Source organism: Paroedura picta, chromosome 1 (assembly GCF_049243985.1).
Source record: "Paroedura picta isolate Pp20150507F chromosome 1, Ppicta_v3.0, whole genome shotgun sequence".
In the NCBI taxonomy this organism is placed as follows: domain Eukaryota; kingdom Metazoa; phylum Chordata; class Lepidosauria; order Squamata; family Gekkonidae; genus Paroedura; species Paroedura picta.
Genome location: NC_135369.1, coordinates 164,011,412 through 164,083,500, shown reverse-complemented (window position 1 = coordinate 164,083,500; position 72,089 = coordinate 164,011,412). Strand labels below are relative to the sequence as shown.

Sequence of the window (72,089 nt, the reverse complement as noted above, 5' to 3'; positions counted from 1 at the left end):
CATTCTGATTCCTTATCCATCTGCATGTGAGACATCCACTTGACTAATCTGGGGCATGATGAAATTGAACTTTTATTGTTGCAGTGGGGATGGAGTTTCCCCTTTCATCCATTCATTTCCTAAGGCTTTCTGTATGTCTGCGTTAAAGAGATTATTACAAAGCCAAGAGACAAAGGAAATATTGCAACACTTCAGTTGCATAACGCGCCACATTTATTTCCTTACGCTGATCTGATGCTCGGTTTCAGGAACAGAGCTCGGTGCATTTCCGTCTTGCTTCCAAAAATCTGGGGGCAAATTTTAAGAATCAAACAAATGTATTTCTTTTCCCGAAGGCAGCCTGTGGTTCTGCTTTAATTGTTCTCATTGAATTGGAAGTCCTTTCCCCTCTCCACCTTTTTATGTCGACCAAAGATGCCCATCTATCTGCCACAGAAAGACTATTTTGTCCTGTGAGTCTGGAAACTTTCCCTGCTCACACTCAAAGCTGTGAAAAGCTGCCACGGTTGCTGCTGGTTCTCCAAAGAGTCTTCAAGTATCAGCCTATGCATCCTATGAAGTTCCATTGAACTTAATGACTTAGGATGGCTGTGGTGGAACAGTGGTCTACACCTGGCAGGGAAAGTAAGTATGCCATTCACAAAGCCTAGAGCACCAAAAAGTCATTCGCATGACCACCTGCATTCCTTGGCATGGGAAGAATAGCTTGAATCAGGCAAACCCACAATTGGCCATCTGTACACACAGTCCCTGCCTCCTGCATTGGTGTAACTAACCCGCATCATAGAGGAGAGGACTTGCACCATCCCCCAACCCTGACCACCCCCTCCTCCTTCCAGTCTCTCCAAGGCTCAGAGGGTGCAGATCCCTGCTGCATAAGAGCTGCCCCTGCTGGTGAGTTCCCTGCCCTGGGGGCCTCCAGCCTGAAGCCTTTCCAGGTCCTGGTGGGAGAGAGAGGCCACCTGTAGAGTTCTTCCACTACCACCACCCCAATCTAGCACCTGTTGTATTCCTGAATGCAATGGGTTTTGCCAAAATATTTTACCAACAGTCCAGGCTGGAGGTATTTCAGTTCCTGTCTCCCCACTGAGAGCCCAGTATGCTACTGGCTACCTCGCATGAACTCTCATATAAACAATACGTTTTGCTAGAAATCACACGAATTGGGGAAGCTGGACTGATGTATACTGCCTGAGAAAAGGGTAGGGGTGAGGGTGATGCATAGTAAGAAACTTATGCTGGGCCTTAGAGGACGACAGACAAAGGGGAATAGCAGGACTTTTGCTTGCAATAAGCATTTCTTTCACGGTTGCTAAGATAATCTGCAGGAAAAAGCTTACCCCAGAATATTCTAGCAAGGGTGCACAGTATGTTCAATACATTTTTCTGCATGCACATTAGTTATAATGTCCCTCGAGGCGGCGCATTCTTAAATGAGGTGTCTCTATCAATCTTGTAATGTTTTTTTCCACCCCTAAACGCAAGCTCTGCTCCAATAATCACTGTGTGTTCTGCTCCAATAATCACTGGAGCCATTTGCACGAGAGCAACGGAATGCATTTATTAACTAGAGGCTATCCTCATGGTCTGAGCTTCCAGGGTTTTGCATTCAAGTGAGAAAAAAGAAATAAATAAATGCTTCTTCGTCTTTGGGAGTGAAAATATAACAAACCTTGCACCCAATCTTCTATGTCGGGGGTTTTCAAGTGCTTGATTTTTGGGGAAGAAATTCTCTGGGAATACAGTTTTAGCCAAGACCAAGACGATGTGTTAAGAGCATCCTGCCAGCAGATGTCTACCACTGTGAGGCTCACAGGCCCAAACAGTGCATCTCTTAACCCCTTTCCCCCCAATTAGTTGGTAGGGATCACTCGGAGAATTTGCAGGCGATGCTTCTGAAACGGTAGTCTACTCCTTTAGTCATTATCAGTTCGCTTTGCTGAGTGAGAAATTACACAATAGGAGACAGACTCATCAGAAAATGTCATGCCGGGAAGCTCTGATTATAAATGGGATGATTAATAAGGGGCAATGTCTGAGCAAATATTAATTATGACGTTCAAGTTTCCCAGACAGGAGAGAGAACTAAGAAAAAAGATGTAGATGTATTAGGAATCAATATTTTGGTACATAGATGATGGTTTCAGCAAACAGACCAGACTAGAGATATTATTTAGAGATACAACACTAAGACCATTTCTGCACGGGGGAGGACAGTGGGTTTCGCCTCCTGAATGTAAAAGCACGATTGTAAACCGTGTGTTTGACCGCTTTCAGATGGGAGACCCACCATCTTGTCATGGCTATTCCCTTCTCGATGAGGCAGCGGAATAGCCAGAAGCGTGGACAACCCATAGGTTTCTCCCTGCTCCTCGGGCTGTCAATCAACATAAGCCACCAATCTCCTCTCAGCAATGGTTTTGGAAAGTCAAGCATTGTCCCACCCCCAAGTCCCAAAATTAATTTTATTTATTTTTTTAAGACACTTCCGTGTTACTATGGGGAACTGCAACAACAATAAAACGTTTTCCTTGATTTCTTTTGGGGATTCATAAACATGTCTTATGTGTTCACAAAACAAAATAAAAACACAGAACACGGACGCCAAGCTAATGGGGAGAGGTCATGAAGCCCTAGCTCTGGTTGATGATGGCAGAGCTTCCCTGGGGCCAGGGATCCCCAGTTTGTCGGTGTTGATGGAGCATAGTGCTCTTTGGGACGCATAGGTAGAGATCATATGTGTGCCACCCAGTCTCTTCCTTCAAAACCAGACTTGATAGGAAAGACTCTGATAGTGGGACTTACATTTTTAATGAAAATTTGCCGCCCTGGGTAGCAGTTTTGAAGACTGGGGATAAGGGGCCAGTCTACCGGAACAAGGGTCACTTAACTCCAGCTCCTCATACCTCTTCCATGATTTAAAGCAGGGGTAGTCAAACTGCGGCCCTCCAGATGTCCATGGACTACATTTCCCATGAGCCCCTGCCAGCGAACGCTGGCAGGGGCTCATGGGAATTGTAGTCCATGGACATCTGGAGGGCCGCAGTTTGACTACCCCTGATTTAAAGCAACCTCAGCTACGCTGCCATTGGCTCCTACAGATTTCACCCTCTCCGTGAGCTGCGCTAGTTGTCACTGCACTGTCCAATTTACCTCCCAGCATCGTTATAAACGAGAGAAACTCCCTCCATGCCCGCTTGTGCTTCTCGGCTACCAATGGGATCAATGTGCCCATTCACAAAGTCAAAGGGCACCTTCACATTACCCTGCGATTACAAAAACCACACAGTATGCTTGAACCGTAACATGCAAACACGGCCTCAGTTCCCTGCCTTTTCTGCCACAAAAGCGTCACTATTTGAGAAATGAATACTCTATTGTGAGTTTCCCCGCGTAATGAGGTGCCCGGCAGCTGCTTCTCCCGATGTGAAAAGTGACTCAGTCTCCTCTTCATTGATGGATGTAAATGTCTAGGGTGGGCCTGACTCAGCTACAAATCACTCCCCATTTCACGCCCTCATCCCTGGCTATAATTCCTCCTTACCTGCCTCAAAATAACACGTCCTCAAAATCGTATGTTCTAGAAGAATCAAGGAAGTCGCATTAAAACGCATTAGGGAGGCAGCCCAAGCTAGAAAGAAGGGAAGCTGAGGGGATCTGGGCTAGCCTTCCAGTGGAACAAGGAAGGAAGCCCTTTTGCTACAGTTTATAATGATCATTTATTAAATTTCTATATCTCGCTTCCATATTGACAAACCGAGTTATCTGTATTGTTTCTGTTTTATGTGAACTGCCCTGAGCCTTCACGGAGGGTATATAAATATAATAAATAATATGGCTCAGGGTGGTTTACATACAATTAAAATTAACAGTCGGTTAAAACCAACATGTGCAATCTAAAACATAGTAAAAACATAGGTAATCAACAGCATTTCAGGTACAGTCATACCAGTCTCTAGGTTCATTGCCCGTAAATTTCCCGACTGGATGTCCATCTACTGAGGTGGGAGGAGTCGGGGAGGAGGGGGATATATGTTAATAAGATTGTGGAACAATGCAGGAGAGATCCTACAATCCAGGGGTAGTCAACCTGGGGTCCTCCAGATGTCCATGGACTACAGTTCCCATGAGCCCCTGCCAGCATTTGGGGATTGTAGTCCATGGACATCTGGAGGACCCCCGGTTGACTACCCCTGCTGCAATCCATTCCAGGCATTCTTCCTGTGGCAGCCATTACTGCCACAGGCAGTGTGGTGTGAGAACCACTGTAGTGGACTAGTTTCTGTGTCAGACTAATGTTTGGGAGACTCAGATTTTAATTTTTACTCTACCTTGGGAGCTCCAAAAAAATACCTTGGCCAGTTACACATTCTCCGCCTGACTCACCTTGCACATGCTCCAGGAAGCATCCCTTAATTTGGGCCTGTGCCTGAGCGGTAGGGTGTATGGTCAGAGCATTCAACTTTGACCAAACAGATCAATGTGCAACCTGTTGGCAGAGTTTAGATATGCAAAGTTGCGCAGCATCAGTTGCTTAAAGAATAAACAGCTGTATTGAGAACTGAAACGACTTTGGAAAGAAAGCTGAGAGAGAGTCCTAACTGTCTAACTGATTAATTGTGTTCTTTGTCCGGAGGCAATCAGGGTGGAAGGGTGCTCAAAGGAACAGGAAGTCTCCCATTAATTCCATCAGGACACCTGAGATTATTTGAAAAGCACCAGGAAGTTCCTAATCTAACTATGCTCAATACACATCTCCTCCAATGCTCCCTGTAGGATTTTCTTCACATGCTACTGAATCATGCACACTACAGGTCTTGCATATTTCAACCCCCACCCCCCTCCCCAGCTGTGTCACTTATAGGGGGTATAACCCTTTCTGCTCAACGTACTTTCTCAGAGTCTTGGAGATAAAACAGAAGATGAAAGACCCTGTTATGGTGCCTTGAGCCTCCCTGGAGAAAGGATAAAATGAAATGTGTGATAGAATGAGAATGGGTGTACTTTCAGCGTTCAGTATTGTTTCAGTTACTCCCTATTCAAAATGGCTTCTGGGAGTACTGCACAATTAGTGACTGTTCTTACAAGTGGAAAACAGAACCTCTCAGCATTTTGCTATGGCTTCCCCCTCATGCATAGAATCAAAGAGTTGGAAGGGGACCTCCAGGGTCATCTAGTCCAACCCCCTGCACAATGCAGGAACTCACAACTATCTGGCCACCGACAGTAACCCCAATTTCATGCCCAAGTGATCCCTTTGCCAAAAATCTCCAGAATCCAGCCTGGCCATGAGGAAATTACCATAAATGCAACATTTATGGCTATAGGGTGGATGGCTCTCTCTCTCTCTCTCTCTCTCTCTCTCTCTCTCTGTGTGTGTGTGTGTGTGTGTGTGTGTGTGTTACTGCTTGATAAAACAGTTTGAATTACTGTGAGCACTATTAAAGAATTTACCATGAATCAATAGGAAGGTCTGTGGACTTTTTAGGTGACCCCTTTAGACTGAGATTATAGAAAGAAAAAAGAAAAGCCATTCCATCATATTCATTTGGTTTTAAAACAGCCCCCCTCTTATGTTGTCACTGATGTAGAAGTAGATTAATACTTTGTTTTCCTCCGAAGAACTGGGTTAAATCCTGCTTAGGCTTTGTGTGGAATGGATTTTGTGGTTTTTAAGTCATTCTCTTTGGAAGTCCAATGTTTGTGTGTGTTTTAAATGGCTTCCACAAGCATTATAGTTTTTTCTGTCCTCATATAAATCTGAATTCTCTGGTATTCGTGCAGTCTCCTTATCAGTGGGCTCAAATCAACAAAGTTGGTCATTACTATTTCTTGGAGGAGGGGAGAATGTAAAAAAAGAGAGAAAATAGGGCGTCCAAGGTGGACAACTATATGTAAAAAATGACAGGATCTTCTCTAGAGTCAGTTTGGTATAGCAGTTAGGAGTGTGGATTTCAAATCTGGTGAGCCAGGTTTGATTCTGAGCTCCCCCACATGCAGCCAGCTGGGTGACCTCAGGCTCTCTGCAGCACTGATGAAGCTGTTCTGACCGAGCAGTGATATCTGGGCTCTCTCAGCCTCACTTACCTCACAGGGTGTCTGGTGTGAGGAGAGGAAAGGGAAGAAGATTGGAAGCCACTTTTGAGACTCTTTCGGGTAGAGAAAAGCGGCATATAAGAACCAACTTTTCTTCTTCTACTTTCAAAGTACTATAGAACTTCCCCCACCCATACCCCATGAATGCTATACCTGTGAAAACACCTTTTATGACACCTTACAGAAGCCAGTTGCCATCTGATCACCTGAATGGGAACTCAGAAGTCCAATACACCACCTGTACTCAGAGACCCTGGTAACACTGTCCTGGAAACAGGAATTTACAATTTACAAACCCCAAGTTGGTAATATCATCAAGTAGTGATGGCAGTTCTTGTTGAGAGGCAGACTCCAAATTCCTAAAGAGAGGAGAGGAAATGGATTATTGGATTTCAGGGAGAAACTGGGTAGAGATGAATTAAGAGAATTTCTCTTAACAAGCCTGCTGCCACCTTGTAACATGAAAGGAGAAGCCGCTTCTTACAGGCTTTACAGCAGATTTAGGGAGGAAATTATACACTGCTTCAGATCTTAGTCATGTTTCCTCTCCTCACAATCCAGGGGAGCTGCCTGCTTTTTACTTTAAAATTCAATATGTGCCTTAAAACCATTTATACGTTCATCCTTTAGCTACTGCAAATATATATATTTTTAAACTGTACAACTAATTTGGCCCATGAAGGTAAATGTCTGACATCAGGGAATAGGACAGCTAGTTTGGTGTAGTGGTTAGGAGTGCGGACTTCTAATCTGGCGAGACGGATTTGATTCTGCGCTCCCCCACATGCAACCACCTGGGTGACCTTGGGCCTGCCACAGCACTGATAAAGCTGATATCAGGGTTCTCTCAGCCTCACCCACCTCACAGGGTGTCTGTTGTGGGGAGAGGGAAGGGAAGGCGACTGTAAGCTGCTTTGAGCCTCCTTCGGGTAGAGAAAAGCGGCATATAAGAACCAACTCTTCCTCTTCTTCTTCTAGGCCAATAGGCACCTTCCACAGGTGAATCTTTCTCACTAGCTGCTCTAGGCAAAAAACCCACCTTCCAATTGTTTCAAAGAACTCAGAACGGTAGCTCAATACCACTGCGATCACCATTCTCTCGGTAGGATGTCCGTATGCACCCAAATCTGACGCTCTTTGATTCATTCCGTGGGGGCAATCCATGTGTAGAAACAAGTTTCTGCATGCAGATTTCACTCATAACATGACTGCAGTTGACAGGTTTCTCCTGCTGATTCCATTTCTCTGCATTGGTTGTCCTTCATTCCCCTCCCTTGTCCTGTTGGAAGGACCATACCGTGTGCACCCTCTTCCCTTCCTCCCACCCATCACATACAGAAGTAGGAGAATATCCATGAATGCTGCTGTCCCAGAACTTCCAAACGACACTGATAGTGGCTCATCAGAGGTGCAAGCACATTTAAATACTATTAAGGGAAATACCCAATAACTGTACGGTTTCCCTCAGGTTCATTCTGCCCGTAAAGGCAAAACGTTGACATTTGCTCAGGAGTTTAAATACCAGAACGCAAATATTCTTCCAAAAGCATGCATAAAGCCAAGGGTTATGGAAGATCAGGATAACATCATTAAGGGAAACTATCAGTGAGTCATTTTTTCTGTGAATTAGCTGAACGTTCATGGTAAGTAGAGCAGCTACGGGGGGGCGGGGGGATCCACACAAGGCAAATTTCAAAAACAAAAGAGGGTTATGCAAGACTCGGAAGGAAAATAAGCTGACATAATATTGCAACATTTTTAGGCTCTTGCTTTCTGGTTGCCATAGGATCACACTGAGTAAGCAACGGCTGAATCGAAGGCAGGTCTATACCAGGACTGAGCTTAAGGGGAGAGGGTGGTGGCAGCTTATAAACATTTGTCAGGAAGAAGAGCTGTTAGCTAAAGGTTAGCAGTAAAACACACACAGACAGAGTACTATTCCATAGTTACCTCAAACCAAACTTCTTTGCAAACGGGATATGAATCCCGGATGCCTGATTTGAATCCCCCTCTTCCCCGCCCCTTCATTTCTTTCCAGGAACATTAAAATTCCACACTGAAATAAATAATTACTTGTCATGCAAGTAATGTCCAAGGGAGGTAGTTAAGGTGCAGTGAGATGCGTAGAAAAGCTCCGGAGGCTTTCTGAATGAGCTACTGTCGTGTTTTGGGGTTGTTGTTTTTTTGAACTTGCATCTAGAATGAACAGTAGCAGAGGGTTTGACTGCACAGCCCTAAACAGAGTCACGTTTTTATAAGCTCAAATGAAGTGGATTCAGAGCCCTGTGACGATGCAGCCATGCAGTTAACAGAAGCAGAGTGTTGGCTCCGAAAGAAGGAGTACTACATGATGGAGCTAACATAAGAAGAAGAAGGAGGAGGAGGAGGAGAAGGAGAAGGAGAAGGAGAAGGAGAGTTGGTTCTTATATGCTGCTTTTCTCTACCCGAAGGAGTCTCAAAGCGGCTTACAGTCGCCTTCCCTTTCCTCTCCCCACAACACACACCCTGTGAGGGAGGTGAGGCTGAGAGAGCCCAGATATTACTGCCTGGTCAGAACAGTTTTATCAGTGCCGTGGCGAGCCCAAGGTCACCCAGCTGGTTGCATGTGGGGGAGTGCAGAATCAAACCCGGCATGCCAGATTAGAAGTCCGCACTCCTAACCACTACACCAAACAGGATATTTGCTTTATCATTCCGACACACAAAGAGGAAGGTGATATATCATTCTGTAAAGATGCATAAGCTTGTAGCCATTAGCTAGAAGAGAAATTGTAAGAAATATCAACAACCTCAGATATGCAGATGATACCACTCTAATGGCAGAAAGTGAAGAGGAACTAAAGAGCCTGTTGATGCGGGTGAAGGAGGAGAGTGCAAAAGTTGGCTTGAAACTCAACATCAAGAAAACAAAGATCATGGCAGCCGGCCCTCTCAATTCCTGGCAAATAGATGGGGAAGAAATGGAGATAGTGACAGATTTTATTTTCCTCGGCTCCAAGATCACTGCAGATGGGGACTGCAGCAAAGAAATTAAAAAACGCTTGCTCCTAGGGAGGAAAGCTATGGCAAATCTAGACAGCATCCTAAAAAGCAGAGACATCACCCTACCAACAAAAGTGCGTTTAGTCAAGGCTATGGTATTCCCAGTTGCAATGTATGGCTGCGAAAGTTGGACCATAAGGAAGGCCGAGCGTCAAAGAATTGAGGCTTTTGAACTCTGGTGCTGGAGAAGACTCTTGCGAGTCCCTTGGACTGCAAGGCGAACAAACCGGTCAGTCCTAGAGGAGATCAGCCCTGACTGCTCTTTAGAAGGCCAGATCCTGAAGATGAAACTCAAATACTTTGGCCACCTCATGAGAAGGAAGGACTCCCTGGAGAAGAGCCTAATGCTGGGAGCGACCGAGGGCAAAAGAAGAAGGGGACGACAGAGAATGAGGTGGCTGGATGGAGTCACTGAAGCAGTCGGTGCAAACTTAAATGGTAGAGAACAGGAAGGCCTAGAGGATCATTGTCCATGGGGTCGCGATGGGTCGGACACGACTTCGCACATAACAACAACAACAGAAGAGAAATTGCAACTGGTCATTCCATTTCAGCCATCAGCCACAGAACCATACAGCTTCACACAATGCCCTCCCACCCACCTCTTTGCATGGACCAGGTATTCTCAACAGGGGTTTCCTGAAACCCTGCGGTTTCTTGACAGCCCCGATTGGGTAGGAGTTAATTTTTAATATATATATATTTAAAATATAAATATTGGGGGATATGACCATATATGGTTATGTCGACCGCCCCCCTTTCTCCAGAAATGGCCAATGATTGAGGGGGTGGAAAGGGGAGGGGCCCAGTCATAAAAATCCTTGCTGGTTGAGGCTCGTCCCACATGGTAGTGAGTAGAGTTCAGAGAGGCAAATACTCGCATTTTAACTTAACTGTACGGAGGGGAAGGGTGGCAAAGGGTGATGAAGCAGTGGGTGCCTGCCCCAGCCCCGTTCCCAGCCCACTGGAGTAGACTGCTGGGCCATTTCTGGAAGGGCGATGGAACATGATGACACATATGGTGGGAGTGTCTAAGTGACGTCTGGGGGCGTGGCAGGGAGGCCTGGCCTGCTAACATCACTTTTGGGGTTTCTCAAAGCCTGAAGAATGTTTCAGGGGTTTCTCAATGGTAAAAAAAAAATGGTTGAGAAAGGCTGGCATGGAGGGATAAAAGGGAAAATATTGCCATAATTCTCCCAAGAACTGCAGCCCAGCCCAAGACATCATTAGATTTTGCTAAATCTCTAATGTCCTTCATAGTACCTAAATAACTGGTGACAATATCAAAGTTCGGTGGCCATCTCATGTCGCTTCCTGCTAGGCATGTTCAAACATCCACACGTTGCTTGCCAGTTGTGGGCGGGGAGATGGTTTCTTTGCCAAGCTTTCTAGCTGTTTTTGGATAGCTCCGGTTTGTTTGTTGCACTACTTTTTATATCTTCAAACAGTGCAGTGCAGTGCGACAGGCAATATTCTAAACAAGGGCATCCACGTTCAAACCAATAGAAGTCCTACTTTCTCCCTCCTCCACAGACCTGTCGATAGGGTTCCCCACGTGGCAACTGATTCTTTAAATAAGCAATGAACAAATGGATTGGCCTGCCAGTGATAACAAGCGCTGTTTCTCAAAAAAGTCATCGCAGTTTGTTGTTCATTTAAGTTTGCAGAGCTAGATTTGAGCCCAGTAGCACTTTAGAAGCCAACAAAATGTTCAGGGTATAACATTCCCTTTAAAGGGTCAATATTCCCTTCTCAGAATCTTACTGGTTTTGAGGTGCTATTGCACTTAAGCCGAGCTCTTCTACTGCAGACTAGAATGGCTCCCCTCCCAGAAAAAATTGAGGCTCTGTTATCTGGTTTTTCAGCGAATGCCCTACACCTGTATGTCATTCCCAAGAGGGGAATGGATCTTACTTACTGCAGAAATGCAAAGATATTTTGCAAGGCCAAACGTCACAGCTGCTGCCCAGCCTCTTTGGCAGCTATAAGAGGTGGATAGAGGCAAAACAAAGCTTGGCTCACAAGTATCCACAGTGGTTAAAAGCAGTATGCCCTTCTGCCAAGCTTGTTCATTGTGAAGTCTATAGCATCCCTAGTCACTGCTTCAGAATGGTTGTTGGGAGAGTGTCAGTAGCCAGAGCTCTGTGTCTGCATGCACGCGCCAACTGGTGTGCCAGCACCAGCACCAGCACCAGCACCAGCACCAGCCCTTCCCCCCCCCCCATGGCACGGTGCTGGCTGCTTCGGGCACGAACGGCTGCTTCGGTGGTCAAAGCACCCAACCCTGAGAGAACACAGATGACAGAAGCATTCCTTCCTTGTACTACTGCAAAACTTATGAAGCACACAATAATCTCTCCATGTAAGAAATACCTGAGTGTCTCTCCCCTTGGATTGTTCTAAGAAGCCACTGCCTAGAAGGTCCATGTTTAAAGGAAAAGAGTCCCATGAGAGTCAACGATCAAGTCAAAAAAGACACCATTATCCTCCTGCAACAGCTTCTTCTGTCTGTGCTCCAGCTACATCTCTTTCAGGCAATGGCCATTTGTACAGCTTGGTGTAGTGGTTAAGAGCAACGGCTTCTAATGTGGTGAGCTGGATTTGATTCCCTGCTCCTCCACATGCTGGGTGACCTTGGGCCAGCTGAGTGACATTGGGCTAATCACAGTCCTGTTAGAAACTGTTCTCACAGAGCAGTTTCTCTCAGAGTTCTTGCAGCCTCACCTTCCTCACAGGGTGTCTGTAATGGAGAGAGGAAGGGAAGTCTAATATGAGACTCTGGTGGGCAGGGGAAAGCATGGTATAAAAACCAAATCTTCTAATGGCGAGGTGATACTGGGAAACAGTATGTCCCCCCTCCACATGTCTCCATGGTGCTTCTGTGCCCCATTTACAGTTTTCCTATCTTCCATGCCATTTGTCTCATATTAGATCGGTTGTGACATCCTGGAATGTGAAGTCAAATGGGCCTTAGGAAGTCTGAGCAACAATAAAGCTAGTGGTAGTGACAGCATTCCAGTTGAACTATTCAAAATCTTAAAGGACGATGCAGTAAAAGTGCTACACTCAATATGCCAGCAAATTTGGAAAACTCAACAATGGCCACAGGATTGGAAAAGGTCAGTTTACATTCCAATCCCAAAGAAGGGCAATGCCAAAGAATGTTCAAACTACCGCACCATTGCACTCATTTCTCATGCTAGCAAAGTTATGCTCAAAATCCTACAAGCTAGGCTCCAGCAATATGTGGACCAAGAACTTCCAGAAGTACAGGCAGGATTTCGAAGAGGCAGAGGAACTAGAGATCAAATTGCCAACATACGCTGGATCATGGAGAAAGCTAGGGAGTACCAGAAGAACGTCTACTTCTGCTTCATTGACTATGCTAAAGCCTTTGATTGTGTGGAGCACAACAAATTGTGGCAAGTTCTTAAAGAGATGGGAATACCAGAGCATCTTATTTGCCTCTTGAGAAATTTATATGCAGGTCAAGAAGCAACAGTGAGAACTGAACATGGAATCACTGACTGGTTCAAAATTGAGAAAGGAGTTCGGCAAGGCTGTATACTGTCGCCTTGCCTATTTAACTTGTATGCGGAGCACATCATGAGAAATGCGGGATTAGAGGAGTCACAAATTGGGATCAAGATTGCAGGGAGAAATATCAACAACCTCAGATATGCAGATGATACCACTCTAATGGCAGAAAGTGAAGAGGAACTAAAGAGCCTGTTGATGCGGGTGAAGGAGGAGAGTGCAAAAGTTGGCTTGAAACTCAACATCAAGAAAACAAAGATCATGGCATCCGGCCCTCTCAATTCCTGGCAAATAGAAGGGGAAGAAATGGAGATAGTGACAGATTTTATTTTCCTGGGCTCCAAGATCACTGCAGATGGGGACTGCAGCAAAGAAATTAAAAGACGCTTGCTCCTGGGGAGGAAAGCTATGGCAAATCTAGACAGCATCCTAAAAAGCAGAGACATCACCCTGCCAACAAAAGTGCGTTTAGTCAAGGCTATGGTCTTCCCAGTTGCAATGTATGGCTGCGAAAGTTGGACCATAAGGAAGGCCGAGCGTCAAAGAATTGAGGCTTTTGAACTCTGGTGCTGGAGAAGACTCTTGCGAGTCCCTTGGACTGCAAGGCGAACAAACCAGTCAGTCCTAGAGGAGATCAGCCCTGACTGCTCTTTAGAAGGCCAGATCCTCAAGATGAAACTCAAATATTTTGGCCACCTCATGAGAAGGAAGGACTCCCTGGAGAAGAGCCTAATGCTGGGAGCGATTGAGGGCAAAAGAAGAAGGGGACGACAGAGAATGAGGTGGCTGGATGGAGTCACTGAAGCAGTAGGTGCAAACTTAAATGGACTCCGGGGAATGGTAGAGGACAGGAAGGCCTGGAGGATCATTGTCCATGGGGTCGCGATGGGTCGGACACGACTTTGCACATAACAACAACAACAAGATCGGTTGTGATGGGCTTGGAAAGAATGCAGCAAGGCCAAGGTGGTATCCATATGGAAAGGGAAAGTCTATATCTTCCCAGTCCCACCCATAGCAATATTCTTTCCTTGCTGCAATTGCCTGTGATGGTTGCTCCCAAAAGCATTTCTCCCTTCCAAATTGCAAACCTCACATGACTTCCTCATGAGTAAACATTCCCAGGGCAGAGGCATTTCCTGGCTGCCCTTGATCCCATAGGGCTGGCAGGGGGCTGTTCCCGGTCCTCCTCCAGTCTCCCCCCCCCAAAGTGCACAGAGGCTGTGCCAATAGGCAGCTTTCTCCGCCCCCCCCCCCATATCCTTTGAGTTGAAGGAGGCCAGTACAGTTTACTGGCAGCCAAGCATGCTTCTGAAACTTCTGAAATTGGAAGTTGGAGGTGGAGAGCAGACCACTTATTAGCCCTTCCTGGCTGCGAGATTCCTCCTGAATGGGGCTAAACTAGCAGGGTGGGCTATTCCTGGCTGAAAGCCATGACTTACTCAAGAGTAAACTTCCCCAGGGTAGAGGATTTTCCTGGCCACTCTGGGTTCCAGTGGGCCAGCAGAGAGCTATTTCTCTGCCTCTGCTTTCAGAATGCAAGCAGAGGCTGCCCCAGGAGGCAGGTCATTACAATCCATGTCCTCTGAGTTGAAAGAGGCCAGGAGGTCAGGCAACTTACTGGCAGCAGGGCATGCTCTGAGGCTGCCTCCTCTTCCACCCAACAAATTTCTGAAACTGCCAGAAAGTTGGAGGTAGAGAGCTGGTCACTCTCACTTTCTGCATAACCACCACCATTTTACATCCTGTGGATCCGCTGTGCATGGCTTATGGAATCACAATTAATACTGACCTAATTGCCTTCTCCAAAAATGAGTAGTATGTGAACCAGAAACTTTCTCTGGTATAGGACCGAGATCAGGAAAGAATAAAATGTTCTATGTAAACCGCTCTGAGCCTCCAGGGAGGGCGGTATATAAATATAATAAATAAAATAAATAATAAAATATTCCAGGAATATTTCCAACCCAGGGGTAGCCAACCTCCAGGTGGGGCCTGGAGAGCTCCTGGAATTACAGCTCATCTTCATAGTATAAAGATCAGCCCCCTAGGCAGAAAGGGCTACTTTGGGCAGGTTTTTGGTAGAGAAGAAACATTTAAGGCCTCCCACACAGGTTGTTGTTGAATTGAAAGACTAGAGGCTCACGGCACAGGGTTGTTGTGCAGGTGAAGCAGGAGACAAAAGAACCTCCACAACAGCATCCAGTTTTGTCTGCAGAATAACGCTGTGCAGTGGCCTCAAATCTGCAGAGAGTTGAAAGAAGAAATACACGTGGCTTGGCTGTGTCTAACCCCCGGCCAGAGCAGTATTTTAAGTGAGAAGGGGCTTTTCTGTGGCCTCCCTGTCAGTCATTTGGCAGAAGGAGAAACTCCCCCCCTCAAAAGAAATGATCACCCCCATGCCCTGAGGCTCCCCTGTGCTGCTCTCGGAAACACCTCTCTCCCCTCAGTTAGGGGCTGTTAAAGGCTCCTTCCCAGCAGGCCTGAAGGGAGGGAGGGGGAGCGCACACACCAGCCTCCTGCCAGCTCTGTCAGGGTTCTGAGGCAATTTGCAGTTGGACATGACAGTTAGCCTTGGGGCGAAAAGGGCTGGCACAGCCTGTGTTCTCATCCCCCTTGGTAGCCCTACTGACCTCCTCTCCCTACAGTAGTCAGGAGCATACTGGCAGCGATGTCTCCAGATTGCCCCTAGCTGAGCTGGGTGGGTGGGGCGGGCATGCTTTGCTCCTCCCAACTGGATGGAACTCTGGTCTGTCCTGGTGAGGGCCCAATCAGAAGGCGCTTCGCACCTTCCAATTGGCCCTTCACCCAACTGGCTGGAATTCTTGTCAGTCCAGGCGAGGGACCAATCAGTGCCTTCTGCTATCCTGGACTGGCCCCGCCCTTTTCTCCTCCCTCTTAGGCCTTAACCAATTATTTATACCACTTCCAGCGGTTTACAGATGGCAAAGCTAGCCGGCTTAGTTAATTGCAGACCAGAAGAAGAATTGGAAAAGTCATCACATTTTTACCAAGTCTATATTTCCAGATAGTTATTATATCTATTAGTTAAATAAACTCCAGGCATAACTTTTTGGAGGTTCTTTATCTTCATATTTGTATACCTCTTTTTATTGTTATTTTTAAAAATCAATAAACACTGGTATATCCAGCATTAAAAAAAAACCAGTTTCGATGTGAGTGGGGTTTTATAATCACATTAGGGTAAGTTTCTGCTCCCCCATTACCAGTAAATAACATTATAAGCATCCTCTCATTTTGGTCTTCTGCTCTTTTAAATCTTAGCAGCTCTGTATATTTGCTTCAGGATGAATTTGATATCTCAAAAGGTTAAGGTTAACTCAGTTTCTAACAGGCAAAGGATTTTGTTGTCCTTAAACTCACCGTTCTCCGATCTATTTGATATTTCAGTGACTATTTAAGAGCACTATAGAAGTGACAGCCTACTTAAATACCAGCCTTTTAAACACTGACAACAAAACATCAGAAAAAACAGAAAAGAAGCTGACATTTTAATGATCATCATGATTAATATGCATAGGTGTTGTTCTCGCACTGAAAGCCTTGCAAATTAGATTCTTTTATGTTAACAATAAAATGTTAATTGGCTTCAATTATCCAAGGGTTTCATGGTCGAAGTCAACCGGTTTTTGTGGGTTTTCTAGCCTGTGTGGCCATAGTCTGATAAGTCTTTTTTCCTGACATTTCGCCAGTAACTGGCTAGCATCTTCAGAGGTAGTACATGGCAAATTGCCACAGTTCTTGATGAAATGTCAGGGATTAAAACTACTACACCATGACCACACAGCCTGGAAAACCCGCAACCACACGTCAATTGGCTGGCTTGCAAATAAATTTAATCACTCTCACTTTCTGCATAACCACCACCATCTTACATCCTGTGGATCAGCTGTGCATGGCTTATGGAATCACAATTAATACTGACCTAATTGCCTTCTCCAAAAATGAGTAGTATGTGAACCAGAAAATTTATCTGGTATAGGACTGAGATCAGGAAAGAATTGTCTTGGCGAGATTAGAAGAAGAGTTGGTTCTTATATGCCGCTTTTCTCTACCCAAGTTGCTTTCCCTTTCCTCTCCTCACAACAGTCACCCTGTGAGGTAGGTGAGGCTGAGAAAGCCCTGATATTACTGCTCGGTCAGAGCTTTATGGGTGCTGTGGCAAGCCCAAGGTCACCCAGCTGGTTGCATGTGGGGGAGGAGCGGGGAATCAAACCCGGCTTGCCAGATTAGAAGTCCACACTCCTAACCACTACACCAAGCTGGTTCACAAAGACACAAATAGAAATTCCATACGAAACCCCTGGGCAAGTTTGTTGTTGTTAGGTGCGAAGTCGGGTCCGACCCATCGCGACCCCATGGACAATGATCCTCCTGGCCTTCCTGTCCTCTACCATTCCTCGAAGCCCATTTAAGTTTGCACCTACTGCTTCAGTGACTCCATCTCTGTCGTCCATTCTCTATGCTAGATCTAGCATAGCATAGACATCCCTATAGAATCCCCAGGGGTTTCTCAATGGTAAAAAAGCTGAGAAAGGCTGCTTTAGATGGACCCTGTACGGCTCCTTCCAAGATTATGATTCTACATTTTAATAAAACCTCAAATATAAGTATGAAAACCAAGTATACTTTATATATGAAGTAGGAATTTCAAGATCGGGGCAACATAAACCAGGAATTTCCAATCTGCCTTCCATTAGGAAGCTGGCTTCCTTTGCTAACAGGGTTTGTTCACACCAGCCAGGAACGGGCCTGAGTGTTTAATATAATTCACTGCAAATGAGCAACCATTAGTCAGCCAGATTTTTATATAATTATTGGCAGTGCCAATGAAACATGCACACATCTAACTATTTCCACCCAAACAGAACAGAAGCTGCTTGCACAGTCTCCAAAAGAAGGAGGTGGACTTGAAGGAATTGGAAAGAGGGAGAAAATCCAAGCCCCCCCCCCAAAAAAAAAACCTGCCTTTGCAAAGAGAATTGAAGGAAAGACTCACAGTCTGGTTTATAAAAACAAAGCACATTTATTGTAGGAGTTTAATTGGAAAGAGTTTCGAGTAATTTAAACTTTTGGCGGCATTTAAAAACTAATTCCTTTCCAAGTTTACACATTAATGAAATTTTATGCTGCCATTATGAGGAATGATATGAAACTGTAAAACAAACAACAAATTGAGACTGTAAAAATTATGCCAAAAAACCACCACAGAGAAGGAAACATTTTAGATGAAAGCCAGCCTGCCAAACTGTCACAGATGTGATCTGTACCTCCAAGACAGACTATAAGCATTTAATGGGTAAGCATCACAATCTGAAGACGGCTAGTTACTGGCCTAACTAAGTTGCCTTTGTTCCAAAATACAAGAGCTGAAACGATTTAGCAAAGTTTTTATGCTTACACTACGGGCCAAGCCTGTTGTATTCCGGAATACAACGGGCGCTAGATTAGGGGGGTGGTTGGAAGAACTCTGCAGATGGCCTCCCCCTCCCCCCACGACCTAGAAAGGCTGCAGGCAGCTGTTAGGGAACTCACCGGCAGGGGCAGCTCTCACGCAGCAGGGATCTGCAGCCTCCGAGGGAAGTGGAAGGAGGAGGGGTGATCAGGGGTGGGGGACAGATAGAGATTGGCTGGCCGCTGGACAGACAGGCAAGCCGGTTGGAGGAGGAGGCACTCAGGGGCAAGACAGCCACCCTGAGTGGGTGTCAAGCGTTGAGTGGCACTTAAGCCGTGAGACATGCTCCTCCTCCAAGGCTTTACCAGAAATATTAAGTGGAACAGATATTTAGTCTGAATGCGAGGGAGATTCAAATGTGAAATGCAGGTTAAGCTCTTTAGATAACTTTATTTTGAAAGCCAGTATCAGAGTTCAGATTTCTTAAGCTTGGAGCAGGCTTTCTCAACCAGGGATTTGTGAAACCCTGGGGTTTCTTGACAGCCTTGGAAGGGTTTCCCAAATGGGTGGCAGTTAATCAATTTTTTATATATTTTAAAAATGTCAGGTGATATGACCATATATGGGCATGTCGACTGGCCCATTGCTCCCAAAATGGCCAATGTTGGGCCGGGAGGGGGTGGAAAGGGGAGGGGCCTCAGGTGGACATGTACACAGCTATGCTTCCACGCCATATTCTGCACCACTATGCCACCTGAAGAATGTTTCAATGGTAAAAAAGTTGAGAAAAGCCTGGCTTGGAGAAATGGCAATTGAGGGTAACATGACAGAGGTTTACAAAATTATGCATGGGATAGAGAAAGCAGAAAAAAAAGTACTTTTCTTCCCTCCTCATAATACAAGAATTCATGGGAGCTCAATGAAATTAATGAACAGGCTTAGAAGTGATACATGGCGGTACTTCACCCAAAGAGTAAATAACATATGGAATACACTGCCTCAGGAAATGACGGCAACTACAAACACAGACAGCTTCAAAAGGAAACTGGATAAATGTATGGAGCAGAGGTCCACCTGTGGCTATTAGCCACAAAGTATTAAGGGAACACTATGTCTGAGGCAGTGATGCCCTGTATTCTTGGGAGGGGGTCAAGAGTGGGTGGGATTTTAGAACTTTGGCCCTTTTGGTGGACCTCCCGATGGCATCTGGGTTTTGACCACTGTGTGAGTGAGTTTTGGATTAGATGCACCACTGGCCTGATCCAACATGACTTCTCTTCTGTTCTTAGAATCATAGAATAGAGTTGGAATACAGTTGCACTATGCAGGACACTCACATCCCAATCGCTCATCTACTGTAACCTGCCACCCCCTTGAGCCTTCACAGAATCAGCCTCTCCGTCAGATGGCTCTCCAGCCTCTGTTTAAAAATTTCCAAAGATGGAGAACCCACCACCTCCTGAGGAAGCCTGTTCCACCGAGAAACCGCCCCAACTGTCAGGAACTTCTTCCGGATGTTTAGATGGAATTCCTTTTGAATTAATTTCATCCCATTGGTTCTGGTCTGTCCCTCCGGGGCAAGAGAGAACAATTCTGCTCCATCCTCCATATGGCACTCTCTTAAATATTTTAATTTTAAGCAGAGTTACATCCTTCACTGGATGCAATGCGGTGTAACTCTGCTTATAACTGCAATGCAAGAGATTTTAAAATCCAACCCTTTCATACTACAACTGTATAACTGTAGTTCTAGCGTTCTATTTTTATTGTGAATGAGGGTCACTAAAACTTTTTTAATAGGACGCTTCTGTTTTCAGGATCATGCACACTTGACATGGGTAAATGCTAGGTGGTTGATGCCGCCCCGCTGCAAATTCCTATTTAGCTCCAGCTGAAAAAGATGTTGCTGCGTTTGAGAAGACCTTCCAGATAATTCCACAGGAATAATATAAAGGAGACAAAATGGATTGTTTTTGATCCCCACCGATTCCAGTGAGAAAATTAAACATATGGCTATTGGCACAATCTCATGCATTCATATAGCCTTTGCAAGCACTGCTGGTCTGGGCATTTCATACTTTCCACTGAAATCAATGGCAGTTTAACTGGATTATTCAGCACTGCAAACCTACACCTACTTGCTTGGATCGAATTGCTCCTTTCCACTAAATGAGGAGCCTCTCCATCTAGAGTCGATCAGAGTCCAATTTATTGACTATAAACTAATTTGAGCCAAACTCCATCAGATGCATCAGGAAACATGTTTAAGATTGAAAAAGTTACTGCAGCCATTTGGAATCTTTTAAAAAAAAAACAACAACACCTTTGCAAGTGGAATTTAGTTAAATATGCACAATTTTGTTTATTGAAGAGATTAGGACAAAAACATTAAACCAAATACAAGACAAAAAACACCAGAGGCAGTAAAATCCCACCATGCACATCACCAATCTTTCTTCCTACATTTTTATAAAATAAATGTAAAAAAAAAAAAAAAGTCCCTCAACACAGCACCGTCTTCAGAGTGTAAAAACATTACTCCTTTATATTCTTAGATACCAAAATAGAACCAAGGCAGGTCAGCTGCAGCTTTCGTTTCTTGATAAGGAACTGTGAACCATTGTCTTGAGAGTGGGATTAAAATCTTCCTGCAGGGCAGGCAAATAGCATCCATATGTCAAATGCCAGGTAGCCATACACACATGCCACATAACTATAATTAAGCACAAAATTCAAGTAACATTTACATACTACAGAGTCCACATGTACCTACCCAAAAAACATGACCACTTCACAAAAACGCATACAGGCAGTAACATCAGAACAACTGAGGTACTGGAAACACAAATATTTATGCCAAGAGATTTGTGTGTGTGTGTGTGTGTGTTGTGTTGTTTCCCCCCCAAATACCATACAGCAATATAAAAAGCAGTAATTAAAAAATCTTTTACTGGTCTAAATCAAAATGAAAACTCTTTAAGGAGAGAGAGAGAGGGGAAAAGCTAAAAAAGTTTTAAAAAGAAAACAAAACAACAAAACAGAAGGTATCATTCAGGGACAGGAACACCTGAAGAGAAAAAAATTTAAGAAGTATGTCAACTACCGCACGTAACATGTCACCCCAAGTCAACCCGTAATTGAAGTACTGGCTTAATTTATCACAACTGTGACAGATTCATCAATAAATAAGTCTTGACAATACAAAAGGTGCATATTACCATGTACTTTTCCGGAGACAGATCTGTATCCTAGAACATTCAGCTTATCAATAATACCCTTTTATGTTATATTCAGGGTAGTTCAATGAGAAGAAAATTAAAACAGTGTCCTTTTTTTTTTAAGGAAAGAAACAGAAAGGAAACCAAAGATGCTGCCTTTCCCAGAAATCAGAGGGTGAAAATAACCTTATTTTTCTTCAGTAAGAGCCCCTCTGTTCACATTTGAGCCAGTCAGAGGAGAAGCTGGTTACAGGATTAAGTTTCTTATTTTAAAAAAGTTATCCAAAAGGGGGGTTTGTCCTCTGTGGTCAGATTTATGCGCGGCTCGGTAAAAGAGAAGCCAGCATTACAAACATTAAAAAGAGCAAGAATTATTTTCTTCTTTTCTCATTCAAGCAGTCAGATACATCCGGAAGTCTAAATCAGAAATGCTTCCTGAAACAAACAAACAAAAATCATTTGACCAAACCAGCCCATAATGGCTTGTTAAGTGACACTCCTTCACAAAACATTTCTCTCCTGGCAGAAAAAAAATTAAATAGTTTATTCAGAAGAATTGTGAATAACTATATCAACAGACATGAACGAAAACTTTGTGTAGCACCCACTTTTCATGTCTTTGCTTGTGCATGTCCCACCCGCCCCCTGAAAATTAAATTCAAATTTAACTGTGAACGTCGGTTTTATTTTGTTTTTTAAAAGTAAAATAGGGAGGGGAAAAAAAACAGATTCAAATAATAGCTAATTGTACCTTCCCTGAATAATGGCTGAAGTTAAATATCTAACAGTGCGATGCCAAGATGCAAGTTGAGGCAAAAAAGTTTCTATTCACTGGGAACTGTTAAGTATTTGAATGAAACAGAATCAGGAGTGGCTTAGTGGCTGCACAGGAACTTGGTTGTGCAGGGTCCTTGGCTCCGTAAAGATGAGAAGCTACAGTTGCTCCATGCTGCCTTCTTTTGCCTTGCCAATCTAACTTGATAGCAACGATTCCACCCACCCGCCCATCTGTCCTCATGCTACATTGTCATCAGCTAGCTCGTTCCTTGGACATTTCCTTTTCCAATCAAGCAAGAACCACCAAAGAACGCCAAGGTGTTCTCATCCCCAACCCCCCCTTGCTATCAAGACAGGCTGAGCCACGGATGGAATTCTGCATGGTCAGAAAGGACTCCCTTCATAGCGGTCCTTTCCAAGACCACGCACTCGCCGAACGCCGGTCCTAATGCTCAATTAAAGAATGGGTCCGAGTCCTCCTCCATATTGACATCAGGCACCAGCTGATCTGTTACTTCCTTAGCACCATATCCTGAATTAGACACGTTAAAATCTGTAGAAAACCAAGGATGGTCCAGAATTTCCTGTGAAGTCAGCCTTTCTGACGGCTCCCGGCGCAGGATGCTACGTATAAGGCATTTTGCCTTGGGAGATAGAGTCTCTGGAATGCTGAACTGCCCACGGCGGATCTTGCTGAAGAGAGAACTAGGCTCAATGTCATGAAAAGGATACCGTCCGACTAACATTGTGTAAAGCATGACTCCTAGGCTCCACACGTCTGCGGCCTTGCCAGAGTAGCTGCCATTTGTGTTTAGGATCTCTGGGCTCACGTAGGCCGGGCATCCGTGCTTATCGGAAAGGGAATCATCGTTGCCTCGCAAAATGTAAGCGTCTTCAAGGCTCTCCAGTTTTACTCTAGTCCTGTGGGACAAGAAGAGAAAGATGGCACTTAGACTCATTGATAAATATCCATGTAATTACTACTTGGCTGCAAGACAAAAGCAAGATCGTATATTGTACAAGATCCTGATATCCGGAATGTCTTCCCACCAAATTAAGGGTGGAGTAAGATTCCAGGTCTGTGGATGTACGGAAAAGGGTAGCCTGGGAAGAGCTGGAAGCCAGCTTGAAAGACCTGTTGTTTACTTGCTGTACGTGTATTTCTTTGTCTCAATGCTGGATTTGGTCAAACAGGTTTAGTAGGCTTTTTAAAAAGTGATATATGCACCATACACAGACATGCACACACCACAAACAGCAACCTTTCTTTGAAAGTGTTCAATTACTTAAAAAGAAACAAAGAAACAAAAAACATTGTTCTCAGCCTAAGAAACCTAGGCTGGGTTATTTACCCAGAGATCAATGCTCTTTGGAATTGCTTATCTGTGCAAGCAGGTTTATTTGTGCACCTTCTGAGGTTTCCCTGGCTTTCCTCTGATTATTCCCAAACCTGCTTTATTGTGAAGCTTCAAGAAAGATCATACCAAAGTCTAGGGGGCTGCTGGGTGGGTGAGAACGTTCAGATTTCTGTGCTCCCAACCATATGGCGGCCATTTTCCCTGCTCATGCCGTAGCTATTTCCTCCTCTCTGGGAAGATGTTAAAAACAATCTGCACTGGAGTCTTTGAATTTCCTCTACAGCAGCAATGGGGAAACTTCACAAGCCTGTCTGCTGTGTGAAAAACACCTTATATGCCTCTGTCTTCATGGAGTACAAAAGCAGTTGCTTTCCCTAAAGATCCAGAGTTCTGGGCTGCCCCTGGCAGCAGGTCAATATATAATTTTTCCTTTTGTGTCGCCTCAGAAGACCACCTGGCCAATAGGATGGAAGTGGTCAGTTTCACAGAACTAGAAAAATACTTACTGTCCAGTAAAAGTGAAAGGCCAGCCTCTCAATCCCAAGCAGTCTGCGCATTTGTAAAGACTTGGAAACTCATTCTCCTACGTAATACAAACCTATTGATTTATTTCTGATTTCTCTGATCCTCGGAGAGCTTGGCATAGCTTTCGTCATGCTCATTCACAGATTGGATTGCCAAGAGAAGAGGGATCAATTCCCAGTTGCTAAACTCTTTTGTGAGCAGCTAAGAAGAAAGCTTGGGGGGGAGGGGCATCTAGCCCGGTTTGCTCTGCAGGAGGGCGGAGGCTGGCAGGGCTCCTGCAGAGTGTGGCAGCTCAGCTGGGCAAGTGCGACCACCCTGCTCTGCAGTGGCCCTCCTATCCTCCATCGTATTTTTAAAACAGGCTTTGCTACTAATCCATGAAAAGTATCTATCCAGTTGCTGCTTGAAGTCAGCCAGTGAGGGGGGACTAACCACCTCTTTAAGCAACCTATTTAACTGATGATGAATGTCTCTGTGAAAAAAATTTCCCCCCGATATCTAGCTGATACCGTTCTATAGAAAGTTTAAACATCTAAGAACCAGCTTCAGATCTGCTGATTTGGAACACCACCCACTCAGAACATAGCCCAAGATTTGTAGAATAACCTTAAGAAATCACTCATATTAAATCAGTGAACTAATATTTTTCTGACTATACCCCGAAGGTCCAAAATGCTTCGGCCAGGTCTCAAATTCAGGAAACCATCGAACTTACACTATCCTTCCCCCCCCCCACACACACACACAGACAGTTGAATACAAAGAGAAGAATACAAGGGGAATAATCACTAAAACGTCTAAATCTTTCAGAATCCTGTCCAAAGGTGGAAGGAAATTCCCATTATACTTCCAATCCCCATTACATGCAGTCTACAGGGAGGAGCAATAATAATAGCAATAATAATTAGTTAAAGGATTTATTTGGAAATTGGTACAAGTACTATTTATCCATTCAAAACATTTATGCCCTGTCTTTTCCACTGGAACAGGATCATCCAAGAGTATAGGAGAGGAGAAGCTTAGATTAAGCTTCAGGCTGCCTTCTTCCAGTCATTTACTGTTTCCTGACACTACTTCAGCACCAACTCAATTCATCATTCCACCCAATCTATTGAGCAAAAACTCATCTAAGACTAATTGCTGCATGTCTACAAGAAATAAGCATCTCCTATGAATGAAGAAGGAGAAGGAGGCTTACAGTCGCTTTCCCTTTCTTCTCCCCACAACAGACATCCTGTGGGGTGGGTGAGGCTGAGAGAGCCTTGATATCACTGCTCGGTCAGAACAGTTTTATCAGATCCGTGGTGAGCCCAAGGTCACCCAGCTGGCTGCATGTGGGGGAGTGCAGAATCGAACCTTGCATGCCAGATTAGAAGTCCGCACTCCTAGCCACTACACCAAACTGGCTCTTTGAATGATGTTCAAAGGAATTAGAAATCTAATTCTTCCAACCAGGAAAACAGGTTGCCAGAGTATAAGCAGTGGGAATGCTGATGGTGTCGGGTTTCATCTAGAATATAATATCAAATCTGCTGAGAATGCTGAGAATGGAAGAGGAGACTTACTGATAACCACCAAAGGTTCAAGAGAATCCACTGGTACATAAGAGGCCTGTATGGTATAGAAAGTTCAGTCAATCCAGCAGGTGGAACTGTACCTTGTAAATGGCACCCAGGATCACACCCCCAGAAGATATATATCCCTGGGACATTTTTTGCTGTAATGTTCTGACAGTGGTCCCCAATCTTTTCATCACCGGGGACCGGTCAACGCTTGATAGTTTTACATAATAATATTTACACAGGAAAACATCACAACTCCCCCTTATAGCAAATTACATGCATAACCATCATGATAAGAACATTATCATTTGTTCAAGAACTTACAGGTATCAACAAGCTTTGGAAGTCCCAAGCACAGAAGACTACGCTGGGGTTACAGTGCAATCCTAAAGAGAGCACAGTTTGAGTCCAGTGGCACCTTTAAGACCAACGAAGTCTTACTCTGGGTCTAAGCTTTTGTGTGCATACAGACTTCTTCATATAGTTGAAGAAATGTGCATGCACAATAATTTATACCCAGAATAAAACTTTTTTGATCCTAACGGTGCCGAGGGACTTAAATTTTTTTTGGCTGCTTCAGACCAGCACGGCTAGAAGAAGAAGAGCTGGTTCTTATACGCCGCTTTTATCTACCCGATGGAGTCTCAAAGTGACTTACAATTGCCTTCCCTTTCCTCTCCCCACAACAGACACCCAGTGAGGTAGGTGAGGCTGAGAGCGCCCAGATATTACTGCTCCGTCAGAACAGCTTTCTCAGTGCTCTGACAAGCCCAAGGTCACCCAGCTGGTTGCATGTGGGGGAGCGAGGAACCAAACCCAGCTTGCCAGACTAGAAGTCCACACTCCTAACCACTACACCAAGCGGCCCCCCTTCCCTTTACCTCAGGGCTGGTCACACCCTACAGTAGGGTTGGGGCCTATGGTGATGCGACAAAGAGTCTCCGGCCAGAGAGCCTTGAGAGTTACACCTTTGTAAGTCCACTGAAATGAGTGGGCTTATAATGCTATAACTCTGTTTAGGATTGCCTTGAATTCCCATTTTTGTGAGGGAAGCAAACAGCTGCCTTTTGTAACACCCTAGCAAGGTCGCCAGGTGCCAGGGGTTCACTTTGGTACATGGCAGCTTCCGAAGGTTTCTTTCATGGAATTTCTCTTCTGTGATTCATCCATCCCTAGTTGTATACACGCCACTCCTGTTACATTTAAGTAATACCCACAGAATGCTAGGTGCTGTAGTCTTGGAAAACAGTAAGTTGGACACTGCATCAGTGTCAAAGACAGAAGGGTTATATTCGATGTACTCAGCTGCAACAGGGGGGAAAAAAGTATTATGGGATTTATTTTATTACACAGAAGCCTGCTCTTTAAAACCTCCAGCCACATGTCAAACCCTTTTAACATCCAGAGACATTTACTAGCAAGGGTGAAAGTCCTTTTGGCAAAGAACCTTGGATAAGGAAGTCATAAATACATAATTCATGGCAACAAGCTCCTACCCAACAAGAAAGAAGGTAGCTCTGCCCTGATTTAAAGCAGCTACTGCTTATGTCACCCTCAGTGACCGCAGATGAGGTATATGCTATACACTAGAGCAAATTAGTCTGTCCACTGCAGTAATTTACCAAAGCCTGCCCATTTTGCCTACACGCCTGTCATTTTAATACCACCATCAACCATATGACTCAGTTGTGAACTTAATGCAGGAGACACTACTCGCTTGTGCTGCATTTCTTCCTCGTGAGGCTGGTTTCTTTTCCGCCAGTCTCTTGCCCTTAAAGGCTCCTTTCAGCATTTATTTATAGCAATATATTTTACTGCAAATTTACCTCAAGTTTTCAGATATTCCTGTCCTGTTCTCCTGCCCCCTCCAGAACCAGTCAGAAAAAGAATATAAGAGTTGGTTCTTATATGCTGCTTTTCTCTACCCGAAGGAGTCTCAATGCCACCTACAGTCGCCTTCCCTTTCCTCTCCCCACAACAGACACCCTGTGAGGGAGGTGAGGCTGAGAGAGCCCTGATATTACTGAAGAAGAAGAGTTGGTTCTTATATGCCACTTTTCTCTACCCGAAGAAGTCTCATAGCAGCCTACAGTCGCCTTCCCTTTCCTCTCCCCACAACAGACACCCTGTGGGGTGGGTGAGGCTGAGAGAGCCCTGATATTATTGCTCAGTCAGAACAGCTTTAGCAGTGCCTTGGCGAGCCCAAGGTCACCCAGCTGGCTGCATGTGAGGGAGCACGGAATCAAACCCAGCTCACCAGATTAGAAGTCCGCGCTCCTAACCTCTTTACCAAACTGGTTCTCAGGAAATGGCAGTGTTGACTGAACACTTTCCAAGTTGATTAAAGGTAAAGGTAAAGGTATCCCCTGTGCAAGCACCGAGTCATGTCTGACCCTTGGGGTGACGCCCTCCAGCGTTTTCATGGCAGACTCAATACGGGGTGGTTTGCCAGTGCCTTCCCCAGTCATTACCATTTACCCCCCAGCAAGCTGGGTACTCATTTTACCGACCTCGGAAGGATGGAAGGCTGAGTCAACCTTGAGCCGGCTGCTGGGATCGAACTCCCAGCCTCAATGGGCAAAGCTTTCAGACGGCTGCCTTACCACTCTGCGCCACAAGAGGCTCATTCCAAGTTGATTAGGCACCACAAAACCATGGGGAGAAAACCAGTCCTGAGGGATACAAATATTTGTTCCCATTATCTCTAACATTAGGACTTAAAGAGTAAATTATGCTACTTATGTTCCATCTCTCTAACGCCGGGCCTCTTCAAATTTTTTTAACTTTAAAAAAGGACTAAGTGTGTGCACGCCAAACAGATGATTGATGAGCATATTTATATGGCTGAAAACACATCACAAGATTACCTACAGTCTAATTCTCACTGAGGTAATATCTTCAGAATGCAGGTCACATCATAGGAAACGGCACCATTTGAAAATATTCCTATATACAGAAAGCTAGCGCATCAGAAGTCTACAGCAGGCTTTCTCAACCACGGTTCTGTGAAGCTCTGGGGTTAGGGTTGGGTGCTTCAGCACCTGAAGTGGCCAGTTGCTCCCGATGCAGCCAGCACCACGCCACGGGGGGGGGGGGGAGGGAGGTGTGGGTGTCAGTACGCCAGCAGGCACAGAGCTCCGCCCCACATGTGTGCACCCACCGGCATGCTGACGCCCGCCCCTCCCTCCACAACGTGGCGCTGGATGCGTGGGGAGCACCCAACCCTATCTGGGGTTTCTGGACAGGCCTGGAAGAGTTTTCCGAATGGGTGGGATTTTATTGATATTTTGTTAAACATTTATCACATGATATGACCATATATGGTTGTCAATCCACCCAGGCCCCTCCCAAAATAACCAACGATGGTCCAGGAGGGGGTGAAAAGGGCAGGGGTCCTTGGTAGGTGTGTACACCGCTATGCTTCCCAACTGTATTCCGCACGATTGTGGAATTTCTGGAGTTTCTTGAAGCCTCAAGTATATTTCAGGGGTGTCTCAATGGTAAAAAAGTTGAGAAAAGCTGATATAAACATTTATATCATGCCTTCCCTTTGCTTCAAAGCAACAGACATTAAGACTTAAAAATATTTTCAGTCAAAAACAAAGAATAAAATCGCAAACCCCAAATCTCTTCCCTACCCCTCCTTCCTTAAATTGTTGGTGACCTTGATGACAACAATCTATATAACGAGTGACTGGTACTTCCCATGATGTGCTGAATGTTCGAAGTGCTCCAGCGCATGCCCCACCTGCCAGGAGCCTCCCAAACATTTGGCACACCGGGAGAAATACCCTGCCCCTGCAGGGTGCAGACAGAAGCCAATGGGGAGAAATGCTGACTGCCTTTTTAACTCTCTTGCCCCCTCTGGGTTCAGAAAGAAACCACTCTGTGCCCACCCAAACCCCTATCTAGCACCTGGTACTTTCCTGAATGCACCGGGCTTTACTTCTAGTTTTATTATAAAGCTCGATGGCCCATGAGAGCATAGAATTGTGCAAGCCCCACAGACAAATGCCTGGAGAACAGAGCGTTTCCCCTAAGTCTTCAGAAGTTGTCCATGCTTGGCTTACCCTGTTAAGAAACCATCTTGGACCGAACACACAAACAGTGGATTTGATACTCCATTTACCTTTTAATGGAGGAGAATAAGTCATGCCTGCACCTTTGTCTGAACACTAATTTACCTGTTCTTGTTCCCCTGATGGAATTCAGTTCTATTTTAGGCTGTCCATTACTGCTGAAGATTTTTTAAAAATCAGACATGCCTCAGAAAAGCAGGGCACTTTGTCCTTGTTTTCATTTTCTTTCAGAGAAAAAAAAAGAGATTTCCCACGCCTCTCCATTCTTCTGTTTTGTCCTTCGGCATAAATCTGACACTGTAGGATGAGAGAATCTATTCTTTGTTGCCCCCATCCCTGATACTTGGTGGGTGACATACTCTGGTTTACTGAATGAAAGCTTGTTCTCTTGTCATATCATAACTCCCCCCCCCCCCTGCCACCTTCCACTACGAGGTCTGCAATACCAAATTTGGAAGTTTTAGATTCTTTAAAAAGAGAAAGAAGCTTTCCACTGTTCTGAAAAACCAAGACCTGTTCCGAAAAACCATGAAAGCAGATTTTATTGAAACTGCAGTTCAACAACAGCTGGCCTTTATCTGCTTGTTCCAGTGTAATCTCCAGCAGGATAAAGCAAACCAGCATCAGCCATGTTTTCATCCTGCTGAAATGGATTAGCAAATACTCATGCATAGGATCAGGGGTAGTCAAACTGCGGCCCTCCAGATGTCCATGGACTACAATTCCCAGGAGCCCCTGCCAGCATTCGCTGGCAGGGGCTCCTGGGAATTGTAGTCCGTGGACATCTGGAGGGCCGCAGTTTGACTACCCCTGCATAGGATCCATATTTGTGTAGGCTGCACACACACAACATTACTTATAAAATCACGGCAGTCATTCTTACAAAAAGCTTCAAGGTAGTCTCAGTACCCTTCAGAAACCGTATCAAATAATCCCAGGACAACTGCTGTTCCCAGAGAGTAAGAGAAACAGTCCAAATAGGAAGACCCACACATATTTTGGCTGCTCTGACATTCCAGAAACGGAGAGAAAGGAAGAGTTACTTAGCTGCTCAGCATCAGGACATGAGGGAACATGAATAGTGAGAGAAATCTCTACTGCTGACTATCTCCAAAACTCAGCACACAGAAGCCCCACATCACCCCGCAATTTTGTTTTCAATGGGGTAGTTTTCAGGAGGAAGGGTTTTAGAATTTGTGGGGCCTGCAGCACCAATGTCAGTTTAAGGATTCGTGGGGCCCTAGCAGAGTACAATTGTGGCAGAAGCAGCCAGACGGGGGTCGGAGGGGGCTCCCACAGTGGAAAGAGGTGTCATTCCGAGTGTCCTTAAAGAGGGAAAAGGGGGGAGGAGATAGGCTATGGCCCTGATCCATAGGGAAAGGCACCATATGGGGCCCCTGGAAACACGGGGCCCATATCACACAGATAAGCTGGCCTTGAGGGAGGGGCTGGCCCACAGTACAAAATGAAAGATCCTTATGCTTTCACTTTCTCTGCAATGTGCTGAAAACATGGAAAGGGGAAAAGATGCCTAACACTCTGTGTTCAGCATCCAAAATTTATGGTTGCTACTAGTAACTACTCCTGTGATTATCTGGGAAGGACACAGATAACCCCCTAGAAACACATACACACACACACAACCCCCCCCCCCAAAAAAAAAACCTAGTAACATATGAAGTAATTCCACAGCAGAATCACGTTTTTAGAGACTGGATTGTACCCCACCTACCCCCCACCCCTGTTCTGCAAATGAGCATTGACCTGAGAAACCTGCAGCTGGGGTTTTCCCCTGCAGCATTAGCTGCACTCAAAATTAGTCGAATATGAGCTTCCAAAACTAGATGTGAGCTCTTTAACAAAACGTACAGTATAATGCAAAAGCGTTTTCATCAAGGCCAGTGTAATTGCAGTATATCATTTCAATTTGGAAAGCAGAGATGGGATAGGCACTTGGAAAGGCAGAATTATGCGTCTATCAGATTGCTGACAGAACCCTGCATTAGAGTTCTTTTTCTTTTTTCCAAAAAAAAAGAAAGAAAGAAAAAGGAAAGAAAGAAAGAAAGCTTGAATCACTGCTATTTAAAAAGGGGAAGCTATTCTGCCTATGAATGCTTTCCCATTACTGGTGAATGAAACCACAGAAGTGCAATCAGAGGGCAGCAAATAGCACTCAGACGGGAAATGCGTCTTTGTCCCCATGGAAACCGCCAGGGAAGCCCATGAAAAACAATCCCATCCTGAATTTCTTATCAATATGCCATTCATTACGGAGTGCATTCAGACTCGGCCCCTCAGCGATGTAACAAAACCTGATCAATGAAAGCTCTACCAGAAGGAACTTCGATGTAAACTTCTGAGTTAGCATCAGTTTCTGATGAAGCACTGCAGACAGCCACGGCTGACGTTATGACGTTTTTCTTCCCTGAAGGGCTCGAGAATTACCAGCAGGTTACTACGCTGATTAGCCAAGCAATCCGAACAGCCCTCCCCTGTTAAGCTTGCTGAACAGGATAAATTGCTTGTAAACCCTCTTGCGCTGCCTGGACACAATGCGAAGACAGGGAAGGAGGAAAGATCAAAAAGGATCCCACACTTGCTCAAGGTTGGGTCCATGCCTGATAATAGGATGCCCATGTGGCACAGAGTGGTAAGGCAGCAGACATGCAGTCTGAAAGCTCTGCACATGAGGCTGGGAGCTCAATCCCAGCAGCCGGCTCAAGGTTGACTCAGCCTTCCATCCTTCCGAGGTCGGTAAAATGAGTACCCAGCTTGCTTGCTGGGGGGTAAACGGTAATGACTGGGGAAGGCACTGGCAAACCACCCCGTATTCTGCCATGAAAACGCTGGAGGGCGCCACCCCAAGGGTCAGACATGACTCAGTACTTGCACAGGGGATGCCTTTACCTTTACAAAAGGGCAACCAAGCCACACATATTCTCACAGAGGCCAGTGCAAAGCTCCAGATAACTCCCAACCCAGTTCCTCCTTCCCTTCCCCCGAAGTCACAACAGAACGTGGGATTCCAAGTAAGGAGCTAATCAGGGAACCTCAGGAGGCATATCCAAGAGCTAGAAAGGGAAGCGATGTCAAGCTTCAAGGCAGGGGTTATGCCAGTCTTCCCCAGCATGTACAGAAGTACACAACTAGGGTGAAGGGGCACGTGGAACAGACAGGCACCCAAACAGCTGGGGAAACAAAGGCAAATTAATATCAAGCTTTCTTAGAACGTCAGTGTCTCTCCAATAACTGCGGCTGCAAGAACAAAAGCATGTCATGTATACAAATCCAGGAGGGAAGATACATCTGGGGAGAGCCAGCTATGCATTCCACTATCATCATCATCATCATCTATTAGACTTATTGCTCGCCACTCTCATAACTGGCTCGTGGCGGGTTCCAACAGTCTGTGTTAAAAGCCCCATTAAAACCCTTCCAGACATTCATCCAATGCAAAACAGACTCCTAAACATTTAAAAACCATGGTGGTCAACCATAGATCCCTAATCCCCCAAAAATCTAATACAGGAGTGGGAGGAAGGGAGTGCAGGTCATATGGCAGGTGCTTACGTTTTTAACACTGGGAGCCCCATGAGATCTACCTCGCCACGCTGGCCTCAACTGTGGATCTGGCGGAAGAGCTTTGTTTTGCAGGCTCTGCGGAATCCTGGAAGCTCTTGCAGGGCCCGCAGTTCTTCCGGGAGCTCATTCCACCAGGCAGGGGCCAGGATGTACAGTCTTCCTTGGGCTCCTACCTCTAAACTCCTCCTTCCACCACAAAGAGGGATGCAGGACACACAAACTGGAAAGCACCCCCCTCCCCCAATCCCTGCAGCTGGGGATAATGTGTATTGACCTAATAGTATTATCCCTTAAGTACAAATTTGTCCACCATATGGAAACCACTGTGCACATTTGTTCATAAGAGCCTAGTACAGGTAGGTACGAGGCTAAGTGGCAGAACATCTGCTTTGCATGCAGAAAGTCCCAAGTTTAATGAAAGATCCTGGAGAGCCACTGCCATCCTCCCTGCCGCTGATAGCAGGGGTGGGAATAATGAAAGTTTCCGCCATGTTGGGATTGTTTTAAAGTCTTTTAATGGGTATTTTAATGGGGACAAGACTACTGTGACCCGCCACGAGCCTACAGAAATAAATTTAAATAATAATAATAATAATAATAATAATAATAATAATAATAATAATAATAATAATGACAATGCTCACCTTAATGGACTAATCTGATTCAGCATAAGACAGTTTGTGTTCAAGGTCCCATAATACCTTAAAAAGAGCAACAGGGACCTCATACTCTCTTCCAGCTCTAACCCCCCAAACACTCACGACACCCTGTTCCTTGCACTCTGCACTGTTCTGGAGTACAGAGCAAACCAAAGCAACTGGAGACAACACTCAAATGCCCTGCACCGGATGAAGGAACCTCTTTGCAATGACTGTATTCTCCTCTTCCAAAGGCCACAGGCTTAAATGAAGATACCAAGAGGAATAACGACAGGATAATGAAATAAGACGGAGGCATACCGCATGAAAAAAGATCTAGTTGCTGGCATCTTCTCTTAAGCTTTCACTGCTAGACTAATGAGCAGGCCGTCTCAGTTTGTCTCTGCTGAAGGTACTAGTCATTATTCATCCCTGTCCTCACAATTCCCATCTTGCTGCATGTGTCTCATCACTAGTACCATGCAGATGGCAGCACCTTTGGAAAGCCGGGATAGTTAATGTAACAAGCACAGGTCCTCTTCAATCAAGCGACTCGTTCCATCACAGAGGGCCATCCAAGGACAACGTCTGGAAACCGCACATGTTTTCAGATGCTATTAAGAGTCAACCCAAGCGCTCATGCTGACCAGTAAGAGCTGCAACTCCTTGAACTGTGACTTGGTACAGAGGACACCGTTCAGGAAACTCACAACCATATCTTTACAATGAGAAACCCACAAGGGAACTGTGAGTTCTCTGCCCCAGTGCTCCACCAGGTCTGCAATTTGGCCACTGAGAGCAAGTCTTTCTCCTACTCTATCCAACTGCACTACATGTTCTGGATGTTTCCTTTCAAAAGGCTTTAGCTGCCAATAGCAGAATCTTTAAATGACAATGCTGGGACCCAACCCACCTTACTGGACGATTGCACAGGCAAAAGAAGGTGTGGCCTTCAGCACATGGAGTGACCTTCAGTGCAAATGCCTCAAAGCTCTTTTGACCACAGCTCTTATTAACTGAGGCAGAGGACCTTGTCCAGCAAATGTCCAACTGAAAATGGTAACATAGGAGGCTTGTTTACAATGTTCATGCAAAAACGCTTTGGCGAGCTGAAGATCGAAATTGATTTTCAAGATTCTTGTAAGGGGAGGGGGTGAACAGTCACACCCAACCTTTTGCCCTGAATGGCTTCCGTGACTGAAAAGAAGAAAAGACGGAGACTTAGCCCAACATGCCCTCCTGCAAGTCAATAACAACTTTAAATACGATACGATAACATTTATTGTATGTAGCCTGGGGGAACCCCCGGACTCCTGCAAGCTACAAAAAAAGAACCGCCGCTCGGGGGAGGCCCCGCCACCCAACGGAGCCCCACGAACCAGGAAGTGTGATGGCCGAAGACAAACAGCAGAGACCAGCCAGGACCAGCGCGAGGGCGGTGAGTGGACCTGGGGTTCTGACTCGCCTTGGGAGGGAGGACCGCGGCGCCGCTTTTCGGGGGGGGGGAGCATGTCCCTTACCCTTCCCCCTTCTCCCCTTTCAAAGCCCGCCCAAAGACTGCAGGTAGTCCCCCCCCCCCAAACCCACTCTCACTGCTAGCGCCCATTGCATTTCGAACTGCAATGGGCTTGATTACTAGTAAATAAATAAAACAATATTTCTCCAATATTGTGTACCTAAAAATGTAAACATGGACAACTAAGTTACAATAAAAGGGATAAAATGGTGTATCAAGGTGGAGGCTCCTGTAAAAATGCATTAGCTCGAATCTTCCTGGCAAAAAGCGCCACCCTATAAGAGATATAGGGGTCGACATCTGATAACAACTTGACATGCAGACATTGAAAAGTACATATATTTTATAAGAAGAACACAGGGTAAGGCCTTAGAACAGGCCTCCTTGACAGCCCTGGAATGGCTTCGTGAATGGGCGGGAGTTAATTTTTTATATATTTTTACATTTTGTTAAACATTTATTGGGTGATATGACCATATATGGTCATGTTGAACCCCCCCCCCCAATAGCCATGATGGGCCTGGGAAGATAGAAGGGGAGGGCCCCAGGTGGGAATGTACACAGCTCTGCTTCCCAACCATATTCTGCACAATTGTATTACTTCTGGGGTTACTCAAAGCCTGTAGAATGTTTCGAGGGGTTCTCCAAGGCAAAAGAGAAAGGCTGCCTTACAGCAAGCAACTGAGGGCAGGACATGTCCCAGCACAGGAAATATGACCCCCATGGGGTTCTGAGGAAGCTGGAAGTGAAACACCCAAGTTCAAGAAGCTAAACCAAACTTCCTACAGCAGAGGTAGTCAACCTGTGGTCCTCCAGATGTCCATGGATTACAGTTCCCATGAGCCCCTGCCAGCGTTTGCTGGCAGGGGCTCATGGGAATTGTAGTCCATGGACATCTGGAGGACCACAGGTTGACTACCCCTGTCCTACAGCATTGAAACTGGTTCAAAATGTATTTATTACTGCTGTGTTACTGCTCTGTCCACGGTGCTTTACATAAATCATGTCAGCCTTGCCAGTAAGAACCCAAAGCACTCAAGTAGCCAATTAATCTGAGCTGAGACATTGTATGGGACACTGAAAGCTAGGACACTGACCTAGGACATCTGTCAGCAACTTCAACTAGGTAGCTGGCACAGTGTAAGCTTGTCTGTGTCTACAGAATTAATATATATATATATATATATTTGGTTGGAAAGGCATTGTTAAGAAGCATGGATAACATGGGATCTAGGTAACTATTCAACCTAGGCACAGAGTAAGATTTAATGGGGGGCTTAAATCCAACCAGAAGCTTATTAATTGAAAAATTAGTGTGAATCATGGTGCCAAATCAAGCTGTGTAACTATTCCACTTCCTCTCTGTTGAAAACTGAGATTTACTGCCTGAGAGGACAAAACTCCTACTTCCCACACAAGCTGACAAATTCAAAAATAATTAGAAAAGGCATTGGTTTCTAGGATGAAGTCTCATCTGTGTTTTCATCTTCCACAATGAAGAAATAACTCTGACTGTATAAATTCCTTTCTCAATGAGGATTGCTCAGCTCCTTGTTTAGAAGAATGGTTCTAAACCAGTAGAAATGGGGGGGGGGGCTCCCAATGAGAAATACTGTGGTGGCAGCAGTGGAGAAATCAAAGAAAAGGACATTGGTGGGAAGAGAAAAACGGGGAAAAGAGAGGAAAGAGAAAGACAGAAAAGGCAATTGCAAATTCCACTCATTTGTCACCAGAGAATAAGCAAAACAAAAGGTAAATTGTATCTAATGACCCTTAAAGATATTTGTTTTGTTCTGAATTTAGATGCAGACATAAGTTTATTTATGCCTTTTGTTGCATTTTAATCACACCAAATAATGTAACATCCCCCCCTCCCCGGACCTAGTAAGTTAGATCTCCTCCCCACCCTCCCTGCCGCTCTGATAGCAGGGGGTAGGAATAATGCGAGCTTCCGCCATGTTGGGATTGTTTTTAAAGTCTTTTAATGGGTATTTTAATGGGGATAAGACCATTGTGACGCCACAAGCCTACAGGGAGTGGCAGGAAATAAATCTAATCAATAATAATAATAATTTTTCCAAATAATAATTATTTATTGCTTCTATTTTTATGCCGCCACTCCCAGCCTGCCGTCTTGCAGCAGCTAACAATAAAGCACAATAAAATCATATCAAAGTCCAAATAAACAATCAATAAACCCCCAGAATCCTAGCCCCCACCGCGCACCCAACCCCACCAGACATTACCAAGTCCCAAACCCAAATCTCCCAGGGGTGATGTCGCAGTGAGAATTTTTCTTGATATCAGGTATGCAGTCACCATTCCAGGACTGTGCTGATCTCTCTGTTACTAAAGCTAGCTGGGTGACCTTGGGCCAAACACAAATTCTCAGCCTGACCTTCCTCATATTGTTATTGTGAGGATAAAATGAAGAACAGGAGAACCATTTAAGCTGTTCTGAGTCCCCAATAGGGGAGAAAGGCAGACCAAAAATAAAATAACAAATGAACTGTAACTTAGTTCTAAGATCAAAACTTCTCCGTTGAGGTACCGGATACATTCACAATACAGTCCTACACAAAATCACATATGATTTAGGAATAACATACCTGAAGGACAGCCTATTCTTTCATGAATCCACCTGATCTCTAAGGTCATCAGCTTCAGGTGCCTGTTTTGGGTGCCCCACCTTCAGAAATTATATGGATGGCAATCTAGGAGAAGCCCTTCTTGGTCATAACATCAAAACCCTAGAACTGTTTCCTCAGAGAGATTTGTCCGGCCCTTTCTGTTGCCATCTACCACTACACGGCAAAATGTTTGTTTTGTTGAGTCTTCCCTCAGTGATCCCACCTTCCTGACCAATGTTTTAATTGCTGTTTTTGTATCTTCGTACATATTTTATCTCTGTTTTTAATTATTTTAATGATGTGTTTCTGTATATAAGTGCTTTATGACTTAGAATGTGATTTTACTGTGCATGTTTAATATGCTAGTCACTTTGATAGCCATCATTAAGCAAGATATAAATTTTGTAAATAAATTATTTTTAAGTTCACTGAAGCTTAGAACGGTTATAACTCTGCTTAAAGGTAAAGGTATCCCCTGTGCAAGCACCGGGTCATGTCTGACTCTTGGGGTGACGCCCTCTAGCGTTTTCATGGCAGACTCAATACGGGGTGGTTTGCCAGTGTCTTCCCCAGTCATTACCGTTTACCCCCCAGCAGCAAGCTGGGTACTCATTTTACCGACCTCGGAAGGATGGAAGGCTGAGTCAACCTTGAGCCGGCTGCTGGGATTGAACTCCCAGCCTCATAGTCAGAGCTTCAGACTGCATGTCTGCTGCCTTACCACTCTGCGCCACAAGAGGCTCATATAACTCTGCTTAGGAGGGTATTATTAGAGAAGCTTGAAAAGTTCTGTTCCTCTTTCAGAAGACCCAAAGCCAGAAAATCATGTCTTTAGGAAATGATTCTGACATTGTAGCTCAAGCATCTAACATGTTGATATCCTGAAATATATATTTTGTCAAGCATATGACTATCCAACAATGACATGTTAAGGTGACCAGATTGTCCCACTTTTGGAGGGACATCTGGGGGTACCTGGCAAATTGTACTTATGTTGAAATTTTAAATATATATATATTACAATACTATTTTTGCGTTCTATACGTTCTATGAAACTTTTTGTTGCTCCATATAAACCAAATTTTAAATCAAGAACCCCCACCCCCCCGGTCAATGGTGTCCCACTTTACCAATGTTACATTATGTTAAAAAGAAGCAGTCTTCTATGACTACTGAAGTCAATGGGCACTGCAACTAATGTACGCTACCTCTTAAAAAGGGCAAGCAGGTATAATTTAGGTGTGATACAACAGAGTCCTATTCGCTCTCCAAACACCTGGGTGACCTTCAACAAGTGACGGCTTCCATACCTTAAATGTTACAAGGGACAATGATATTTAATTTGTTCAGAAATTTATATGTCGCCTCTACAGAAAACTGCTTTGAGATAGCTCACAAAATAATTTTTTTAATGTAATAGAATAATAACACACAAAAACGGAGAAATCAATAGTTTGGAACAAGCTCAAGGGCAAAAAGCAACATTCAGGGAAGACGCCCTCAGTCTCAAAGCAGGTAACAAAAACAGCTTTTAATAGTAAGGTTAAAGAAATGCAGAATTCTGGGTTTCACGAAGCCTGTAGAATGTTTCAGGGATTTCTCAAAGGTAAAAAGTCAAGAAAGGCTGATAGAAACCGTGGATCTCCTGATCTCCATGGACTACAATTACCATGAGCCCCTGCCAGCATAGGCAATAGGCAGAGGCTCATGGTGATTGTTGTCCATGGGCATCTGGAGAGCCACAGTTTGATCACTATGCCATACTGGTTCATGTGTCACCAGAGTGATGAGGGAGCCATATTTCATAGTTATTTCTATGGATCAGTCATTTATAGTCTCTGGACCCGGGGTTGGGTACAGCTGGTCTAACCTTCCTCATGCGAGGATGAAATGAAGGCGATAACTCTTTCCTGAGCTCCTTGGAGGAAGGACAGGATAAAAGTGTAATATGAGCAAACAAACAAAACAACAACAAGCATTACCTATACAGCCAACCAGTCTCTATCCACAATCTAGTAGGAACTTGGCTGCTACTGAACACTAGCAAGAGCTTTCTAATACTTGACATATCATCATTCATAAAAACATAATGACAAGTTACAGTCATTCTGAACTCCCACCTTCTGACAAATGCCTCTTATACAAGCAGTACCAAAAGAGATCTTAAGTCATAAAGCAGTTATTTAAAAAATCTCCTACCTTGTTAGCAAGACTGATTAACAAGTGCATGCGGCAAATATTGTGACAGATAATATTTGAATATAATTGAAGACTTTAAAATATTCTGCCATTGTCAATGAATTTCTGGCAAGAAAAATTCGTTTTCCGCCTTTATTTCTCAAAGAAAGCCACAGACCAAGAATGGTGCTTTAGCTCCAAACTTTTTTACTAATGGCGATTCGAACAAAAATGTCCATTTTTATACAAAATTAATAACTGGCTCCCATCTTCTATCAATAGACGTCAGGGTTGAACGTGAATGTGCCTTAGAGCAGGGGTGGTCAACCTGTGGTCCTCCAGATGTCCATGAACTATAATTCCCATGAGCCCCTGCCAGCAAACGCTGGCAGGGGCTCATGGTAATTGTAGTTCATGGACATCTGGAGGACCACAGGTTGATTACCCCTGCCTTAGAGTCTGTTTTGTGGTAAAGGTAAAGGTATCCCCTGTGCAAACACTCAATACGGGGTGGTTTGCCAGTGCCTTCCCCAGTCATGACCGTTTACCCCTCAGCAGCAAGCTGGGTACTCATTTTACCGACCTCGGAAGGATGGAAGGCTGAGTCAACCTTGAGCCGGCTGCTGGGATTGAACTCCCAGCCTCATGGGCAAAGCTTTCAGACGGCTGCCTTACCACTCTGCACCACAAGAGGCTCTTTTTTGTGGTAGAAAGATGTGGTAAAACGTTTTGTGGTTTTGTGGTAGAAAGATGCTAAACAAACTTTCTCAACCAGAATATATATCTTAAATTTGTCAAACATTATCGGTGATATGATCATATATGGTCATGTTGAAACCCCACCCCCCTCCACCCCAAATAGCCAATGATGGGCCTGGAGGGGGTGGGAAAGGAAGGGACCCTAGGTGGGCGTGTACACAGCTATGCTCCCCACTATCTACATAATCACCCCACTCCTGGGATTTCTTGAAGCCTGAAGAATGTTTCAGAGGTTTCTCAATGGTAAAAAAGTTGAGAAAGGTTGCACTAACAGTAACATAGAAAAGAAACCTTAAAGGTGCCACTGGACTCTGATTTTGTTCTATTATGCTGCTTCAGACCAACACGGCTACCCACTTGAATTTAAAAATCTGTGTGATAATATTATAGCGAAAGCCAAATGCATAGGATGAAGCCAAACATGGCAATCCCAATGCATCCGACAGTCATCCAATACATATTCATACAGGATCGTTCAACCGGCCACACAACAGGCACACACAGAGTACAACGAAAGAACAAGGACCACCATTCACATTTCAGTATAAAGACAGCCTGTGGGCACTTTGAACAAGGGTCAAGACTCCATCTTGCGTCAGCAGGAGACTACTGATGACATCACAGCCATGGGTAAATTTCAGCCGCGCAACAGAGCACACACACAGCAGGATACGCACCACAGGGCTCTCCTTCTGCACCGCAGAATAAACAAAAGACAGGATTGTGGGCTGCCAACAAATGGTAGTAAATGTGTAACGCCACTCAAAACAGAAGGGAAAGCGGAATACCAGTGAAAATGCTTGAACCACCAGTGGGGAGAAGCAAGCAGGGGCTCTCACTCACTCACACTTTTGACCAAGAAACAGGAAACGTGTCTGGCACCTTGCTTTTTCTGCTTCTTCACAAGGATTTTAGCTTCCTGGACACCAATACCCAGAGGGAATTCCAGTTCTGTAGTTATAAGCAGAGATGCTTGACGTCCCAGACAGGGAGACAGCCCGAAGTCCTGATTTCTAGGCTCTTTTACAGAGGTCATGGAATGCATCACCTTATTGGCATCACTTCATGGCATCTGAAATACCATGCATTCCAGTCAAGCTACTATTGTCTTAAGACACTGATTTTTTTCTCAGTGCAGGAGGTACTAGTGACTTCGCCCCCTTTGTCTGGCAAGCAAAACAATCGCCAAAGATCAGTCAGAGCCACTGCAAGCAAGAACTGTTGCCCAGAATGTATGAAAGACACAAAAGATCCCTCAGGACTCCATCCTGAAATCAATAGTATGCTACCAAGGAAAAAAAATGCAAGGGAAGACTGACTCAAGCTCTTATTCCCACAAGGCCCAAGACTCCTCACGTTCCCTTTTGTGACAAAGGAAGGAGCTATGCTCCAGGGACAGGGAGTAATTAAATTCTGCTCAGTAATAACATTTCCTACTCTTTGGCACATGGGTGTGGGCGGCCAGACACTCTTCCCAGCCCTTGGCACATTGCAAAATAAAGAAAGAGGAGTGGAGTCATTGATACCGCTCCAAGGCAAGACAGAAAAAGATGCAGGAAAATTCTCTCTCTGCAGAAAATAGAGGAGGACAAAAGAAAGGTCAAGATTCCTGACTTTTCTCTGGCAAAAACCTTTTAATGAAAAGCCCATGTGAGGAAAATGTTAACGCTGACAGCCAAGAGGGGGACACAGGACATCGACCCAGCATCTGGCCAAATCTGTTTCCCTGTGGTCAGCATTAGAGCTTGTGGAGCTACTTGGGTGAACAAAGGGTTTATGGCCTTCAGCATTCAAAGACAAAGCATTGCATATAAAGCTAAAGGACAAACAGATGAAGTACAGCCATCTCCTTAGCCTCCTCTTAAAATTTGCAAGTAACCTTAAACATTTTTAGTGAGTTATTTATTCCAGTGGATGATGCAACCCGAGTGGCAAACTAGATACTTGAAAGAACATCCTAGGAAAGTTACACAAATTGTGCCAGGGAGGAGGTGTGGCTTAGAGTCAGAGCCTCTCCTTCCCAGGCAGAAAGTCCCAGGTTCAATCCCCAGCATTTCCCATTAAAAGGACCAGTTAAGAGGAGATATGAAAAACAACTGACTGGGACTACAGACAGCCACAGCCAGTCTGAAAAGACAATCCTGGCCCTGATGGGCTAAGGGTTCAATTTGGTATAAAGCAGCTTTATGGGTGGAAGGAATGGCTTAAATGCACACCTGTTAGCAGATGATACTCTTACAAACTTTAGGTCCCAACCATAAGCCAGGTGGAATAGCTCCTTCTTGGAGGCCCCGTGGAACTGATTAAGGTCCCACAAGGACCTGATCTCCTTCAGGAGTGCATTCCACCAGGCTGGGACCAGTTTCACCTCCTTTGGGCCAGGATTCCTAAGCAGGCGTTCATCCAAAGACCTTAATACTCTTAGGGTAATATAAGGAAAAAGACAGTCCCGTAGGTACGCCGGTCCTAGACCATTTATGGTTTTAAAGGTTAGTACCAGCACTTGGAGCCTGAATCAGTCTGCAATCTGGAGCCGATGCAGCTGGGATAGCACAGGTGTTATATTTGCCCTCCACTGAATCTCTGTCAGGACTTGAACAACTGCATTTTGGACCAGTTGGGAGTTTCTGGAGCAGTCTCGAGGGCAGCCCTGCATAGAGAGAGTTGCAGAAGTCTAGTCCAGAGGTGACTGCCACATGGTTCACTCTGGCTAGGTCCAGCTCCCTGCAGCAGGTGGAAAGATGCCAGATAGGCTATGTTCATGATTTGGGACTCCACTGATGAGGGATCCAAAATCATGCCTGAACTCTTGAAAGAAGGCACTAGTGTTAACTGCACCCATCAAATATTGGGAACTGTATCACTTGTCTCTCCTCATGTTGGCCCAGCCAGAGGACCTCCATCTTGGCTGGATTCAGCCGACTCCTCTTGAACCAGTCTGCCATGGCCTCCAGACACTTGACCAGATTATTATTATTATTATTATTATTATTATTATTATTATTATTATTATTATTTGGATTTATATCCCGCCACTCCCCGTAGGCTCGTGGCGGGTCACAGCAGAGGTGTTGGCAACACCAGAGGTGTTGGCAGATGGTTGTCCATTAACAGAAATAGCCCAAAATTCCAGACCAGCTCGGAGAGGGCCTGAATCCAGATATTAAGTAGTGCTGGGGGAGATAGCAGGAACCCCCACAGTTAAGGACCCAACACTGAGACATCTCCCTAGCCACCCTCTGTTTCCAACTTTGGAGAAAGGACTCCCGCCATTTCAAGGCTGTCGGCTGGCCGGTGGATCAAGAGATTGTGGTTGACCATGTCAAAAGTCGCTGTCAAATCTAATAGAAGTAACAGCGCCAATCCGCCTTAATCGAGCTTCCTCCGGAGATCATCTCTCAGGGCAACCAGAGACATCTCTACACCATGCCCAGATTAGGAACCAGACTGGGAAAGGCCAAGTGCTATAGTTCCCCCCAAGAACCCCTGGAGCTGTCCCACCACCACCCATTCAATTACCTTGCCCAGGAACGCTATGTGCAAAACTGGGCAGTACCTGGCCAGATTGGTAAAATCCACGTCTTGTTTTTTCAATAAGGGCCTCACCACAGCCTCTTCCAGTCCCTGATGTCAGTGACAGAGGGATAATTTTTCAAAGATGGCCCCAGATCTCCTCACTGCCATCTTTTACCAGCCATGAAGGACATGGATCAAAAGTGCCATCTAACAGGCCCTATGGAACTGTAATAGCTCCAGCAGGACCCTAGACTCGGGTGACAATTCATTCTACCAGGTTGGAGACAGAGCCAAAAAGGCCCTGACTCTGGTTGAGGCCAGAAAGATGTCTCTGAGGCCAGGATATACTAATTAGTTTGTACCAGATGACCCACTCCGGGGGACATATTGGGAAAAGTGGTCCCTCAGATATACCTGTCCCACACGGTACAAATAGAAAAATTGTAAATGTGGCAACTGTCAAAAATCCTACTCCTTCTCTGGGCAGTCTGGATGAATTAGGATTCTCTTGTTCATATTAGCAAAACCCAGGTTTCATTCCACTGGCTGGTCCTGTCAGCCACACACACTACTAGCAATGTTTAACAAACGGGCTTCATGTGAATTTACTGCATTCACAAAGAATTGCCAAAGGGTCCCTCCATGTCTAGCTTAATGCAATGCGACGGACAGTGTTTGTGTGCGTGTGCGTGTGTGTGCATGTGCATGCGCACAAGGAACCGAGATCTATTCTCCCAAACTTAAGCACCCAATGAAAAAAGCCCCACAAGCCCATGTGATACTATTAAAGAATCCAGTTTTCCCAGTGCTATGAATGAAAACAGCTGACTAACAAAGAAGGAACATCAGGCAAAGCTCAACTGACCCAGAGGAGGCCTGCCAGAGACACAAACCTCTTCTTGGAAGTGACCCCCCCCACAAAATATTCCCAGGATCAGAAGGTTACCACCCTTGTTTCACATTCCTGCCAATAACTAAAACTGACAGTTCAATTACCTTGTCTATGAAAGTATGTTACAAAATGGCAGTAAATCTCAGACAAAATTTGGTTAGGAAGATTCAGGATTCATGATATAGTAATAGCTAGATCTTACTGAACCAAGCACAGCAGTACTGGTTAAATAGCTGTCAATTTATTTGGAAATCTCAATGTTCTCTCCTAATATCCTAAAGAGTCACCTGCAGGCTTCCCACTCGACAACATAAAAATACCATTACAACCTAGGCTTTTTTGGTACTAAGTAGAGCCTTAGAGACAGAGTGGGCAGTAAGGCAGCTGACATGCTGTCTGAAGCTCTGACTATGAGGCTGGGAGTTCGATCCCAGCAGCTGGCTCAAGGTTGACTCCGCCTTCCATCCTTCCGAGGTTGGTAAAATGAGTACCCAGCTTGCTGGGGGGTAAAACGGTAATGACTGGGAAAGGGAATGGCAAACCACCCCGTATTGAGTCTGCCATGAAAATGCTAGAAAACGCGTCACCCCAAGGGTCAGACGTGACCTGGTGCTTACACAGGGGATACCTTTACCTTTACCTTTTAGGGGGTTGTTGACCGCCATGGTTCACCCCAAGGGTCAGGCATGACTCGGTGCTTGCACAGGGGATACCTTTACCTTTACCTTTTACTGGCACCTTAATGCATCTGCCCACCCTACCCAACCACAAAAGGTTTGTGCGAACCCTCAGAAACAACACAATGGGGATCTGCAGATGGGGAGGGGACAGTTTGGTGGAGAAACCGACCTGGCAGTTCCTTTAACAACCACAAACTGGCAAGATCCAAGCATGCAGAGCTAAAACTAAACCTTTCAGCGACCCATTTATTCATCTGGTGACTAGGAAAGGCTTTGCATTCCAAAAGCCTTTGCCAGAAGGCAGGAGAAGAAGTGAGGTGGATTTCAAAACCAGGCAGCTATGATAGGCTGCCTGACATCATGACACACAAAAATAAGCACCCCGCTCAGGGAAAATTAAAGAGGAAGGAGCTCTTCTGCTCAAAAGGTAGATATTATATAGAAGCTGAGGAGATATATGGAATTCAGTGCCAAGAACACACTTGCACTCTTCTAGCAAGATAAAGTAATCTACAAACGCTACATAAACTTTCTAGTTGGTGAAGAAATTGCCCCTCCCCCTGGCTGCAAGGATCAGCTTCCACAGGAAAACAGATGTCTGAGATGGACACCCTCTTTTTCGGATCTTGACTATATACAGGAAGAGGCCAGGGCAACCCCATGTTACCCTGAACTATTATGGTACTCTGAAAGAACCACCCCAAGCTAGAGGTGTATATTTGGCTAATCTGGGCTGAAAAAATACCTTACTGGTTTGGAGTGGAGAAGGCATTTAATGGCACCATGATGCCTTTAAATGCCTCAGAATTAGAAGAAGGCATTTAATGGAACCAGGATTCCTTTAAATGCCTTTTTTGTATAGCCAAAAAAGAGGAAAAAACTGGCATTCGCAAATATTTATCAAATTCAAATACTACACTGTATCGGGATTCGGGAATATCAGGAAATACCGGTATTTTTCAGGTTCAATATACTCAAACCTGAAAAATATTCGGGGGGGGGGGGGGAGGGTGTGTGTAGAACACCCCTACCCTTGCTTCTTCTTCTAATGTGAATTATAACCTTACCAGTATTATTGCTTTACCTATAGGGCTCAGTGGAGGCAGCTCCAAGGTTCTGCCACTGGAGTCATTGGGGAGAGTGTGGCTTTGCCACTGAGCCACCCATGAGGGGATAGAATGATGCCAAAAAGCAAGGTGCTAGATACATAGGTGGGAAAGTAAGTGGATCCAAATGTTTGTTTCCCCAGCAGAATGGCAATAATGTGTGGCCGACGTGAAAGGCATCAACTTCTCATGGCCACAGAGGCCTCCGAGGACCTTCCCTGCATTGAGGAAGGTGCTGCAGTCCACGGACCTGCCTCAGCAAGGAGCTGAACAAGCCAAACAACAGTCACATGAACTCCAGTCCCAGATACTTTCTGATCTTCTCCCTGACTCCATCGTCCACACAGAGTACAGCTTCCAATCTTAAGATGGGGGTCTGGAGATTTCCCAGAATTACAACTGATCTCCAGAACATCTGTTGATGATCTCCAGAAGAAAATGGCTGCTTTGAAGGATGGCATTATATGGCATGATAACTTGCTGAGGTCCTTCCCCTTCCCAATTCCTCCCTCCCCCCAAAGAATGTTCTCAGTCCATAAGTTGCAACCCCAACCTGGTTTGGACCCTACTTTATATCCTACCCCCAACCTAAACATCAACACCAGCCCCTACACCATCCCTGTGGGCTAGACCAGGGTTAGTTAACCTGTGATCCTCCAGATGTTCATGAACTACAATTCCCATACAATTCTCATGGGAATTGTAGTCCATGGACATCTGGAGAACCACAGGTTGACTACCCCTGGGCTAGACAATGACAGCTGCATGGGCCATGCCCATTAAAACCAACAGGGATCATTCTGCCACTTCCTTTAGGAATATACGGAAGAGCTGCCCAGGATTGCCTTAGCTCTATGGAAAAAATGCCTTGTTCCAACAGCAGCTGTTCTCCTTATAGCAAGTGAGGAACTTTACCTCTCTTCATCCTTGAAGATGAATTTCCGCAGCTTGAGATCCCGCAGGACCAGCCCGCCATCGTGGCAGTGTGCCACAGCAGATGCAATCTGATAGAACAGCTTGGCCGCCTCCTCCTCCTTCAGCTTCTTGCAGGTACGGACGAAGGAATGCATGTCCCCATAGCTCCTTTCAAAGAACACATAGGCTTTCGTCTCCCCGAGAATTATTTCGGTAATCTGGTTGATGTTATCGTGGGGAGGCAGACAAAAACATGGCGCAAGCAAGTCTTGGTAGCAGCCGACGTCAAACACCTGGAGGCGCAACAGACAACAGAAGAGGATTAAAAGAGAGAATTGGGTTCTGGCTGCCATGCTGCTTTCGATATAATCAAGCCCATGAAACAGCAGAAGCTAAGGCTGTAACAAACACTTGTATTGACGCTTCTGTATTGTGAGGCTTGGAACGGCTGTCTTCCTCAGGAAAAGTGTGAGAGTTGGGAGGGACCAGACCAATTTATTTCTCCCTCCCAGAAAATAGACATGATTAAATTAAGCAACAGAAATGACTCTCTACAAGTCTTAAGGTTTTATCACTCTCAAGGCCATACACACTTTGGGCCCAGTGTACCTGAGGGCTCGCCTCTCTGCTTCCACCCCCCGAAGAGCATTATGCTCTAGCAATTCCAACTTCCTGGTGATCCCTGGCCCCAGGGAAGCTCGCTTGGCCTCAACCAGGGCCAGAGCTTTCTCCATCCTGGACCCCACCTGGTGGAATGAGCTCCCAGAGGAGATCAGGGCCCTGACGGAACTTGAACAGTTCTGCAGAGTCTGCATAAGGGAGCTCCTCCGGCAGGCACTTGGTTGAGGTTGACCTGGACCACCGCTTCCCAAGGGCCCTCCCCCTGAGCCTTCCTCCTATGGCACCCACCATAATTCCACCCAACCCACTGGGCTATCACTAGGAGTTACTTCAATGTTTAATTTTTCCACTGTTCCATGTTGCTTGTTGTTTCACTTCATTCATTATTGTTAATCTAAGTTATCTATAATAAATGAATGAATGAATGAATGAATGAATGAATGAATGAATGAATGAATGAATGAATGAATGAATGAATGAATGAATGAATGAATGGGATCATTACAATCCACCTCAACTTGGAAGACCATTCTGTTCCCATTCTGGTTAGATGGCCAGTGGCAAAGCATTCGGTGGAGTGCAAAATTCCAAGAAATACAGAACGGGGTGTGTCCCCCCCTCTGCACCCCCCACGCCCAGTTTTGAATGTGGTTCCATCATGAACAACAGGATGAACACACCACAATTCTTAAGAGGACCTTGATATCTCATAATCGCATTGCGATCCTTGTCGTGCCGCTATCTCAGCCTGCTGTTATTAATCATTTATACTTCCTGTATTCCTTTACTCTCTTGGCAATGGAAAGAAGCCAATTTCACTTTCAGGCTGTCAGCAGGAAAAGTAACTGCAAGCCATAGGCAGCAGCTCAAAAAAGGAAAAAGAAGAAAACACCCAAGAAGGCCCAGAGTTTGAACTGGGCAAGGGATGGGGGAGTGGAATGCTGGCACCAGCCTGAGTCATGCTTATGTAAACTGAGACAAAGGAGAGGAGTTTTTCAACTTCCTTTGCTTCTGCAATTACGCTAGTTAGACCCTGACACAGAGATCCAAAGTGGGACACCGGCCATCAGGAAGTACATAGCTTTGTGACGCACCCAGTGCCCTATTCATATCATACTAGATACTTCAGCAATGTGCAGCATCAGGCACGCTCATGTTACAGAGGTAGTGTGTATGCGCCCATAGCATCCCAATATGAATTAAATGCTCAGTACATGTAATGTCACATAGGTAAGCATTTCTAGCCCACTAGCACTGGGCCCGACACACAGGCAAAGGCCTCGTGGGTCTCCTCTCCAACCTTCTCTCAGCCTTCCTCAACTTTTTACCATTGAGAAACCCCTGAAATATTCTTCAGGATTTGAGAAATGCCAGAGGTGGTGCAATTGCACAGAATATGGTTGTGTACAAGCCCACCTGGGGGACCTCCCCTTCCCACCCCCTCCAGGCCCATCATTGCCCATTTTGGGAGGGGGGGAGGGTTGCAGGTCAACATGACCATATATGGTTGCATCACTTCATACATTTTAATTTCTTTTCCCATTTGGGAAACCCTTCCAAGGGTTTAGCTGCTTGCTCTTATTTTCTATGTCTTGGTTTGGGTACAGAAAAGAAGAAACTGGGTGTCTGTCTGTCTGTCTGTAGCCCACCACTCCCACACAGTGGCTCGTGGTCAGGGCCCAGATCTTCCTTGCTCTGGCCTCAACCAAATAAGTAGCAGAAGAGCTTTGTCTTACAAACCCTGCAGTACTGAGCTAATTCTATCAGGGCCCTCAGCTCTCCCAGGAGCTCATTCCACCAGGTCAGGGCCAGGACCAAAAAGGCCCTGGCCCTGGTCGAGGCCAGGTGAACCTCCCAAGGTTCTGCTGCCTTCCTGCCCAGCCACAGGACCTTCATCTTGAAGGGGTTGAATTTTGGGCAACTCTGCTCTAACCATCCAGCTACGGCTTCCAAACATCTAGCAAATATATGGGGGGGGGGCGGGAGTCCGGCCGACCATCCATCAGGAGATAGAGCTGGGCATCATCCGCATATCAATTACAACCCAGCCCATAGCTCTGGGCCAGCTGTGCCAGAGGGCGCGTAAAGATGTGGGGGAGAGGACTGCTCCCCAAGGAACTCCACAAGGGAGTCGACAGGGATGTGATAACTCTTCCCCCACTGCCATCCTGTGTCCGGTTCCGGAAAACAGATCAGAGCAAAATCCGCTGGCAATTGATTGCTAAAGGGGAATGAAAGTGCATTATTTGGCAAGTGTGAAAGCAAGCTAAGGGGACAGGATGCTTCTTCTCCTGATTGCTGACAATGCTTTACGTAACAGGGGGAGTCCATGTTGATTACCGCTAGGATGATGGATAGGAAACCCCTCTGGAGACAGAATTGAGCTTGCTTTGAAATGCATTAAGAAATCAGTTGTGTGTTTCTAATGGACTGTCATTAATTTTTGAAGGATGCAGGGCTTTAAACCAAGTGTCCCTTTAAAAAAAAATGCCTGTTTAACAGCAGGCACTTCACCTGTGCTCTTGTGAATGAACTGTAAGACAGCATAGAGCATGCTGGGAAATCCAAATACAAAAATGTTACACTAATCCAGTGATTATGAATGAATCAGTGCATGAGACATTTAGAAGTCACAGGGATTCAAGGCAACCGGAACGATTTCATTGAGAATAATGGCTGCAGTGCAATAGGAAAGCATAATAATTGATACAAGACTCGGGCTTCCATTACATGCTTCAGATGTCTTTCCCCCTAAACAGTGAAGGTCAAAAAATTACAAAGCCGGACTTATTCCTGAAACACACAGACTGAACCGATTGCATAAGAGAAAGATAAAAAATGTGGCAATCCAGGAACACAGCTGGCCTAGAACTTGCTCTCAAAGCAGTTAAAAAAAAAGGCAATGGTAAAATCCTGAACTCATGCAAAATCTGCCTTAAAGTCAAGCTGCATCTCTCCTGAGCTCAAACAGTGCTTGCCTTGAATGTATGAGTTCTATCATATTTTCATCCTGCTCCCCTGCCAAGGTGTGCAGGGCTCTTCCTTCCCTCAGTTTATCCTCAGACACAGCCCTGCTGAAAAAGAAAGTCGACCATTCACACATGATCGAGTGCACAGGTTGGGGCTAGGTTCCTGAGCAGTATCGGGGGTAAGACAGTCACGTGTGAGCTGTGGCTTCTCCTTAATTCTGGCATGTGTCACACTGGAACAGCATCACGGCCATGGCTTACAAGAAGAAGAGGCTTCAGACGACACCCCTGCACCACTTCCCCACTCTAAAATAGCCCAAGGGGGTGCTAATTGGGGAAACCCATGTGGGTTTCCCACAACAGCCACAACAGCACTCACCCCCTTCCCACACACACACATACAGTCAGTTGCAGGCTTGGAAATTGGTGCCGGTGACGTGGGAGAACAAAAGTGCCTTTGCCATTTGTGCCAGGGTCCTGATCCTAATTGGGCTGTACGCACACAACTGTGGAGAACCCACAACTTGCATGTGAATGCGTGATATCTGGCACACGGAAGGGACCTGACCCCAACCTGTGTACTCTGTAATGAGTAAAGTGGAAGCACAGGCTCGACCTGGGTCTTTCCCAGATCTAGGCCAACACCCTAACCACACACTGACTCTAGAGATGTAGCCCTGGCCCATTCGGCATAGGCTGGATAATGCACTTTCTATGCACTCTAGAAGCAGATTTTCCTGTTTTGCACAGGAAAATCCAGCTGTAAAAGTCCACCAAAAGTGCGAGACCCAAAGCAGGGGTAGTCAAACTGCGGCCCTCCAGATGTCCATGGACTACAATTCCCAAGAGCCCCTGCCAGCATTTGCTGGCAGGGGCTCATGGGAATTGTAGTCCATGGACATCTGGAAGGCCGCAGTTTGACTACCCCTGATCCAATGGGTGAACAGGCCTATTGAGAAGGTATGAGAGCCCTTCAGGCAATCTGTGCCAGTAAGATGGAATTCCAGCAGAGGAGACAGGCAGCACCTCTCTCCGAAAGGAACAGGTTTTGTGCAGAACACTCCCAAGTACTACCGGGACAGAAGCTGTTGGACTAAGAACAGCTCTTCCTGCACTGCAGCCATGTGGCAAACATAATGACCTTCCAGCTACTGTAAAAGACGTCACCTTTGTACTAGAGAAAACCCACCCCGACAAGCCGTGACTAAGCTGTCATTTGATTGAAACCTCAGCAGTTCCAACTTTTATTAGTTCACCAGTACAGACTGTGCCCGGCCTTGCAACACAGGCAATTCAGGTGGCATTGCCCTCCGTACCTACGCAAAAAGAGACCATTGTTTCCTCGCAATGAGAAGTAAGCAGGAATCTGCTGGGTTCTAAAAGCACATAGCACACACCTAGGGGGTGCCAGCCAAGCCCAAGGAGCATACCTCTGTGAAGCCAGCCCTCAGGCCTGGGGGAGAAATCCACAATGCCGTTTTCAGTAAGAGAAGAGGCAGAGAACAAGCAAACATCTGACAGGACAGGCCAATGTGCATCCAGGCGTGCAGAGAGGCATATTAATGCATGGATTGCAAATTGAGAAGTGCTGAAACCCCAGCATTTGTTTGGAGGGGAAAGGAGGAGAGACTTCAGCTTACAATTATGGAGGATGCCCAATGACATCACCAAAAAAAGAGAAAAAAAACCCTTCTAATACTACTAAACAGATGAAACACATTACATCATGACAATGGAGGGAGATGCGTTTATACAAGCTTCAGTTTGGTTGCGTGGTGTCTTTCTCTGAACCACAAACATGCTCAACAGTGTGTGTGTGTGTGAGAGAGAGAGAGAGGGGGGGAGATAAGTACCAGCAATTTAAAAATTAACCACTGGCTTCTGAAAGATTTCAAAGCAGAGCAGTGTTTTTGGAAGCTTTCTGGCTTTTCGTGCCCAAGTCTCCTGGCTCCTCGGCTTTCAGCTGCCCTTCCTGTAGCAGGAAGCGAAGAATATTTTGATTTGCATCTCCTCTGGCAAAGGAGGCCATGCATTTTAAACACCACGCACCATGACGCCAGTCGCCCGCACCTTGCAGTGGAAGTCCTGCAAGGTCAGAGGCTCTCTTTGACACGGGGCGGTATAAACAGCAGAGAATTAAATCTTTATTAAGATCGGGGATTCATGACTCACAAGCGGCCAGTACATTTCTACTGCCCCGCTAAGGCAAGCTTTTACGAGGAACCAGAGGATGTCATTTAATTTGCCCACCACGTCTGGATCTAAATAAAAACATCCACCAGTCAACAAGACTGGCCAAGCGCTCGATTTATTCCAGGAGCGTTCAAAGCTGCTAGTGTTCGCTCCACAGCCAGCCCATTCAGCTCCAGGAATGTGCAGTTTTTGTTAAAAAATAAAAATAGTCCAGAATTCTACATTTCGGGGACCGGGCCAGCAGTTGAAAGTGGAGATTTTTTCCACCCGGCCCACTGGACAAATTGCTCCTGGAGGGAAACTCCGGCAGATGGAGCGCAGAAGTCTGGCACCCCCAGACACACTGGGAGAGTAACCACAGCAGTTTAGGGAACAAAGGAAACAGGATCTGAATGGGAGCCGCTTCCCCTGAATGGACGAGCATGCGGGCTGGCTGGCGGGCTGGCTGGCTTTCCCCACAGCACACCTTTTAGCAGCGGAGGCCAAAGCTTGCAAAGGGACCCACAGAGAGTCTGTTGTCTGGACCCCTAAGCACCCAAAGAAAGAAAGCCAAGCCTGACCCGCAACTGGGTTTTCCAGTCTTCAAGGGGTCTGCCAACAACCCAGCCGGCATACAGGGGCTGGCTGGCTCGGTGAAGCCTCCTCCGGATGTGGGATTTTTTTGCATTTACACCAGCCAAAGAACAGGCGACTGTTTTAAGATTGACGGACGGCGGCATTCCGCGGGGCTTTTACTCCCGGGAAGCACGCCTAGGCTGGCCAACTTGAGACAAAAGCGACCCGGCCGCAGAGCACGGAGGCGGCGGCGCACCAGGCAAAACCCCAAAGTCGCCCCTATCGAAAAACGAGCAAGGGGACTCCCAGATTCCGAGGATTGCAAAGGGGATTGGAGGAGCGACCCTCACGGCATTGAGGGCAAACTCTGCCGCCCACCCCCAACTAGGGCATCCCCTCCCCCAAGGCCTTGGCTCCGGGCCACCCTTCTAAGGTGGCCATTGTCTGGAAAGTTGCAGAGAGCTCTTTTATTACCGGGGGGGGGGCGGGGTGCTGCTGGTTTAATTAATTTCACACCCAGCCTAATATCAATGCTCCGTTTCTCTCTCTTTTCTCCTTTGAGTAGCCCCCATCTATCTAATAATAATAATAAACTGGGCAGACAGAGAAAGGCGAGGAGCGGGTCCGCGCGAGAGGCAGGCTTGCAGGCAGGCTTGCAGGCGGGCGGGCGGGCTTACCTTGCACACGAGTTCTTCCTCGCTGTGCAGATGCAGGGCTCGGAAGCTGTGGTCTCCTTCCAGAGGCTCCAGCAGCAAGTATTTCCCGATGCAAGACACGCAATGCGACAAGCTGGGAGTCTCTGGCGGGCTCGGCGAGCCGAGGTTGGGGCTGAAACTCTGGCTGGGCTCGGCGGGTCTCACCGCGGCGAGCTCTTCGAAATCCTGGGTTTTGTTCCGCGGGCGGCCATAGCGTGCGATCGTGATGGGGGTTGACCTTTGTATGTTCATGGGGATGGAGCGCACAACCCCCCTGCGAGAAGGCCCCCTTCCCTCCGCGCGGCACCCACCCCGCCGCCGGCTGGCTGCCTGGCTGGCCGGCCCTTGAAGCGCCTCGCCACGGGGCCGGCAGGAACAATGGCCCGGCGCCCGTCGGGGAAGGCAGGTGGATCCGCAGCGGGTCAGGCGGAGGGGAAGAGGCGGGAGGTCACCGCCGCCAAGGGCTCTGCCCAGCCAGGGCCGGCGCGCCCCGTTGCAGCGCTGGGTATCCTTTGGACGGGGCCCCCCCCCCGAAAGTAAGTCCAAGTGGCAACCGGGCGCGCTTGCAAGCTGCGGCCTCGCGAGGAACTCCGCTACTCCAAGGCAAACCCCCGGGAGGGGGGGGGGGATGATCGGATCCTTCCTTTGTATTTCCTTTCCTTTCCTTTCCCGGTCAGCCCTTAGAAACGATTGGCACCCAGGGGGGGGGGGAAGAAAAAGGGTCAGGCAATCTGGAGCGGCAGACGATTGTTCTCGCGCTGCCTAATAAAGACCACAAGAAAGGGAGGAGGGGAAAAAAATAATAATCTCCCTTTCTCTTTCGGCCGACGTTTCAACTGTAGATGGCGTCTGGCGCTGTGGGCTGATCGCGGGGACCGTCCAGAAACGTGCCCCAAAAGAACGAGGGAGCATTTAACTTGAGAGGCTCAGCGAAGAGCTCCGGCGACAATAGAGAGGCGAGGGGGTCACGGGGCTGGGTTGCGAGGGGGGGGCTTTGGGGGGGGCTTTTTGTTTCCTTTCCAGCCGTTCCCTGCAGGCAAACTCCGGCTCCGGGCGAGGAGAGGCTCTTTCCAGCTGAAACGAAGCGATGTCCCCGCGCGGCGAGGGCGGCTTCGGCGGTGGTCGCTCCCTTGGATCAGACGCGACGTGCAAATCAAGGGCAGGGAAAGATCAAGGCTTCCTTCCGTGGCGCGCAGTTCATTTTCCTCCTTCCCCGCCGCAAGCAGCACAGGCGACAAGAAATAGAGATGTGCGCGCGTGTGTGTGTGTGAAAACAACAACAACAATAACGACCAAAGCAAAAAATGCTGCAGGCAGGACGTCCCCGACGGCTTCTCCTTTGTCCCCCTCCCTTAAGGGGTCCTGGGAGGCGAAGAATCAAGAGGAGGGAGAAATGCAATGGCTTCAAACAAAAACAGAGAGGCGGTCTGTGTTTCGGGCGCCGCTCTTTATTCCGAGAGGCTGCAAAAGAAACGGAGCGGGGAGGGGGGAGAGGAGAGGCGAGGCGAGGAAAGGGACGGCCGAGCCGATCCCTTTCAGCAAGGCATCATCTCGCCCGCCGGGTATTAATAGCTACTTACGTGGCTGGGATTCTCTCGCGCTCGGCCGCCCTGCTCAGGGTCAGGCGCAGCAGCAGCGGCGTGCAGAACCTCCAGCCCGCTTCGCCCGAGCCCGCAGCGCAAAGGCGGCCCCACTGCCCCGCCGCCGCCGCTGCCGCCGCCGCCGCACAGCCCACTGGCTCGCGGGGGAACGCCCGCCCCGCGCCGAGCCGCCTCCTCATTGGGCCGACGAGACGTCGATCACGCCGGCGGGGCCCCCTTCCCCCGCCTCCCGCCGGCTTGCCACTCGCTCCATGAGCCGGTCGCGGGGTAAACAAGGTGAAATATCCTTCCGCAGGCCGAGCCCGGGAGGAGAAGCTGAGGCCGTCGACGCGGCGGCGGCTGCGGACAATGGACGCTCCCGGGTGGCCCGAGGCTTCTTCTTTCTCTCCCCCCCCCGCCTCCCCTGGGAAGTTTTAAATGTTGCAGCTGGAGCCGAGCCCCCCACCCCCCCACCCCTGGCGCTGCTGCTGCTGCTGCTGCTGCTGCTGCTGCTTTATGGGTTCAACGACGTTATTGAACTTCTTCGCAAGCAGAGGCATCTCCTCAAGCCTCCCCCCCACCCCCGTCCATCTCTTAGTGGAGGGGAATGGGAGAAAGTCGGGGCTAGATGACTGTAAACGGAGCCTCGTGGATGCATGCGATCTCTACAATGAAAGGAAATGAAACCAACGCTGTACTGCGTAGGCTGGAGCATGTCTTAGTCTGTAGACGGCATCACCAAAAGTCTGTAGACGGCATCACCATCCATGGCGTTATGGGGATGCAGTGGCCCAAAAACGAAGTTGGAAGGCATGGATTCTCACAATGGTTGCCCTAGAACAGGGGTAGTCGACCTGTGGTCCTCCAGCAAACGCTGGCAGGGGCTCATGGGAATTGTAGTCCATGAACATCTGGAGGACCACCGGTTGACTACCCCTGGATTAGATCATCCCTAACTCAGGGATGCACTAAAACTGGAGACAGCAACTGCCAGTAGACAATACATGAATGACCATAGGGAATACATACCTGCCCATAGGGAATAATGGGAAGCACACCTGCCCATAGGGACTACTGGAAAGCATGCTTGCCCATAGGAAAGAAGGCAAAGCATGCATATAATTGGCCTCCCTCCAGTATGACACCCACACACTGGGTTCAGGGTTCTACACCCACGGGCGGAATATTGAGAATTGATTTTAGAATTATTTAAACTGTGATGTGATTTTAATGCATTGTGGGACTTAGGAGCGTGGTCGAGCGCAGAAGGTGGTCTATAAATTTAAATAAATAAATAAGAACTGAAGGGACCAGACCTAAACATCAGTACATTTCAATGAGGGGATATAACCAAATTCATAATAGTACACGGCAAATTTACCATGATATAATTCCAAAAGACCCATGAGCTTCTCAGGAAACTCTGTTGGAAAAGGAATACTGGAAGATCACAGCACAGTAGAGAGAGATTTTCAGAGGGTTACTCTTGTTAATTACTCCAACACATGTTTCACAGTCTTTCAGTCAAATGTGATCCAAATAATGTCCTAAGGGCCAGCATGGTCTGAATTATTCCCTTTCAGAAAGTTTGCTTCCCATTATTCCCTATGCACAGGTGCGCCTTGTTTCCTGTGGCCAGGCATGCTTCCCATTATTCCTTATGGGCAGATGTGCTTTGCCTTGTTTCCTATGGGCAAGTATTCCTTCTATTGTTTCCTATGAACAAGCGTGCTTCCTATTATTCCTTCTGGGCAGGTGTGCTTCCCATTATTCCCTATGGGCCAGCATGCTTTGTCTGGTTTCCTATGGGCAAGTATTCCCTTTATTGTTTCCTATGGGCAAGCAGCTTCCCATTATTCCCTATGGGCAGGTAAGTATTCCCTATGGGCAGTCATGTATTGTCTATGGGTAGTCACTTTCCCTAGTTTTAGTACGTCCCCAAACTGACCATCAAAACCCATGTCCGTGCCCAAACCTGGCACCACAAACATGACAGATCCATGCCTTTGTGGCAGCACCACGGAGCAAAAACATGGTCCCAAAGTATGGATCCTGATGGATCCTTAGGGTTTTTGCATCGGATCGCCCCAAACACTCTGTCAAGTTGCATATTTTGTCCATGACCACACGGCACCAGACAAATCACAGATCCATGCCTTCTTGGCAACACCTGGGAGCAAAAACTTGCTTCCAAAGCATGGGTCTTCGTGAATCCCCAGGGCATTATGTCACCCCAAACTCACAATCAAATCACATATTGTTCTTGTGACCACAGCTGATATCACAAGAATCTCAGATCCACACTTTTGTGGTCTTACCACAAAGCAAAAACATGACTTTGAAGCCTGGATCCTCAGAGTTTTTGCATCACCTCACCCCAACATCACCATCAGATCTTATCATGTCCATAGGCACAGCTTGCACCACTAAAATCATGGATCCATGCCTTTGAGGCAACACCCTGGAGCAAAAACATAATTTCAAACTACGGTTCTTGATAGATCCTCAGGGGTTTTGCACTGGGCCACCCCAACATCACCATCAGACCACATAATGCCCATGGCTACACTTTACATTGCTTGTGAAGAAAACTGCAGCTATAAATATGATGTGTGACTTGGTGGTGAATAGGGGATGATCCGGTGCAAGAACCCTGAGGATACGTGTTTTTTCTCCCTGGTGTTGCTGCGAAGGTATGGCTCTGTTGTTTTTTGTGGTGTATGCTATGGTTATCGATACAATAGGTGATCTAACGGTGAGTTTGGGATGATCTAGTGCAAGAATCATGAAGTTCCATGAGAATCCATCTATTTCAACTACATTTTTGTGCCATAACGCAGTGCATGCATGATTTTTGTGGTGCTGCCTAGAGTCTAATGGCTTTCTCCACCAAGGTTTCATGAAATCCTGAGGGTTCTTGATGGCGCTGGAAGGGTTTCCTACATGGGTGGGAGTTAATTAATTTTTATGTATTTTTAATTGGTTAAACATTTATCAGGTGATATGATATGGTCGTGTCAACCCACCTACCCCCGCCCCAAATGGCCAATGATGCATCTGGAGGAGCGGAGAAGGGGAGGGGGGAGCAGGTGAGCATGTACATAGTTATGCTTCCCAACTATATTCTGCATAATCACGCCACTTCTGGGGTTTCTCAAAGCCTAATGTTTCAAGGGTTTCTCAGCGGTAGAAAAGTTGAGAAAGACTGGTCTAAGACATGGTCTATAATCTGAAGGTGGTTTTATTTTGTTTCAATGTAAAAAATCATGAAATCATGAGGATCTGTGCCTCATGAGGCTGTGCTGCTGCAGTGCCACAAAAGATTGGATCCATTTTGTTAATAGCCCAATCTATGGTCCTGTCTTCCACATGCTGTTTGATGCTAGATTTGGAAGAGTTCAGTTTTTAAAAGTGGAGGATCCATGAGGACCGGGGTAGACTTCCATCCAAAATGGTGCTCGTGCTTAGTGAAACGTAACTTAAGTCTCCTGGAAGGATAGGCTGCAAGCAGAATATGTCGCACAGATTGCTAAAATAGGGTTTGCGTGCCAATTTCAGGAGGCCAGAGGGCTCCAGTGACTTGCAGCCTTGGACAGCTGCAAGCAAGAAGGAAGATCTGCAAGTGGCTATTTGCAGTAGTCCAATTCCGTGCAACAATTTTTAATTTTTTTGGCAGCCGAACTTTATTTAGCATGCCCCCCTTCCCTTGCTCTGAGTAGCTCACAGAGATATGCGTGGTATTTCCCCACTTCACCACAACTGTTGTGAGGGAGGTTCACGGAGCATGAAAGGCCCATGGGCACCCAGAGCGTTTCGTGGCTGAGGATGCAAACCTTGGGTCTCTTAGCTCTTAAGCCTGCATTCTGAGCCCTAAATCATGCTTGAGTTTCTTCTGTCATGTCACTCTTAATCAAAACTGTGTGTACGTTGCATGTTTTTTGCTCCAGGTACTACAGACCAGGGATGGCCAAACCTACTACAGACCTAGGGGGTGGTTGTGCCTTCTTGTTTCAACAGCACTTTTATCTAAATGTCACATTATTCTAGAATGGTATCTAGAATGTAACTTGTCTGCTTTCTCAAGGGTGTACGAGTTCCATAGAAACTAATTTTCTACAGTTTAATCAGTCTAATTCTAAGACCATTTTTATCCCATTCTTCTTTCAGAGGCTCCCCTCTATTTTAACCTCATAATTTAGGAAGATTGAATTTAGGCAGATTGTGAGTGGGCGGGCAGGAAAGGATGTGCCAGTGTTTGTCTCTTGTGACCCTTCCTTGCATACCCAGGGAATTGCTGATCACCACTGTGGAATGGTAGGTGAATTTCCTCCAGGCCAGGCTGGATTCTGATTTTTTTTTTGGGGGGGGGGGGATCACTTGGGCATGAAATTGGGGGTCACTGTGGGTGGGCAGGTAGTGGTGATTTCCTGCATTGTGCAAGGGGTTGGACTAGATGACCCTGGAGGACCCTTCCAGGGTCTAGAGATAATTAGCCAATGAGGACATTTCTTGCTCTCCAGGTGGAAAAGTCCCCTCTAGTCAAGAGGTGTGATTGATTACCTTGGAGTCTGAGGGGCTGTGATCCTTTAGAATCAGCTACATGCTGAGAGCAGGTGGGTGGCACACATACATTATAAACATTTTCGTTCAACTTGCTCATAAAGTGAGGTTTTATTATTATGAGCACCCAAAGGACTCACACCTCCTTGGGGGCTTTCTGGTGTCTAGCAGGTGAAGGAACGGAGAGCTTGGAAGGGAGGAGGAAACCAGTGAAAATCTTTCACGTTGAAATTAGGGTTCCCAGTTTTTATAGTTGAGAAACTGCTGGTTTAATGTAACTGCACGTTACGACCAGTTACAGCTCTCATACACTTTTGAGTTTTGCAGAGAAAGGTCACACTTGAAATCTCTGGCATTTTATAGCATTTTTAAACCAATAGGTCACCAAATGGGAACCCAAAGCCACCAACAAAATCCGTGCTGACAACACCCCTATGCAGTAGGTTAGTCTGAGAGTCATTGGCTCACGGTCACCCAGCAAGAATCCATTGCAGAACGAGGATTTAAACCTCGTTTAAACCAGCTCATGTGTGTGTGTGTACATCTGTATGCTGGGGGATCATTTCATACCTCTAATAAAGAGGGCTCTAGCCCATGAAAGATTATTATGCTGAAATAAATCTTAAGGATGCCTCAATAAGTCTTGAAGATTCCAGTGTGATCTAGTGCTTAAGGGCAGTGAACTCTAATCTGGAAAACCAGGTTTGTTCCCCACTCCTCCACATGAAGCCTGCCGGGTGACCTCGGGCCAGTCACAGTTCTCTCAGAACTCTCTCGGCCTCACTTCCCTCACAAGGTGCCTGTTGTGGGGAGAGGAAGGGAAGGAGATTGTGAGCCTATTTAAGGTAGAGAAAAGGGGAGGGGCGTAAAAACCATCTTCTTCTCAGATTTCTACTTATCCTTCCTTCATACTCTAAATTGCAGCCTGACACAACTAAACTAGATGACGATTTCCCCTCCACTTACCTTCATGCCAAGCGGTTTTTTTTTAAAAATGCCAGTACTCTTATATGTAATTGTGATGATTTCTACCAACTCCCCACGCACACCCCACAGATCCCCGTTAAGATATATATTCCTGTGGGTCCAGGTGTAGGCTAGCACTTGAGTATCATGTCTCTGGGGAGTCTGAAAAAATGTTGTTGGTACTCAGTAAGGGTGAGTACTGTCCCCCCTCCCCCCAAAAAATCCCTGGGGCCAAGGAAGCTGTTTAATGTGTGTTTAAATTCCTCTATTGTCTGTAAAAGTTAAAAAAAGCAAAATACCTTTCCTTCTGGCAAGGGGGGCAGGGGGGGGAGTGAAATATCAAAGAAAACTCTTCGTAAAAAAAGCTGTATCTTCAGGAGGACAATCTATCATTGTTTCTTTATGAGAAAGCACATCCAACAAGCCAATACCTATCGAAGCTAGATGAGTGTCAAAACGCATTTTGGGTGGGTTTACGGAGTGTGAAAGCAATTTTCTTCAAAGTAGAGAGCATAGATTGGAATCCCTTTGAAAGTGCGGTAAATCCACAGGATAGATCAAGAGGGCTGCGGAGCTCTGTGCTGACAAGGCCAGCTTGCCTTAACAACCCCTCACGTGTGTCTGGTTGAAGCCATGCTTTTCAACAGCCGAATCCAGCTTCTAGGGACTGCACCTTACAAAACCTTCTCTAATGACATTGCTAGATGCATTTGCGTTTTTTTTTTAAATGCCGTTAAAAATATGACGAACTCAGGAGAAAGACGTTGGTAGAAGATTTGTACTGAAGAAGAAGAGTTTGTTTTCCAAGTGGCTTACAATCACTTTCCCTTCCTCTTCGCACAACAGACACCCTGTGAGGTAGCACAATAAAATCAGAGTCCAGTAGCACCTTTAAGATCAACAAAGGTTTATTGAAGGCGTGAGCTTTTGAGTGCAAGCACTCTTCCTCAGACTATGAACTGACCAGTATTCCCACTGTCATGATAGTCAGTTCATAGTCTGAGGGAGAGTGCTTGCACTCGAAAGCTCACGCCTTGAATAAATCTTTTTTGGTCTTAAAGGTGCTACTGGACTCTGATTTTATTGTGCTACTTCAGACCAACACGGCTACTCATTTGAATCTACCCTGTGGGGTAGTTAGGACTGCGAGAGCTCTGAGAGAAACTACTCTGTGAGAACAGCTCTACCAGGGCTGCGAAGAGCCCAAGGTCACCCAGCTGGCTGCGTATAGATGAGTGGGGATTCAAACCCGGCACAGCAGGTTAGAAGCCACTGCTCTTAACCACTATACCACAGTGGCTCTGAAGGAAATGGAAGAAAGCCAGAGCTGGCTCTTTGATTTGGGGAAGAAGTAAATGAGTGCCAGGAAACCAATTGGCAGGAACCACACGGGGGATCACTGCAGTAGCCAGACAGATGTCTGTGTGGCGGCCATTTTAAAACTTTTGTCTCGAGTTGCCTTCCTGCTTTGGGGGTTATTTTTTCTTTCCCCCTTCCTGGTAAGGTTGTCATGCATTTAATAAGACATATGGATCTGGTGAAATTCCCTGTTGCCATGGTGGGAATCCACATCTTCTGCATGTTTGTGCACTTTTGCAAATAAAAGAGTCCTGTTACAATCAAGAGGTGATCCGACACCAGCCTTTTTCATCCTTTTGACCAAGAAGAAACCCCTGATATAAATTTCCAGGCTTTGAGGACCCCCGGAAGTAATGTCAGCTGGCCACGCCTCCCTACCCTGCCTCCTGGAAGTGGCATAACCACCCATGCCCTTTGCCCTACTTTCGCTTCCTCCCCCTGCCTTTACTACTACTACAGTGACTGCACCTTATGTAGGCCGGAAAAAAGGGTAAGAGCGAAGAAGATGGCCTGAACCCCCCATACCACGCCACAACCAACTCCCCCCTTTGATTTTTACACCCTTGGCCTACCCAACAAGCCCTGTGGAGGTGGCCAGTTCCCTCGCTAGTGACCAAGTCCATTTAGGCAGGAGGAGAAAGGCCACAGACCCCTCCAGAGCTTCCACAGACCCCTGACGGTCCATGGACTCCTGGTTGGGAACCCCTGCCCTAAATCCATGGGAAACCAGCTGGAATGAAGACAGGCATCCAGGACTGCATCAGCTTGGACATTCCGCCTCTCTGTTGAAATTCTGCAGGGTACCAGGAGAGCCTGCCTCTTGCTTCTTCCCGTCTCCAGATAATTTTGCCCCAGAGAACGTGAGGGATGACGAAGAACTGGAGCGTAGACTGTAGCTGCACCCTCACACAGCACCTGGAAACGTCTGAACCCGGCAACCCTATAATTTGCTCTTTTATTTTTAACCAAGCAAGCCAGTTGCCAAATACATTGTGCAGCAAGAATTAATGAAACTGTGCTTACGCCTTTGCTCCAGACCCAAATCTGGAGGACATTATTGCCTCAAAGTAAGAGATTTAAAACTATGCTACATAAACAAGGCGCAGTGCGCACCAAGCAATTTAGAGGTGTTGCAGCCGGCGAAATGGGTTGCAAAGAGCAAGCCCAGCATTTCAGGGAAACGCTGCCTGTTGTTTACGTTGTATGGGGACTGTGAAGAAAGAAAGCGATGTGCTGAAGTGGCAGGGGATTGTTTTTGCCCAATTATTTCCTCTAGCATGGTTCTTTCCAGCTGACAAGATGGTAACCTGCCACCAGGCCTACATTTACCTCGCCTGTGATGAGCGTGAAAAAGAGCTCGACAATCCAGCAATAGACATGGAAATTTCTCCGGCTACCCTTCAGCTAGCAATCACAAGAATGGCAGCAAGACGCCTTCCACATGGGGTTTTAGAAGAAGCCTCAAACTTTGGCCTCAAATAGATTTGGAAGGAAAATACACACAAAGTTGTCATATACTTAGGCAGTCTCTAACGGTCTGCTCTGACGGGTGGCGGTTCCCGCTTGTGTCCTGAGCCCTTTGACGGGAGATGCCTAGGATTGAACCTGGGATCTTCTGCATCTGAAATGTTCTCCCACTGAGTCATAGCCCTTCCCCAAGTATAAGTCCTTGATGCTCCAGGATGCTCTTTCTCAGAATTCTTCCTCTGTACCAGCTTGGTGTTGTGGTTAAGAGCGGCAGCCTCTAATCCGAGTTTGATTCCCCACCCCTCCTCCCCGTGCAGCCAGCTGGATGGCCTTGGGCCAGTCATAGTTCTCTCTGAGCTCTCTCATCCTCTTCTACCTCACAAGGGAGAGGAAGGGTAGATGATTGTAAGCCACTTTAAGACTCCTTCTGGTAGTAAAAAACAGGGTATAACAACCAGCTCTTCTTCTGTTTCCTGCTGAACAATACTCCAGCGTTACAAAAAGGTTACTGTAAAGGTTATTTAAGCCTATAGTGTGGGGAAACCCTTTGGACTTGAGGCCTGAAGCTGTAGCAGCAATCCTGTTTAACTTGTGCACAAGCAGCAATGTGGTGAAGAGATCTATTTGAAAGGCAACATAGCTCAGTCAGTAATGATGCTTCTGCTGTTAGCTGCTGCTACTTCTTTCCCCATGTGGCCAGAGCATTCCCATATCTTATGCTGCAACATGGACAGTGCTGCCCTAAGCAGAGTTTCATGGTTCTAAGACCATTGAATAAGGGGGCTTCAAAGGTTCTAGATTTTGCAAAAACATGCCCATGAACACTCTTGCACAGCTATCCCTGCTGGAATAACAAGACCTATAGTGTGCATGATTTAACAGCATGAGAAGAATATCCTACAGAGGGAATAGGGGGAGATATGCCGTTAGCATATTTAGATTAGGAACTTCCTGATATTTTCAAATAATCTCCACCTGTGTCCTAATTGGCTCAACTGGAGACTTTCCATACCTTTGAGTACGCTTCCTTCTGCTTTTCCTCCAGAACAGTTAGTCAGTTAGACTGTTAGGACTATCTCTCTCTTCTCTTCTTTACATAGTTGTTTCTCTTCTCAATAAAACTATTTTATTCTTTAAGCAGCCTGTGCTTCGCCCCTTCTCTGCATCTTTAAACTCTGCCAGCACTATCTGGGGAAAAAATCACATGTAAAATAGGAGCTGCTGGTGTAGGGTTCCAACTACAGCCAGTTTGCCTGCCTGACTCCCAAAAACTAGAGGATTCATATCAACTGAATATTCTCAACTGGATCACAAAAGCGATACATTTTTTTAAATACTTCTACCTGGGGCTCAGGGCAGTTCACATGGAATGTACAGAACTATACTTCGAACTCAGTTTCTGTGTTAATAAACTAGAATGCAACAATAGTAACAATAACAACAACAGAAGATAACAGGATAGTAATCTCTCAGCCTTACCTCCCTCACAGGGTGTCTGTGGTGGGGAGAGGAAAGGAAAGGCGATTGAAAGCCACTTCGAGACTCCTTCTGATAAAAAAAGCGGCATATAAGAATAAACTTATCTTCTTGATGACCGATTCATGCCTGAACTACTCAGGTGGCACTCCCACAGATGTTTAAAAATGTACCTATTTTGAAATAAAGCATGTTTCTGTTCATGATTGCTCCAGCCGGGGGCATAGGGAAGCCCAGCAAACCGATACACAGGGAGCCAATTGGCTGCCATGTTGTATGCCCCCCCCCCTTGCCCAGAATTGAAACTGTTTGAAATACCGCTTGACGTGCACTGTCAGCAAGCCATCCGTGGAGTCACATGATGCACCCGACTTTAGAGAAAGCGAGGATTACTAACAAGGTAGGTGTGATTTTGGACAACAGTGTTTGTTAAAACTAATCCTTTCTGCCTGCACATTTCTGGCTAACCACAGTTTGGAAATAATTGGATTTACTTTCCAGTAAACACTAGATCAGACTGCAAGTGTTGTTTTGGATTCGGTGCTCCAATCCAACCAATGATAAAATATTTTTTAAAGGACATTTGGGATGCCTTTAAATTAATTTCTTCTACTGTGTACTTTTTTATCCCTACAGTAACTGTGGGATTTGTGTGTGTGTGTGTGTGTGTGTGTGGCTGCTTCTGTTCTGTTTTATCCACAAGTTGTAATTATTCCCTGTTTGTATTGTCATCTTCATTTCCCGACTTCACGCTGAGCATGGTTTCCCCATACTCCCTTGAAGGCAATGAAAAGACAGGAAGGATGCTGCTTTTGATAAGGATGTTCCAATGTTTATCCCACTGATATTCACAAGTCATTTTTTTGGGGGGGGGGATATCTCCCCTACAAGGCAACTAAAATGAAATAAAACAATAGGGTAGAGTTAAAGCAAGACATTTTGTTCTGCCGGGAGTATTGAAGTAGTGGAAAGTAGTGGAAACGTTTAGATAACAGTGCAATTAAAAAAAAAAAACCTTTCTTGCAAGTAAACCCCATTGAATAGACCTCAGCAAACCCTGCGTAGACCTGCTCATGATTGCTTTCTAAAGCTACTTATTTATGACATTTTGTGGCCTTTGTGTTCTGGTTGTTAATGGATTTTTGGGGGGTCATTTCGGACAGACCCATTGTAGTCACCGCTGCTAGCAGATTTTATATAGCTGTTCATACAACTTGCATCAGTTTAGCAAAATGTGGTTGAGCTGGTTTTAAGGGAAATAATTTTCTACCCCTTTGCTGCACTTCTGAATCACTGTTCTGTGCGGTCTATAAAGTCCGTAGTGTTTCCTACAATACTGCTTATTTCCAGCCATTTCCCCCCCCGCACCATCTTCTGAATTTTCTTTTTAACATTCTAAATTGAGTGCTATAGCGCTAAACCAACATCACGCTTCAGGGCTACAGCAGCACCATTGAGATGCATTGACTCCATTAGTGGGGCCGCTAGAGCCCTGAAGTGCTGCATCGGCTTAGCACTCAGTTTAAAATACATTTTAAAAAATCCTCAGAAGAAGATCACGCAGCAAAAAAAAGTGTGTGTGTGTGGGGGGAGTGGGACTATTTGAACTGGCCAAAATGCTTCCAAGACAGCTCATGAATAGAAGGAAATTTGCTGCATGAAACCCTGTACCGGTTTACTCAAAATTGGGACTACTGATATCATGGTTTTATTATATATCGTTTCACTTGTGTTTGTATGTTTTATGTATGTTGTAGGTTGCCTTCAGTTTTGTTAGAGCAATCGTTCTCAACTTTTTTTACTGTTGAGAAACCCCTGAAACATTCTTCAGGATTTGAGAAACCCCAGAAGTGGTACAATCGTGCAGAATATGGTTGGGATGTATAGCCGTGAACATAATCACCAAGGGCCCCTCCCCTTCCCACCCCTTCCCGGCCCATGACTATATATGGTAATATCGCCAAATACATGTTTAACACATTTTAAAAACATCATTCCAGGGGTCTAGAAAAAAAAATTTCAGGGACTCCTTCACAGTCAAAAGGTTGAAAAAGGCTAAAATTTTGGATTAGGATCTGTGACATCCTGGTTGCAATCCGTACTCTACCCTGGAAGATTTCTGTGTACTTTTGGCCACTGCCAGCCTTATCTACTCCATAGGGTTGTTGTGAAGGTAAAATGGAGAATGATGAAAACTGTCACATTGAGGAGCAAGGCAAGGTATATATAAAGGAAATAATGTTTGCTTATATTTTTATGGCTGAATGGCAATATCACGAACAAACTTAGCACAAACTCAATTTATGTTTATTTTCACATGCTTGTTGATGGAGATTAAGTGGCCTGCAATATCCGGAAAAGTTAGCAGAGTGTGTACAACTCTGTCTTGCTGGCTACTGAGTGACTGTAGGCCAAAACACCGAAAGCACAGACTCTGGTTATGCTATTAAACTACTATAACAACTATTTATTAGAGTAGCGATCCCCAACCTGTGGGCCGTGGACCACATGTGGTCCTTCGACTAATTGGAGGTGGGCCGAAGGACGCCTTCTCCCCCCCCCCGGCCCTTTACTTCATCCCCCCCGGCCCTTTACAACACACTTCGGGTGTCATTGTCTCCCATCACTCCCAGATGGGACCATCTCGTTGCAGAGAAACAAGCTCAGGGTTCCCATTGATTTGTCCTTGTCATGAGTTAAAATTTTCATGAAAATAAAATGTTCCTTATGTTCATTGTTGTGGCGTGTCTGTATCTTATTTTGAAGGGATGTTTAAACATTACCATAGCGATCAGAGAGCGTTAGGGCAGTGGTTGAGAGTAGAGGAATAAACTACCTCCCCCCCCACCGGGCCTCAGTAAAAGGCGTTGAGTGGTCCCCGGTGAGTGGTCCCCGGCGTTGAGTGGTCCCTGGTGATAAAAAGGTTGGGGACTGTATTAGAGAACTCTGTATTAGCGTTCTCCACTGTATTAGAGAACTCCATTCTAGAAAGGAAATGTAAGAAAGCAGGTCCTAATTCAGTCTAGTTTGATGGGGAGAAATGCATCTCCCCCACACACACAACACTGTAGACAAGCAAAACAGGGAGAGGTTTCAGGAAAGAAACAGGAAACAGGAAGTTGTCCCTAAGAGCCTCAGTCTAGCCTTAAAGAGACAGCATCAAAGAGATCAGAAAGGTGAATGGTCAGCGTTCCTCTCTACCGTAATGACTCTATGGTAAGGAATCTTCTCTGGCTGCAGGTTAAAGCAACAGGCAGGGCACAACTCCCAGCACTTGCTGCCACCTCTGCTTGAGCGTGAAGCACAACTGAAATATTCCTGCTTTCTGCAACCTGGAATCAAACTCTAATTTGCCATGATGTCTGAAAGCACAGACCTGACGAAATGGAAGTGTATTTTTCCTCCCACAAACCTGGAGTTTAAATGGAGCTATTTCATGGAGGAAATTAGAAACCGAGACTGTCAGAATCGTTAGAGAAGTGTCAGATATTAATCTGTTTATTTTAAATGTATCCTTTCGAAAAAGAAAGAGGCCTCATAATTAATGCTTGATTGCCAAAATGATGCGATAGTAAATATACAGATGTACATACTACGCCCGGTCTGAATAGCTAAGTCTGCCTGTGATAGCTTGCCAAACAGTGACACTGGCTGAATTCCAGAGCAGCAAAGAGTCCACAACTGACTGACCAGCTATCAGCCAAAGGAATTTAATTCCGTGAACAGAGAGCACCAGTGACCTAGCAGAATGTAGCATCGCTCAAAATACAGAATGAATTCATGTACTAGATAAGCAGGATATCATTTTGTGTGTTTCAGGGGCTCCCAGTCCTGTTGAACCCGTGGCACTTTTGAAATGAAATGGCTGCCAGGGGGCCAGTTGCAGTACACTGGAAGGTTGCAAGCCAAGCATCTTTTTACAATGATGGCTGCCACTTCTGGATGGACACATCCTATGGCAAAGTTTCTCAGCAAGGATTTTGTGAAACCCTGGGGTTTCTTGATGGCACTGGAAGGGTTTCCCAAATGGGTGGGAATTACAGAGTGCTTTTAAGCCTCAATATTTTAAGAATCGGAATGAGAAAGCAGGCTGTTTTGAATCTGGGCTCTGCTCCGTGGTAGAGAACCCCTGATTGGCCAAAGCTGCTCATGTGACAAGTTTGCCTTAAAGGAGGACCCCTAATTTCTCTCAACTTCTGTCGGTCCTGGATTTTTTTCTCCCTCCTCTGCCTTCTTCGATCTTCTCTCCCCCTCCCCCTCCAAGAAAAGAAAGAAAGAGGCTGTGCTTGGCTCCCCCCCCTTCTGAACTACCCTAACCACGTGCAGAACACTTTTCTGTTTCAATGGGGAGGAGGAGGAAGAGGAAGACCCGAGTTCAAATCGATCTGAATTCAACAGTATTGACAATGGAATAAACAAAGTAAGTGCAGACTCTGCCCTGGAGGGGGTAGGAAGGGGAGGGACCCAAGGTGAGCATATACGCAGTTATGCTTCCCAAAGGTATTCTACATGATTGTGCCACTTCTAAGGTTTCTTGAAACCTGAAGAATGTTTCAACAGTTTCTCAGTGGTAAAAAAGTTGAGAAAGCTTGTCCTGCAGACACAAGGAACTCTCTTGAATTCTTCTGAAGCATCTCCTATTCCAGGGAGCAATGGGGAACCCAGGACAGACTGTATGTATATTTTTGAGGAAGAGAAAGTTTTTCAAGAAGCATTGGTACCAGGAGGCCCACGGTATCCATTCACTCAACTGAATTTGAAGGCCCACATTGCTTTGGAGGGACCGTTCACAGCAGAATATTTGCTCCAAAATACTCATAGAGATTTTCAGTCCATACCTGGGAGAGGGGGGTACCCTAACTCAGGACCTGTTCCAATGACAATCCAATTGTGTGATAAATGTATGTTAGTTGTGAGGAAACAATAGCGAAAATTGCAGTGTTTCACTGCAAAAGCGGTCTTCCTTCTCTCCCCCATGTGCCCATCGCAGTAGCAAGTGCTATTCATATACAGGCTAGTACTTGCAAGTGAAACTTCCCATACCACATTGTGATTGGTTGGGAAAGTTCTATTTGATTTCTTCTTTATTTTATTTGCTAGCAAGAAAGCCCATTGCAACCAGGAATGCAATGGGAGCTAGGACCCAGGGGACACTGGCAGGTGCAGCTCTCTCTCTCTCTCTCTCTCTCTCTCTCTCTCTCCATTGCAGCAGGAGCCATAGGAGGTAATCAGGGCTGTTTGTAGTAGGGAATGAGGACTCGTTTGGGAGGCTCGCTCTTTCTCTTCCTCTTCCTCGCAGCAGGAGCCATAGCAGGTAATCGGCTGGTTCACAGTTTGTGTCTATGTGTGTCTCTCTCTCTCACACGCTGGCTCCTGCAGTCTCTGAGAGCAAAGCGGCTAGTGTCCAGGGAGGGAGGGTAGGAGCTGTAGGTGCAGGGCCAATCAGGATGTGGCCAGCTTTGCTGGCCACACCCTGATTGGCCCTATTCCAACTCGGATAGCCAGGACACTCTCCACCCCCAGAGCTGTTTCACAAATATTAAGAGGAAAAATGGGTAAGGATTATTGGAATTGGATCTGTATGCCGTCCCTTCTGCCAAGCCAGTTCGGGGCCATTACCAACACA

General features: G+C 46.0%; 1 protein-coding gene across 2 annotated transcripts; it reads right to left on the bottom strand.

The window, feature by feature from the left end:
* Positions 1-20,428: 20,428 nt before the first annotated feature.
* On the bottom strand, positions 20,429-56,772 carry TRIB2 (tribbles pseudokinase 2). Of its 2 annotated transcripts, none has more exons than XM_077310944.1 (3): positions 55,038-56,772; positions 48,023-48,315; positions 20,429-23,007 (listed from the first exon to the last, which is right to left on the bottom strand). In XM_077310944.1, exons 1-3 carry the CDS (start codon positions 55,305-55,307, stop codon positions 22,539-22,541), a joined length of 1,032 nt encoding a protein of 343 aa, XP_077167059.1. In that variant the 5' UTR covers positions 55,308-56,772; the 3' UTR covers positions 20,429-22,538. The 2 variants fall into 2 exon arrangements, with proteins under 2 accessions (XP_077167059.1, XP_077167068.1); XM_077310953.1 differs by having other exon boundaries at positions 56,636-56,746.
* Between the last annotated feature and the right edge of the window lie 15,317 nt (positions 56,773-72,089).

Coding starts and splice junctions, on each gene's coding strand:
- TRIB2 (XM_077310944.1), bottom strand. CDS start 55,307: ATGAACATACAAAGGTCAACCCCCATCACGATCGCACGCTATGGCCGC. Junction 48,316..55,037: donor AGGAAGAACTCGTGTGCAAG/GTAAGCCCGCCC, acceptor TTGCGCCTCCAG/GTGTTTGACGTCGGCTGCTA. Junction 23,008..48,022: donor ATCTTCAAGGATGAAGAGAG/GTAAAGTTCCTC, acceptor CTTGTCCCACAG/GACTAGAGTAAAACTGGAGA.